This window comes from Theropithecus gelada, chromosome 4 (assembly GCF_003255815.1).
Source record: "Theropithecus gelada isolate Dixy chromosome 4, Tgel_1.0, whole genome shotgun sequence".
NCBI classification, from domain to species: Eukaryota; Metazoa; Chordata; class Mammalia; order Primates; family Cercopithecidae; genus Theropithecus; species Theropithecus gelada.
In genome coordinates, this window is record NC_037671.1 from 158568772 (window position 1) to 158640860 (window position 72089).

The following is a 72089-nucleotide window of genomic DNA, read 5'->3' on the forward strand; positions in this document are numbered from 1 at the left end:
ATATTCAAACGAGAGAAGAGTCCTAAGCACATCTTCTCTTAATCCTGAATAGGCGGAAAGTTGGGAATAATAATAAAACAAAAACATTGTTTAGTTATAATTTCTAATAGTGAATTTTATGGGTTGAATTGTGAATCTCCAAAATCCATGTTGAAGTCCCATCCCCCGGTGTAACTGTATTTGGTGATAGGACTTTCAGGAGATGATTACACTTAAATGAGGTCTTAAAGGGGGTTCCTAATTCAATAGGGCCAGTGATGTTATAAGAGGAAGAGATTTCTCTCTTTCTCTCTCTCTCTGTCTCTCTCTGCCTGTCTTTCTCTATGCACTCAGAGGAAAGGCCACATAAGGACACAGTGAGAAGGAGGCTGTTAAATGAAGTTAAAGTTAAAGCTAGGAAGAGAGCCCCCACCACAACCTAATCGTGCTGGCACCCTGATCTTGGACTTTCAACATCCGGAACTGTGAGAAAACAGATTTCTGTTGTTTAAGCCACACGGTATTTTGTTATGGCAGCCTAAGCTGACTAGAACAGCACCCTACTATCAAACCTTGAAAATATGTCAGGCCGGGTGTGGTGGCTCCTGCCTGTAATCCCAGCACTTTGGAAGGTCAAGGCAGGAGGATTGCTTGAGTCCAGGAGTTTGAGCCCAGCCTGGGAAACATAATGAGACCTCATCGCTACAAGAAATTTAAAAGTTAGCCACGCATAGTGGCACACACCTGTGGTCCCAGCTACTTGGGAAGAGTAGGTGTGAGGATCGCTTGAGCCTGGGAGGCTAAGGTTGTAATGAGCCAAGATTGTGCCACTGCACTCCAGCCTGAGTGACAGAGCAATTGTTTTTAAAGAGCTGCTCTCAACTCTTGTAAAACAACTTGGAGGGCTTTAGTGAGTACCAATGATTGTTAGTAAATATAACCTATACATTTCTACTGGTCTAGCCTCAAAAGTAGTAATTTTATAAAGCTTTTATTTTGAAGGTAAGTTAATGACAACATTCGTTGGAATGCCTCACATTGGTGTGTGACCTCAAACATGTAGCCAGACGTGAGTTGTTAAATGTTTTTCAACTGATTCGGAGCTCCAAATGAGACCTGAAGCCCATTAGCACTAGATTTTGACTAATTATAATTTCACAGAGAACTGTCATCTGCATAAAAACAATAAAGCTAGCTTATACAGAAAGTAAACTTTACATCAGGGTCAAACAAAAGATTCAGGTCTTTACATTATAGTTAACTTTATCATTTATGCTATAAATACACTGGCAGATTCTGTGAACAGGCTCCTCTTCTTTTTTCTAATAGATTCCCCTAACCCTAAGTTTTAGCACAGCATATTTAGAAACCATATTTCCAAATTCCCCTGAAGCTAAAGAAGCCAATGGATGGGGGTGGAACTTATATGTATAACTTTCAGATCCCATTATTACAAGGAATCTGTTTGCCTCCCATCCTCTTTTCCCACCTCCTCAGGGCTGGTGAAGGTAAGCTGGCTTTACTCAGATATGTCACCCCCAAAGGATGACAGACTAACAAGGTAGAAAAAACTTGGATCCCTGGGTGTCCTTGCGGAGCAGAGTCACCCACTTGCCTAGGTCTGCACTGATATGAAAGAGAAAAGTAAATCTGTGGCTTGTCTGAGCCACTGTGTTTTGAAGGTTTGTTAGTACCCTAAATAATTATTATACTTTACAGTTTACAGTGTACCTTCCAAATGTGAAAATCTAAAATACCTGACATTGGGAGCTGAGTAATTTTTTAAAAAGATAAGATATTCATTCATTCATTCAACAACTATAAAGTACATATTATATATTAGCCCTGCTTTAGGTTCTGAGTACCCAACTGAGCAAGACACATCACGTCCCTATACTCATGAAGCTTTGATTATAGTTAGAGAGGGGTTGGCAGAGAGATAATAACAAAGTCAACAAAATTTTTAAAAATAATAATTTTAGAGCATGGTGGTTTAAAGTGAAGGCTCAAGAGTCAGATTGTCTGTGTATTAGTCCAGACTCTGGCATTTATGCACTGTGGTAACCAACTTCCAAGGATGACCCCCACCCAACCCCCTGCTTCCCCTACTGAACCATATCTCCTGGTATTCATGCTCTTATACAAGCCCTGCTTTTGAATCTGGGATGGCCCCAGAACTCGCTTTTGACCAGCAGAGTGAAGCAGAAGTGACGTTGTATAACTTCCAAGGCTAGGTCATAAGAAGACTTCCATCTTCCATCTGGGTCTTGTGAGATGCCCACTCTGAAGGAATCTGGCTACTGTGTTAGAACTTCAGCCACCTAAGATTGTCAGGTTGAGGAAGCCACATGGAGAGGCTGTCTGGAGAGAAATGCCAGCCCAGAACTAGCTGCCCCTGCCATCCCAGCTGAGGCCTGGATGTGTGAATGAAGAAGTCCCCTTTGATTTCAGTTTAGTCCAGCCTTTACATGACTCTAGCCGTGTAAGACGCCTTCTGGCTGCAACACTGTGACAGTCCCCACATGGGAACCACCCAGCTATCCAGTCAACCCATAGAACCAAGAGAAATAATAATAACTTCAGTCACTAATTTGGGTATTACACAGCAATAGACGACTAAGACACTAATTTTATGAATTAAACAAGTTTCTTAATTTCTCTGTGTTTCAGTTTTCTCATCTATAAGTTTCCTACCTTATAAAATTGTTACTAGGGCTAAATTTTTTAAACTGGAAAGGGCTTTATAACAGTGCCTGGTATGTAGTAAATAGTAAATGTTAGCTACTGTTTTTTATTATTAATAAATAAAGTAGAATCATAGAACAAAAATATTCTTCATTGGATGCTCAGGAAAGTTCTCACATGAAAATGACAGTTGAGCTTAGATCTGAAATCTAAGGGCTCAGCCATGCAGAGAGCCAGACAAAAACATTCAAACAGGAAAACCAGCAAGGCAAGGGTGCTGAGGGAGGCACGGGTGTGGTGTCTTGGAGGAGCACAGACATGGCCGGCATGGTTAAAGGGTAGCAAGCAAACCAGAGTCACCCAAGCCACAATCGGAAGTGTGGATTTTATATTAAACACAATGAGAAGCTTTAAGAGATTTTAAGCAGGGGAATGACTTGAAACACTTTATTGACAATAGATTTTAAGAGGACAAGAATGGAAACAAAAAGACCCTTTAAGAGACTGTTATCATCTGAGTGACTTGAGTGACTTGATCCAGTGTTTAGCAGAGGAGATGGTGAGAAGAGGGCAGATTTGGGGATATGTTAGTTGAATGAGTGGCCCTCAGATGGCCCATCAGGTTTCTACGGTAGAGAGGAGATTTCTATTTTAACAAAGTCCTTCTGGCGATTACGTTACTTAAACCATCTTAGACAGGGTTCTAAGCATTATATCCCAGGACAGCTCAAGTCTATCTCGTTTTGTATAATTTAGGGATCAATGGTTACATAGTCTAAATAGGGAATAACAGAATAGAAACTTTCTCACATTTACTATAATTATTCAAACAGCAAAAACCATTCATGGCAATGTGACTCAGTGGAAGGAATAATACAAGGCAAATCAGGACACAGGGTTAGGTAGGCAGTACTGTCCCTGACATCTCATTGGAACAGAGTTTGTGATTATTCACGGCCTCCTTGGTCCTCAGCCCTATCCAATTCTGACAAACTATTACTTTGTGTCTCTATTTTAAAATGCTTCATCGCCTGGAAATATTTCATCTTCCTAAAGTCAGGATTCACACTCAGTACTTTCCTGCGACTCTTGGTTCCTCAAAGCTGAAAGCACCTGCCACAAGGAAATAATCCCAAAGAGATCATCACCCAAAGGAGACTTTGATTCCAGTGCCTCCATACAGGAAGGAGGCTGACAGCAAGTTGGCCTGTATTTTTTTATGCCCATCAATAAACTATATGTAACATGTAAGTGCACTAAAGGGGTCTCCCATACAACCTAGAAGATTTATTCTTTTTGGGAAAACTTGGGAGGTTTTGCTTTCAAGCTTTATTTTAAGATACAGAATAGTCATCACTCAAGCCAGTTTTTCTAAAACTTTATTACAGGGGAAAGCCTCTGGCATGCATTTCTAATACAATATTCATTTCATGTGGCAGCTCTTTCTTTAGTAGTGCCAACAGAAAGGAGAGAAAATACATGAAACGAGAATGGAGGCAAAGGTCCTTGCATGGTACCTGACTCAGGAGTCGTTCAGTCCTTTTCTCTCTCTTTCCTAACACTGACAGGGTCTAATAAAATTATTCTAGTATTAGAAAACTTAGGAGGACATTAAACTGGCTTTGCAAAATTTTTAACTCTCTTTGTCTGCCTGAGTTTTCTCTGGCCCACTTACACCTTAGGGTAAACTCCGACTTTCAAGCACATAGGCTTGGCTGCTTTCAAAGCTGTATAATGGAACATGTGAAATGCAAGATTAACTCTTGGATTCAAAGAACCATGCAGAATCTTTCTCTAGACTTTACTGTTGTTATTTGCCAGCTTTAAATCTTAGCACTGTGGCATCTTATCTACAATTCACTGAATTAAATGTGAAAAGAGGGCGTTAGGGTATACTGAACACGTGGAAGACTTCTGATTACTGAATGGATTTATACCATCCAGGATATATACCATCTCCCAGCTGGTGCCAGGTAAGGGTAGCAGCAACACCTAGCATCACTATTATTGACCTTCTTAGCTAGCCACCAAGCTCACTAGTGCTATATTCACTTTGGCTGCCAAAACATAACAGGCCAGCACCACTGTAATTTAGAATGAGCAAAGAGAAGTAATGCTCACTTTATGAAATAAAGTTAAAATTTAATGAAACAAAGTCAGATTTTGATAAGCATATAGGTGGGAGATAGACAATAATCAATCAGCAGCCAACAAAGGGTATGGAGATAATTATGTAAAATCAAAAAAGAGGCACCTGGCTGGACACGGTGGTTCATGCCTGTAATCCCAGCACTTTGGGAGGCTGAGGTGGGTAGATCACCTGAGGTCAGGAGTGTGAAATCAGCCTGGCCAATATGGTGAAACCCCACCTCTACTAAAAATACAAAAATTAGACAGGCGTATTGGCAGGCACCTGTAATCCTAGCTACTCGGGAGGCTGAGGCATAAGAATCTCTTGAACCTGGGAGATGGAGGTTGCAGTGAGCCTAGATTGTGCCAATGCACTCCAGCTTGGGTGACAGAGCAAGACAGACTCTGTGAAAAAAAGAAAAGGCATCAACTTGCATAGAAAGTTGGCAAATGTTTGAAGTGGTGGTAGTTACCATCAAACAAAATCAATAAAACATCTGGAGGTGCTACTTAGAAATGAAGAAAAAAGAGAATGGGCAGTTTTGCCGATTTGCCAGCCTATGTTTCTCCTGACCAAATGATGAGTAGAAAGAGAAAAGGATTAAAATGTAAATTTAAAGGCATATTTTTCCCCTGAGAAAGATTATGTAATGGCATGTGAAGTCAGTTCAAAGGAAGCCTATGATGTTTTCCTTCTCATAAAAAAGGAAGCAAATTATTCCATCCAAGTGCAACTGAATCAAATTTGAACTTCCTGTAAATGTATCAGTTGATAAACCAGGATTTAAGTTCAAGGGTACATTCCATGCCTAATCTTCATTTTACAGCTTTTGGAGATAAAATTTCCTTAGCACTAAAATCTTTCAAAGATAGTCTTTCTTGCAAAACAAATTGTTAGAAGTGAGCAGCAAATTGGCCAGATGCCTCTGGGGCATAACTGTTTCTTAAAAGTCAGGTAAGAACTTTTAGAAATGATCTCATACTTTCAAATCACTAGTTTTCTGTTTCATGCTTTGGAACAGAAATGGTCAATGTACCAAAAGGGTTAATACAGCTTCTCCAAAGTGCTTCTCTTCTCACAGAATATAGTTTACATTTTGGGAGAATTTGGCACAGCTTAAGTTACAGCTTAACTGATTTGCTCAGTAGAGTCCAACAAGAAGTCATTTGCCCCACCCATTTGTCCCTAAGTGTTTATTAGCAGGGATAGACACAAAATTTTAAAAGAAAAAAGTATTTTTCATATGAATATTCTTTCTCCAAGACTTCAAATCAAGATACATAAGCAACAGCATTCTTCAAATCTTACTCCCAAACTGGAAGCCATCTTTTACAGAATTTTAGAAACACTCCAAAATGTATTATCAGACCACTAGCCTTTCTCAGCCTAAACGTCTCACTGCAAGATAAATGGACTTGTGACAATAATTTCTTATATGGCTATAAAGAAAAATAATTGCTAAGCATAAAAACCAGCCTATGACATGAGGCTAGTTTTACATGCTTCCAGAAATTGGTACTTTTAAGTTTCCAACATTGAAAAATATACAGACAACAGAAATCTTTTCAGTGGTACATATTACTATGATTGTTATCCCCCCAGACAGCCTGAGCAGTCCATTAACTAAGGCGTAACAGAGAACCAGAGCCAAAAAGAAAAAAAAAAAAATGACTCCAACAAGAAAAATCACAGCTTAATAGCCTGGTATGTAGTAAGGCCATAGTTTGGATTTTTATAACAATTATCACATTCCAGAGCCCAAATTAATTATTTGTCGTTATTTTGCAGATATCTTAGTAGCTACGCGCACACACACACATTTCACAAAGTATTGGCCAATGCCCATTTTCATAGAGCTCTTTACTCTAAAAATAACTTTAACTTCCATGTTTTATCAAGACTGAGAGAAGGGAGAGCAAATCACAGGAAACTAGTTGGGGAATTAGTAAAGAAAATTTTAACAGGCCTGCTGGGTGTTCTCTTACTGCTGTCTTGAACCTCAGATGAAATTATTATACTTTCTGTGTTGTAGTACTGGGTCATTTGTACGTGAAGACAAAGGCAACTTCAACTTGATATTTCTGTCATCCCTGCTGTGGGAAGAGTCCTTTCCTGGTTTATAACATCAATCATTCTCACAATAAATCTTAGGGTGGATGTGGTCATTTAAATCTCCACCTGCACAAACAACAGAAAATAAGAGAGCTCATAAATCTTTACACTGGTGATTAACAAATTTTGGATCCTCAGCGAAGATATTATGGAAGAGGGGTCACTAATTCATTAATAAAGACTGATTTGCTGACAACCTGTTTAGTTTACAGCATCGGGGGAAAGCAAACAAGACCCTGCTAGCAAAACAAAGCGTTAGAGGTTAGTGAATTCCCAGCTGAGCCTAGGATTAGAGATACGATATCTTAATGTAGGAGAAGCCTTCAGACCCTAAGAGAACCACTCAGAAACCACTCTCACATTTTACTCCAGCCCACCTTCAATGCCTAACTGCAAGGGAAGAAAACCTGGCAAAGAAATTGTAAGAGAGATTTACACCTTCAGTTTCCCTGGTTTCATTGCATCAATTTCATCCGGTCCCTAGGTTCTGGTTCCCTGTGATTTTCTACCTACTTCCCAGGAGACTTTGTTATTCTCTAGGAAAGATGGCTCGAGCTGGGGTTAAAGATGGAAAAGAACCTTTCTCAAAAGGATAATCTTGCTTTGTGTTTTGTAGTGTCAGCTTCATGTGAGGAACACTGGCACCAAAGAGGCTGGAAGAGGACAAAAACAGCAGCATTGAAAGGGATGGTGCATCACAAAAAGTGCCAGGCAAGGTGATGTCTGAGCGCAACTAAGACTCTCAAGGCAATATTAAATGCATTTCTAGAAAAAAAAGAGGAGAAAGTTTCCACTTATTAGGAAAAGATGATCAACTAACATAATATTTTCCACACACTCATACTGCCCTATCTCATTCCCTACCCACTCCCACTAAGCTGTGTGTGTTGGGTTTGAGTGTGCAAATCAAGTAGGTTTGTGTACACATAGGCAGTCCTTTGATGTCTTGAAAATGATCAGGTGTAGGTGAAATTTTTGATACTTACTTTTCCATCACCATAAAGATTCTAGGAAGCACTTGTCCTCATTTATCCCAGGGAAGGTGGAAGGAGATCTTGGTAAAGCCTTGGAGTCTTATGAGGTGTTGGCAGGATGCAGTTGATACTCCCTGTATTTTTACTCGTGTTTTCTTGAGAGGAGAGAGGGAATGGAGTGCTTGTGAGATTCGTAGGTGGAAGGCCCAGAAAGAGCCAAAGGATCTAGTCGTTTTTCTAAAGTTCTCAGTAACAACCAGCTGTGATGTCTTAAGAGGGAAAGGCCTTTTAGAGATGGACAGGACATGATTCTCCTCGGCCGGCCACAGTTGGGAGAAGGTGGCTGGTAAGTACATGATGCAGTTGAGTTGATTTACATTACAAGTTGCAAATTAGGGTCTGTGCAATGAGTTTCCCTCCGGTTGTGAAAGGGGTCTAAGCGCTTTGCTGGGGCCTGGCAGGCCCCTCCCCTGGGCTGCAAAGATCCGCCCCTCTATTCCCCAGATAAATTCCTAGTGTCCACCAAATTCCTCAGCGCTCGCTCACACTCCTCTACGGCCACGACTCTGGGAGTGGGGAAACAGAGAGCCGGTTCCTCTGCTGCAGAAGTCCTCTAGGTTCCTTCTCACAACTCTGCGAAGGGGAAAGGGTTGTGAAACCCAACCAGACCCCAACTCCAGCTCCCAACAGGAGGTGGCTGCGCCACACTCGGGAGGCCCCTTGTTTTCAGGGTCTCTCTCTCTCTGCCTCTCTCTCTCTGCCTCTCTCTCTCTCTCTCTCTCTGTCTCTCTCTCTCCCTCTCTCCCTCGTCCACTCCCCCAAACATGTCCACCGGCTCCCTCAGCGATGTGGAGGACCTTCAAGAGGTGGAGATGTTGGAATGTGACGGGCTGAAAATGGACTCCAACAAGGAATTTGTGACTTCCAACGAGAGCACCGAGGAGAGCTCCAACTGTGAGAATGGGTCTCCCCAGAAGGGCCGCGGCGGCCTGGGCAAGAGGAGGAAGGCGCCCACCAAGAAGAGCCCCCTGAGCGGGGTCAGCCAGGAGGGGAAGCAGGTCCAGCGCAACGCCGCCAACGCGCGAGAGCGGGCCCGCATGCGAGTGCTGAGCAAGGCCTTCTCCAGACTCAAGACCACCCTGCCCTGGGTGCCCCCGGACACCAAGCTCTCCAAGCTGGACACGCTCAGGCTGGCGTCCAGCTACATCGCCCACTTGAGGCAGATCCTGGCTAACGACAAATACGAGAACGGGTACATTCACCCGGTCAACCTGGTGAGTGCCCTGGGGGCTGCTGCTGCAGTCCAGGCGAGCCTGCAGTCCAGGCGCGCCCGCAGTCCCGCCAGCGGTGGGCGCGAGTGCGCGCGGGGCTGGGAGTGGGGTTGCGGGCGTGGCGGTGACTTATACACCTCGGCCACCGCGGGCCTAGAGCCTCCAGGGACCAGAGGCGGGCGGTCTAGACATGACCCTCGCTCTCTGCCCTACCAGCCCCCGGAGCGGGAGTGATTTATGCAAGGGTTTGACGTGGCAGCCCAATTAAAGGTTTGCAAGTGTATTGAGCTGGCACAGAGGAGGGATCCCCTAAGCCCGCTCCATCGCCATCCTCCCTGGGGTAGAGTGGCTGCTGCGGAACTGAGAACACTGACAAGACCTCACGCCGAGGAGGCATTTTATTAATCCTTTTTTCTTCTTTTAGCTGAGAGTGGATTTTGATTTTCCTTTCCTTGTAAATAAAAACACCCACCTCCGTTTCTTTCACAAGCATATTTAGGACCATTAGATAAGGACACATCTATGCCCCCCTAAATTGTCAATGTAAGCCCCCAACCACTTAAATGTTCTGTGCTTCTCCTATAAGTGGATTAGTATTTTTAAATCCTAGAAGTTCCAGTAATTATCAGCAAAATCAGTAAATCCTCACTAGTATGAGTTTAATAAATATTAAAACAGGTCACTCTCATTCAAGATTTAAGAAAAGTTACCTTTTATCTTAAAAAGTAATGCCCATTGAGCCTAACTTTTTTAATACAAAAAAACTGATAATCATTGAGTCTACTTTTTTCTCAAATGCATTTTACTGTTTAAGAAATACATTTTAATTTTTTTATTTGATTTTATTTTAAAACTTCTAGAATCTAAAGAAAAACAATAACAACAACTTACTAGGACCTCTGTTTGTATATGATAAGAATGAGAGATTTTTCCTCTTAAAAGGCAAGTCTTATCAGCCAGCACTAGAGCAGTAGTGAGAGAGGTCTGAATTGTCTTCTCACCGAATTGGTTTCTGGAACTGAGGGAGAAGAAGATGCAAAACCACATTTTGCCATGAAAAATAGTTTTCCCTCCAACTGAAAGTTTGGGTTTTTTTTTTTTTTTTTTTTTCCAATGAGTAAATAGCTTTTTAATATCTTCACCTAAAATGAAAGTGTTGCCTCGAATATTTACAATTGTTACTCTCTTCATCTTTAAATAAGAAACTTAAATGAACTTTATTATAAAACAGCCCGGAGAAAGGAAGAGAAAGCATGCTTTCTCAGTCCAGCACGAAGACGATCTTAAATTAAAAGTCAATGTAGTATTTTTAGCTTTTTTCTTTTTTCCCTTAAGAGGCGGTGATTAATTTAGAAGTTGTAGTCAAAGCCGGTGTTTGAGATGGAAGAAACGAAAGTCGGGGCTAGGGAAATAGATGGCGATGAAAGACGATGAAAGCGACAGGGCCCTGAAACCCGACCACCGCCTCAGAAGAGAGGCCAGGAGGGAGCTTCGCCCCCAACTCGGTGCCCAGCAGGCACAAGGTCATTCTGGGCTTCCCCGCTCAGGCTGCCAGAGCGTCTGCTTCGAGGCAGTGCCACAGCACCACCCACTCTCGGCTTGCCCAGGGCTTCCTGCATTGGGTCTCACAAGGAACCCAGTATGACCCCTTTTGGCTCTCGTTCTAAAAGACCACCATCAGCACCACCACCACCTCGAGCTGTGACTTGGCGCCAAGGCAGCTTTTTGCTTTATGCAGCCGCGGAGTACGCTAGGATCGGGAGTACATTGCAGAGATAATCGGTCTCTCCAGTGCACTGCCTGCCCCCACCGCCCCCACTCCTTTCATCTCTGGCCCGCAGCCCACCCCACCCCCTCCGCCACGGCTCCTTACCTCCTCCACCCTCTTCTTTCCCGTAGACGTGGCCCTTCTTGGTGGCCGGGAAACCCGAGAGTGACCTGAAAGAAGTGGTGACCGCGAGCCGCTTATGTGGAACCACCGCGTCCTGACCTTGGAGGTGCGAGTCTGGGAAAGGCGCGCTCCCGGGGGGAGCGGGCCCCGGGAAGTCGACCCCTGCCCTCCGTGCTCTCTGTCTCTGCTTCCCCCTCGCAATGCTCCTCTCTCTGTCCCACCCCGCGAGAACACTTTACAACGACGAGGAGATTCGTTTCCAAACCAGAGGAGATCAATTGTACTTGCAAAGATTCCCATCTATTTAACTTTATTAACTTCTACCGTGAATGACTCTGCAAGCCTTGCTGGTCCAAGTGCAATATGTAATTATAAATGTATAAATAGATAAGAGCCTATCAATGTATCTTTTGTACAATATGTTGTAAAATGTAGATCATAGGATAGCTGACTTTGACAGTCACGTTTATAAAGTAATTCACTTAAAGATATATATTTTTTTCAAACAAGTTTTGCTACACTTGAAAATAAATCTTTCTTTATATTGCTAAAAGCTCTGACATTTTGTGTGATTTTTAAAAATATTTGCAATAGAAAAGTGGGAAACTATGGGGAAGCTTGATAATGAAAATGATTCTTTTAAACATCAATCTAAATTCTAGAGATAGAAGAAAATTGCATATGAGTTTCATAATGAAGATGCAGATTACGTTTTTTACTGAAACCTTAAAAAAGAAATATGTCGGTTACTTTTAAGGACAATAGAAATTATGTAACTGTAAACAAAGAATGGGCAGTATTAAAGTTATCCACAGTTACACAGTTCAAGAGTAAAAACGCACCAGAAAAAGGAAATCCAGCTTTCATGGATTCCACAGTATGACTGCTGACACGGGCGAGAAAGTAAACTCCACCTTTCGTCACCTTCCAGGTGTGGGTATGGCTGCAAACTAGTGAAGAAATAATAGAAGCTATGGAAGATGTAAATTCCATAACCCTTAGGGTGTGTTTCAGGATTTTCAGAGTTCTGCAGCATACATTATCTACATTTCTTATTAATAATCCATTAATTAATTCTAACAACAAACCTGCATGCCTGCCTTTTGGTTGCGGTTAGCTGGCGCGTTTAGCTCCCACCACGACTTCCGGCGGACTGGGTTTTAATTTAAACATTTTCCAGGCTACGGAACAGCTCCTAGGGGAAGATTAAGTTGAGATAAACAGAGAAGCAAGGCAGAGGAGCCTGGGACCCGGCTCTCTCACTGCCCCAGAGCAGCCCGCGGCGGCCGATGCGCCAGATGCCACCGGGGCTGTTTAATGTTCGGGGTTATGACCGCAGTGTTTACAAGACGTCTTCGGTTATTTATACTGTTATTCCTCGCAGAGAGCCTTGAAGCTTCCGCTTCATTTGCTCTTTCTTTTCCATTTTTTACCCTTTTTTCTCGGCTTAGTTTGGTACCTGGAGCAAGAGTTTCTCCGCCCTTCCACCAACCCCACAGGCCGCTTCTTGCTCCTCGGGTGGAGCCCTCTGCCTGGCCATAGAGGAGGGATCCCGCTAGGTTGGTCCCGACTAGAGAAGCTGCTCTGCCAGGTGTGCTCTCTGTCAGTTATAGTGACCTCATTACCAAGGGGTGGCGACCACATTACCAAGCGCAATTCCTCATTCTCGGAGGGCTGAGAACTCCGGTGACTTCATCCGCCTATTTGCACATGGAGGACTTCTCAAGATATCAGGATACCCTTCCATCTCCCCACCACCGCCACCCCAACTTGACTTTCAAGAACACATTTCAAGCTCTGGCCAGAGTCCCCTTCCTCAAATTCATGTGTTCTGTCCTTTCTACCAGAGGGGTAGAGCCCATGCCTCAACCTATCCAGAGTTCAAATCAAAGAGTCCCTAGTGTGATTCAATTGTTTGCCTTTCACGTTTCGCAAATTTTCCAATCTCCCACTCACGTTTTTACAAAACAAATGCGCTAAATTCTGAGGATTCCAGGCAGGCTGTCCATAGAGAAAAAACTTTTTCTTGCTCATTCCCTTGCAATGCCAATCTACACATGGATTTTTAGAAAGTCTTCATGGCTGTCCATAGTTGCCTATCAATAATTTGAAGCCTTTGCTTTAGGCAGGAGGCATGTGGCTATGAATAGGGAACGGGTAGATTTGACCCTGGTTCTGCAACCAGCTAGCTGTTTCTTGAAAGAGCCTGGATCCTCAGTTTTCCCATCTCTGCAAGCAGGGATAAAGGTGATGAGAATGATAATAATCATATGCAGACCTTCTCCTTTCATCTTACAGAGCCTTAGTGGGACTCAAATGAGATTATATCTGTAAAATCCCTTGGTAAAGGACAGATTCCATGAAAATGTCAGTTACTTTTACTAAGTGGCGGGTAGTGAACTATCTGTGCCTAGATCCAAACTAAAAGTGTCTCAGGCAGGAAGTTCCAAGGGGTGTATGTTTATAACATCCAGTCAATGATCTTTTTTTTTTTCCATGAACAAAAATACCTCTTTTGGGTATTTATTGACTCTTTCTCTCTCTCTGTTTCTCTCTCACCTTGCACCTCTCCCCAATGTTCTCTAAATTTGTCCAGAACTTTCTTTTTCCTAGAAATCCAGAGAGCAAAGTCAGGGCCTGGCACCTGCAGGTAGGTTGACACTGGTGTCTGATGATGAGGCTGCCCAGTCCCATCAGGAGCCTCAGCCAAGGAGGGGCCTGGGCACACTCAGGTCCCCATGGTTGCCCATTGAATGGAGTGAGGATCAAGGTGGGAATGACTGGGTGGTGGCTGCCACTAGCCCAGGAACATGACAACATGACCACACCACACATGCCTCCAACACACACCCACAGTCTAACCATCTCTTCTTCTCAGTGGGCCCTTCTCCCATTCCAGATCATCAGCACACCCACACCCACCATAGGTGTCTCTCCTCTGGTCTTCTCAGAAGGGTAAAACTCCCAGCCTACCCTGCTCCAGCTCCAGCCCAGGTAGTTGGTGTGTCTCAATTTGAATAGGGGGTGAGTAGCTTCACAGAAAGAATGGGGAACTCCCCCGGCCTCAAGCCAGTATAGTTTGGAAGTTGGGAGTGGGGGGGTGCTAAGGGTGGGGAGTATCCTGCCTGTGACCTCTAGGTTATGAAAACTATCTTAGAAGGTGCTTTTAGAAAGAACCAGGAGAACAACAACCAAAGCATCTTACAGACGCCTGAACGGAGAATGAAGTGTTTCAAGTAAGTGAGTCTGTAAGTTCTCAGAAGCAGACAGATATCCAATCTGGACTGTAGCCAGGGAAGTCCTCTCTCTCTCTCTCTCTCTCTCTCTCTCTCTCTCTCTCTCTCTCTCATTGCTTGCATGACTTTACAAGCAACTCAGGATCCTTCTAGCAGGCTTTCCCACTGTCAAACAGAGACTTCATTCTAAAAAGTAAGTGATAAACAGAGCTCCAGCTCCGCTGGCTCTATATGTTTACTGATTAGTGGAAAACACTGACCAAGGAGACTTTTAAGCCAGTAGTTCTTCAGAATCACCTAGACGCCTCCACCCTCCAGAGATTCTGAGTCCAGGAGTCTGAAGTGGGGCCCCAGGTGATGCCAATGCTGCTGGTCCCAGGACCACATTTTAACAATCAATGTTTTCAGATTTCTCATGAGGAACACTACTTAATGCAGTGGGAAAGAATATTTCAGAGGGAATTTTTTTCTTAAAGAAGCTGCATATTCTGGACTCCAATTTAGTTTAATTTTCTATTCACTCCAGGATGGCACGCAGTGGATTCCTAATTCTTAAATGCGATTCAGTTTGGACTTCAAATCACTTGTCTTCAGAAAATAAAAGATTTATTCCACTCGGGTGTGTGGTCGTGGATGCGCTCATCCTGTGTTCTCAGACAGATTTCAGTCATTAGATGATGTTTTTAAGTCCTGAGTGTATTAAAGCCAGACTTCTGTTGGCTGCGTTGCGACCTCTAAGGGAGAGAGAAATCTGGGCGCCCTGGAATCACGTCCCCTGCAGGAGAGTCCCTTTGTCCATTCTCAGGCCAGAAAAAATCTCCCCATCACTCCATTGCGAGTGGCTGACTTTGCTCTGGTCCGGCACTGTATACGTCGGGAAGTCGGCCTGGAGTTCGGGTTGCAGGGAAGCCAGGGCTGGGGGCGAGGGCAGCAGGAGTGCTTGGGGAGCTCGCGGCCAGCGGGAAGCTGAGCGCAAAGGCAGAGGAGCGAAGCAGCCTCTGAAGCTTCCCCGCCTGGGAGAAGAGGTTTTGGAAGTAGGCGAGACGGGGAAAGAGTTCTGAGCCCCAGCCCGAACAGCCTCCTTTCCGTCCCTTTCCGGGTGCAATCTCTGGGCCAGCGCCTGATGTCTCGCCGCAGATCCGCTGGCTCAGAGATGAGGCGTAGGGCAGGTTCTGGGTTACATCCGCACACCGCGGAGAACTCAGGTGCGAGCGGGGCACAGCTGTCCTGCCAACATCCTTTCTTAGCTTTGCATCCTTCGCTCCAAATGCTGGCTCTGCCCTTGGAAACTCGCTGGTTGCCAACAGCATTCTTCAGAGTCCGCCGGGTTTCCTCCAGGCGTCTGAGAGGAACACGCCTTTGATCTTTGGGTCTGGGCAGGCTGCGCGGGCCCACCCTCCTTCCAGTTCACCGAAAGATTAACCACCTCCAAGGGCTATTTAAGAGCCCCTCCCAGGGCCGAACAGGGAGAAAGGGTGGGAAAGGGAGGAGAGAGTATCCGTTTAGAACGCCCCAGAGTGATGAGAACAGACTTCTCAAAAACAAAGTCAGGCGGTCTTTTGTACCCAGCACTCAGTGTAGTGCCTGACACCTCAATAAATGTTGAATCGTGAATGAATCATTAACTCTTTGAGGCTCTAAGATAGAAAAGAGAGAGAGTAGTGGGGCAAAATGGCAATGGGGCTGTTGTGGTTAAATTGAACTTGAACTTGAACCTCTTACCTTGAAGTCTGGGTGCACATTTGAGAAAAGAATAAAGCAAGTAGGTATGATGGGACTGGGCGAAATCAGGTGGCGGTGGATTGTTGGCAGCACTCAAGAAATACGCTCTCCCGTTTTCCAGTAAAATATATTACTAAATGTTAATTTACATGGCCTGTAGACTAGAATCTTTAGTTTAAAAGGTTGTTTTATAATGAAAATGATTTGAGGCACTAAGTAGTTCACAGGATCTTATTTTAAAATTAATCCAGTTGGTGATGAGGAAGTAACATATTGCTTTTCACAGATATAGGTGAGACCCTGGTGTAGTGGAAAGATCTTTTGACTGAGTCCTTGGACAAGATACTAGACTTTTCAGGACCTTGGTTCTTCCATCTCTAAAATTAGTATAATAATGATTACTTTTTTGAGCTAATGTGTAATTGGACAATGCCTGGAGCATAATAGACACTGATTAATATTGGTCCCCCAGCTTCTTCTGGTCACTAAGTTACAAAAGTGCCTGAAAGGACGATATGCATTTCCCCTAGTTAGCTAGACAATAGTAAACAATCATTGAATTCTTTTTATTTATTTTTTTATTATTATTATTATTTTTTGAGATGGAGTCTTGCTCTGTCGCCCAGGCTGGAGTGCAGTGGCCGGATCTCGGCTCACTGCAAGCTCCGCCTCCTGGGTTTACGCCATTCTCCTGCCTCAGCCTCCTGAGTAGCTGGGACTACAGGCGCCCGCCACCTCGCCCGGCTAGTTTTTTGTATTTTTTAGTAGAGACGGGGTTTCACCATATTAGCCAGGATGGTCTCGATCTCCTGACCTCATGATCCTCCCGTCTCGGCCTCCCAAAGTGCTGGGATTACAGGCTTGAGCCACCGCGCCCGGCCTCATTGAATTCTTATAATCCAATAACATCAAATCACCTTGAGTGTGATTAAAACAGATTATCATTCAGATCTCTTCTTTCTTTAGTGAGATCTCACCAGCTTATCTACTGTGGGTCCTGCCCTTATTTCTGTATTTCAGCACTTATCAACTTAGTGATAATAGGTAATTGTTATTTTCTTTCCTTTCTGTTTTTCTCTATCTCTTCTAGCTCCATGAAAGCAAGAACCACGTCTGTTTGGTTCCCTTGGTTTTCTCAGCACCTACCACAGTCTCAGGTACACAGCAAGCGCTCAAAAAGGAATGCGCAAAGCTTAGTGATAAGCTTCTTAGAGACACCTGTGTCTGCTGAGTGAGGTTATGTTGCACTTCGAGGACCATAGACTGGCTTAGATATATTGTCTAATTTTAATTTCAGAATTTGGTTATACACCATAATACTTAAACATTTAACAGACACTTATTCTGTAGTAAAAATAAATCTATACTGGAAAAAACACGATCAATCTTGTTGAAGGGGGATTAATATGAAACATTGGTTCACATGACATCACACATGGATTCTTTTTTTCACAATAAATCTCAGACAAGGGTCCATAATAAGCACTGTGTCCTTCAATACAATGTGTCTTCCACCGGCATTCTGACCATTGCTGAGAAACAGGCACCTCTAAAGTTTTCTGCTTGGTTCTTGGGATCATTTACTAATGAATCTCATCTAGCATCATTCATCTTCTATAGTTTATGTGAATGCCACCATCTTCTGCTGCCCTCAAATCTCTTAAGTTTAGGCATCCATCTCCCACTCATTAGCTTCTTCCCCTACCATTTTTTTTCTTTTCTTTTCTTTTCTTTTCTTTTTTTTCTTTTTTTTAGACAGAGTCTTTCTCTGTCACCCAGGCTGGAAAGCAGTGGTGCAATCTTGGCTCACCTCAACCTCCACCTCCTAGGTTCAATCAATTCCCCTGCCTCAGCCTCCCAAGTAGCTGGGACTACAGGTGCACATCACCACACCCAGCTAATTTTTGTATTTTTTTAGTGAAGATGGGGTTTCATTATGTTGGCCAGGCTAGTCTCAAACTACTGACCTCAGGTGATTCACTCATCTTGACCTCCCAAAGTGCTGGGATTACAGGCAGGAGCCACTACACCCGGCTCCCTTTTTTTTTTTTTTTTTCTTTTCTTTTTCTTTTTTTTGTTTTTGAGACCAAGTTTCACTCTTGTTGCCCAGGCTGGAGTGCAATGACGAGATCTTGGCTCACTGCAACCTCCGCCTCCTGGGTTCAAGCGATTCTTCTGCCTCAGCCTCCCAAGTAGCTGGGATTATAGGCGTCCACCACCACGCCCAGCTCATTTTTGTATTTTTAGTAGAAACGGGGTTTCACCACGTTGACCAGGCTGATCTCAAACTCCTGACCTCAGGTGATCCAGCCGCCTCAACCTCCCAAAGTGCTGGGGTTACAGGTGTGAGCCACCGTGCCCAGCCTTTTTTTTTCCTTTTTTTTTTTTTTTAAAACAATCATACTTATCCTCCCTAAAAGAAAAACTCTCCTTTTCTATACAGTCACAACACTTCTGACACCAAATGTGTGGAGTTTTCCCCCATACAAATGGATTCTCCAATTCTCTATGGACACCAACTAGGAGTCCTACAATTCCATTCTGATGCTAACTCCTCACTAATTTGCTATAACAGCTCACAAACACTTATTTACAGTTACTAGTTTATTATAAAGGATATTACAAAGGACACGGATGAACTAGTTTATTATTTACAGTTACTAGTTTATTATAAAGGATATTGCAAAGGATACAAATGAATAGCCAGATGAAGAGGTATATAGAGCAAGGTTTGAAAGGGTCCTCATCATGAGATCTTCTGTTCCCATGGGGGCAGAGTGTCCCACCCTCCCAGTAAGAAGATGTGTTCACCAACCCAAAAGGTCTCTGAGCCTTGTTGCTTAGGGGTTCTGTGGAGATCCCACTACATAGTCATGATTGATTAAACAATTGGCCATTAGGGATTGAACTCAAATTTCCAGTCCCTTTTGCCTCTCTGGAGGTGAAGTGGAGCTGAAAATGTCAACCCTCCAATCACAAGGCTTGTTCCTCGGGCAACCAGCCCCTATGCTGTAGCTGTCTATGGACCATGCAGTGATTCCAGCCACCAACCATCTCACTGGCATGCAAAAAAAAAAAAAAAAAGTTCTTATCACTCAGGAGATTCCAAAGGTCTTAGAAGCTCTTGTGCCAAGAACCAGGATAGATACCAAATCTATGTTTTACATTATATCACAAAATAATATTCTCCAACAAGGAATAAAAGAAATCTAAGACATCTCTAAATCCAGGAGAATTTTTAAAAACTAACTGGGTCATATAGTTACAAGGAATAAAAATCTATACAAACTGGCGCAAATAAAAAGGGGAATGAGGTATTGTAAAGATAGTCCAGGGAATCTGGCTGACATCTCCTGGCAGAAAATAAATTGTAACTGGGAATTAGGGAATATCTCCTGGGAAACTGAAAAGTTAGGAGGGAAACTCTCTCCTCTCTGAGCTGGAGCTCTTTGGGCCTTTGTCTCTGTTTTCGCTGCCAGTCTTCTGCATTTTGTCCTCTGCAACCTAATTTTCTGTGCTGGCTCACTTTCAACGGCTTCTGAACTATCTGTTTCACATAGGTTTGGTTTATTAAGTTGCTGACTGTGGCCCCAATTCTACAAGAACTGAATTCAGTTGCAAACTCAACTATCCAAAGCTTACATCTCCACATCTTTTGAATTTGAATTTTCAAGATAGGGACCACTATTGACTTCTTCTAGAAGGCTCTGATTAGATTCTTCAGGCAGTTGTATGCCTCTTATCCCATCAGCTGTAGTTGGCAGGAGATGGATTGGCTGTTGGCTGGGGCAGCTTTTTGCAATGGAGGCTTTGAATGCAACAAGAATCCCAAATCAGTTTGCTACAAACATAATATAATGCCATAAGGGCTGGGATGTCTACATATGGACCACCTGGGTTTATTCTGCTCCTCCAATGGGGAGCAACATGTTTTTGGAAAAAGGCCACGTTCTCAGGTCTTATTGTGTCTATGATGTGGAGAAGGAGCAGAGATAACAACAACAAAACAAATTCATATAACCTAAATGACCTACTTTACGGACTAGAACAATTTTATTGAGGAAATCAGTAGCACTTTTTAGCCAGTAAAATGTTATTATAAGGCACATTTAAGAAATTCTGGGACAGACTCAGCTTTCTTAATCTTTTTCATCCATTTGCATTCACAAAGCACATGTATAGACGCTATCATATTTCATCTTCAAAACAACCCTGACCCAGAGGTATTATTATCCTCACTTTTTTAAATAGGGCAACTGAAACTCAGAGATGGAAAATAAGTTACCAAGAGCTATATAGTGAAAAAGCAGCAGAAAGCTGAGTATAGAATTCTTGTATTTTGTTGAAACTGCTTTGAATGTAGGAGGGCCCCTGAATAAAAGAAATTTTTAAAACTGTAGCCGTACAAAGGAAAGAAATACTTCCAAGAAAAGCATGACATTAAGCCTTTTTAAAATTAGAATTTGTATTTTATACTTTCTTAAGGATCTCTTTTAGACTTATTTATAACTTTATTTTAATCCTATATTGCCATTCAGGATACATAAAAGGAAAATGTATGCAAAATAAACTAGTTAAAATATTCCAAAAATTATTTTATATTCAGAGCCTAATTCATTCTGAATCATTTAGTCAATCCCAGTCATGAAAGTCTTGTGATTTTTTATTATGTAACAGTTTCTGTCATAGAAGAAACCACTCTCAAACCCAATGGCTTAAAAGCAGTGCGCTTTAGTTGTTACTCAAGAGTCTTTGAGTCAGTTAAGAGGGTCTGCTGATCTGAGCTGAGCTCTACTGTTCTTGCTGGGGCTTGCCCATACATTTTTGGCTGGCTGTCTATTTGGCTAGGAGCTAGCTGGTCAAGAATGGCCTCACTCACATGTCTTGTGGCTGACCGGTTACTGGATAGGGTATGAGGAAAACTGAACCACGCATCTTTTTTTTTTTTTTTTTTTTTTTTTTGACAGGGTCTGGCTCTGTCACCCAGACTGGAGTGTAGTGACACAATCTTGGCTCACTGCAACCTCCACCTCCCGTGCTCAAGCAATCCTTTCACCTCAGCCTCCCTATTAGCTGGAACTACAGGCACATACCACCACACCCAGCTTTTTTTCTTTGTTAGTAGAAACAGGGTTTCACCATGATGCCCAGGCTGGTCTCGAACTCCTGACCTCGAGCAACTCACCTACCTTGGCCTCCCAAAGTGCTGGGGTTACAGGCGTGAGTCACTGGGCCCAGCTAACCCATGCATCTCTAATCATCCCATAGGCTAGTTTGTTCTTGTGACAACTAGGGAGAGAACAGAAAGACATAAGGCCTCTTGGGCCTAGGTTTAGAACAGGCATAGTGCCACTTCTGCTGTGTTCTATTGGCTAAAGCCAGTCATGAGGGCATCCCAGATTCAAGAGATAGGGAAATAAATTTTACCTCTCAATAGAGGAAGCTACAAACACACTTTGCTTAGAACGTGGAGACTGTGTAAGTATGGAAATTTCAAACCATTTTTATAATTAATCTACCATACAAAAATTTTTTAAAAAAATTCTTTGGCCCTACTGAATAATTTTCCACTTTGAAATGTGAATATCTAGTGATTTATCACCCATTTTTATCCTCTGGTTTATTAAGAACATTTCTTAGAAGAGTTCTCTGTTATCTCTGTAATTTTCTTCCAAGCAACTTGATACCCATGCTATAGTTTGAATATTGACTCTTTCTTGATATTTTTGGCAGGGATCATAATGAAAATAGCAACATAAATTAGTCACACCAGGCTTTCTTTTACTTATTCTTACAAATGTGGAGGTTTCCCTGACCCCAGTTGCATTGTTTGGCCTGTGTAGTGGGCTAAATGGTGGCCTCAAGGAGACCAGATTCTAATCCCTGGAAACCACAAATATTACCTTAATTGGAAAAAGGGTCTTTGCAGTATGATTAATGATTTTGAGATGGAGAGATTATCCTTGGTTATTTGGGTAGGCCCTAAATGCCATCACAAGTGTCCTTATAAGAGAAAGGGAGAGGGGGATTTGATGCACAGAAGAGAAAATGGTGATGTGAAGACAGAAGTAGAGATTTAAATGATGTAGCCACAAGCAAAGAAAGAGTAGCAGCCTCCAGAAGCCAGAAGAGGCAAGGAAGAGATTGTCCTGTAAAGCCTCCAAGGGAGCGTGGCTCTGCCTACACCTTGATTTCAAACCAGCAAAACTGTCGTTGAACTTCCAGCCTTCAGAACTAAGAGAAGAGTACATTTCTGTGAGTTGAAGGCACTAAGTTTGTGGTAATTTATTAAGGCAGCCACAGGAAACTAATACAGCATGTGTTAGGCAATCCTTTGTATCTCAGTAACCAAATATTACAGGATCATCTACTTACTGTTTACTTTTTTTCTTATGCCCCAAAAAGCACTTGGATGTTAATTTGTGAGAAAATCTGGAATCACGGATATTCTTCCAATGGCAAATGCCTTTGTTACTACACATTACTTCGCTATTTCCATTACTTTCCTTGCATAAAATAACTTTTTTTTAAATGTGGAATCAGAGTGTAATCTTTGTAAAGACACTCTTTAACTGCAGTTAATTCCATTATAGGTCCAACAATACAAATCATTGAAACAAAGAGACCAATGTTAAGATGCACCCTGGTTTTAGAAATGTGAAAACGGGCCAGGCATGGTAGCTCACATCTATAATCCCTGTACTTTGGGAGGCCAAGGCGGGTGGATCACTTGAAGTCAGGGGTTTGAGTCTAGCCTGCCCAACATGGTAAAACCCCATCTCTACTAAAACTACAAAAATTAGCCAGGTGTGGTGGTGTGTGACTGTAATCCCAGCTACTCCAGAGTCTGAGGCAGGAGAATTGCTTGAACCCAGGAGGCAGAGGCTGCAGTGAGCTGAGATTGTGCCACTGCATTCCAGCCTAGGTGGCAGAGAGAGACTCCATCTCAAATTTTTTTAAAAAGTGAAAATGTGGGGAGAAAATGCATCTTAGAATGATAATGTATGGTACCCCATTTCACTCTGAGCTGGGCTCTACTGTTATTGCTGGGGCTTGCTCTTATATCTGTGGCCGGCTGGCTATATGCATCTTCACTGAGTGGTCACTGTATGCATGACCCTGTGCTACGCATTGGAAGTAGCTGAATGAGAGGACATGTTCCTGACTTCCAGCTTGGGTCTTCCTCAGAAGACCCGATCACTTTTCTGCAAGGACTTGGCAGGACAGGGCAGTCTTGTGTTCTGAAAACTGCCAGCTGTGCCAGTTTCCAAAAGGGTCAGCTACCAGGACGTGCTGGCTGCCCATCTCGTACTCTAACATTAGGCTACTGACACCTCAGCCTGCCATTCATGCAGCTAGCCCAAAATGGAGTACTCCCACCTGCCTCTATCCCAGACTAATCAATTAACCAACAGTGGGCAAGTATCTGAAGAAGTTATTCCAAAAGATCCCTCCCTGTATCTAAGGTAGTTGTCCTGGAGGTTTTTATTTTCCCAAGGCTGAAATTGAACTCTGGCCATTTGAAGATGAGCTATACACTGTGGGCCATCATTCTGCTACATGGATATGGGCAGCCATCTTGTAAATATGTACTTTTGGTCCTAAGTGAAAAATTTTTTAAGTATGATAGCTGTATTCACAGAAACTTACCTCCATTACTAGAAAATCAATTCAAAACCTATGAATGACAGACCATCAGAGTCAGAGCTAACTCAGTGATAGCTGAGCTTACTTTTCATTCCCCACCTACCAAGGCCCTCTGCATCATCTTAGGGATCATCCCCTCAAACAGTTCATCAACTTTCCAAACCTTTTTGTCTCTAGAACCTGTCTTTTGCTTTTTCTTCTCTTTTGAATCTTATACATTAACTCATAAATTATATAATACTGAATTCCACTATCTTTCTCAATATTTCATATCAGGTACATTCAAATTTATTAGAATAAGGTTTTTAAAAAGTAATATTTCCCTTTTTTTTTTTTTCTTTTTTTTTTTTGAGACAAGGCCTCACTTTGTCACCCAGGCTGGAGTGCAGTGGCAGGATCTTGGCTCACTACAGCTTCTACGTCCTGGGCTCAAGCGATCCTCACACCTAGCCACCCAAGTGGCTGGGACTACTGTGTGCTACCTTGCCTGGCTAATTTTTTAATATTATTTGTAGAGACAAGGTTTCTCCATGTTACCCAGGCTGGTCTCAAACTCCTAAGCTCAAGCGATAAGCCCACCTTAGCCTCCCAAAGTGCTGGAATTACGGGCGTGACCCACAACACCAACCAAAAAGTGGTGTTTTCAAAAGCTCTTAGGCAGACTTGAACATGGAGGCTCTGCCATCTAGCTGCTCTGACCCCAAGCAAATCCTTTAATGGAAGCTGATCATAATCCCAAAAGACACAATCCCAAATGCTATAAACCTGAATGTTGGAATCCCAAAAGATCAAAACCTCAAAAATATAATTCTGAAAAAAATTTAATTTTTTAAAAGATTTTTACTTATGCTTTTAAAAGGGGATTTACTTGAGAAGCATAAAAATGCAACAGAAGACTTCATAGGCCACTTTACCATAATAAAATAGGCCATAATAATGTATATATTTTTGCAAGCATAGACACTCAGGTATACTAACAACAGTCACATGGACAAAACAGTTATGAGCAGACAAATTGTATTCATAAAGAAGTAGGTCAGAAAAGGAAATGGATCAATGCATATCACTATGGTTGGTAGTTGAGTGTACCCAGCTTTATAACTGTGGTCATCTGAAATACCATGATGAACAACCATAATCTTCTGATAAGATCAATTAAAAACCTTGATGGGTCACCACCACATACATATACAGTTACCCTAAGAGCTGAGATCTTGAGAAATCTTATCTTTCACAAATGCAGATGTACAAAAGAACATCTATTCATTTATTGAAGAAGTTTTAACATTTTTATGCACAACGCTTACATACAAAGGCAACATTCTGATAATGGACCTTCAGGGAGTCAAATTTGCAAAACATGTATAAAACAAATTAGAATGCTCTAAAAGTCTCTATACAATTTGTACCTCCAATACTGGAAATGATGTGAAGATTAAATACATAGCATGTAGAATTATTTTAAAAAATGCTGACAATTTAAAATAGTGAAATTTTTTTTAAAAAAAGGAAAAGAAAATTTGAAAACTAAAAAGAAAATTCAGCATATAGAAAAGTATAAAATAGGGATAGATTTGGGCAATTTGCATGGAGATGGTTCAAAAGAGCTTGTCAAATATGATCCAACTATCCTGTGATGGTGATTTTGGGGATTTTAGATATTAGGAGTTTAGAGTTTGGGGATTTTGCTCTTTCAGGATTTCAACATTAAGGATTATGGTATTCAAAAATGTGTCTTTTGGTATTATGATCCAGACTGTCACTTAATCTCTCTGTGCCTTGTTTTCTTCACCAGTAAGATTTCTAAAGTTCCTTCCAACATTAAAAACAATTTTTTAAAAGTCATAACTCTAGAGAATAATCCCAAGGTTTTTGAACCAGACTATTATTTGACCTGGTAAATACCCCACCCAGTCTCAACTGTATGCAGCAGGAAGTCTTAAAAACTAGTTAGGACCAATACCAAAAAGAGCATGAGATTGCTTCTAAGACTGTCTCTCTCTCATTAGAATGAATTCGTTTTCCACATTACATAATATTTAGGGAAAATCCTGAAACGAATTATACATTCACATCTGTTTAGTTACTGTTATGACCCTAGTGAGAGATGACAATGTGCTAGCAGCCCACACTCTCGGCACCTCCTCGGCCTCGGCATCCACTCTGGTGGTGCTTGAGGAGCCCTTCAGCGCACCACGGCACTGTGGGAGCCCCTCTCTGGGCTAGCTGAGGCCAGAGCCGGCTCCCTTTGCTTGCGAGGAGGTGTGGAGGGAGAGGCACGGGTGGGAACCAGGGCTATGCGTGGCACTCTCAGGCCAGTGCGAGTTCCAGCAGGCGCAGGCAGGGGCTCGGCAGTCCCCACACTTGGAGTGGCCAGCCAGTTCCGCAGGCCCTGGGCAGTGAGGGGCTTAGCACCCCGGCCAGCAGCTGCAGAGGGTGTACCAGGTCCCCCAGTAGTGCCAGATGCACCACCTTTAAGAACTGTAACACTCACCGCGAAGGTCTACAGCTTCACTCCTGTCAGTGAGACCATGAACTCACCAGAAGGAAGAAGCTTGAGACACATCTGAACATCTGAAAGAACAAACTCCAGACTACCATCTTTAAGAACTGTAACACTCACCGTGAGGGTCTGCAGCTTCATTCTTGAAGTCAGCGAGACCAAGAACCCACAAATTCTGGACACATTTTGGTGACCCAGATGGGACTATTGCCTATTGCCAAGCGGTGAGACTTTCGCTTATCACAGTGAGACTTTCACCTATGGCCAAGCAGTGGGACATTGACTATCACCGAGTGGTGAGCACCAACGGACCCCTTTCGCTTGCTATTCTGTCCTATTTTTCCTTAGAATTCAGGGGCTAAATACCGGGCACCTGTCTGCCAGTTAAAAGCGACTAGCATGGCTGCCGGACTTAAGACACGGGTGTCAGGCTTTCTGGGAAAGGGCTCTCTAACAACCCCTGACTCTTCGGAGTTGGGAGCATTGGTTTGCCTAGAATCAGCTTCCGCTTTTCCTGTACTTCTGGGCTGAGCCGAGAGTCCACTGAGAGGAAAGCCATGCAGCTCCGGAGTCCTGACAACAAGTTGGTTGACTCTGTGGCCATGAGCGGAACTCTCAAAGGCATGTCACCCAAGCGAGACTCACCCATCTATTCTATCTACCCTTACTCTTGCCCCCTGGGTCCTAATGCCTGCCAGACAAACTTCCTCTCACCTCTCTTCTCTGACGTTAGTCCCACTTCTAAAAATCACTCCCTGTCTCTGGTGCTTTTCTAGTTTCTCCTATAAGAATGACTTCTAGTATAAACTCCAAGACTCTGTTACCTTCTTTAGGCATCTGGACTCACCAATCAGAAAGACATAATTTTTGCCCGAAGCCCCATCATAAGGGGACTACCTGGAATTTTAGGGTCCCTCCTTAGACTAGCGGGCCTAACAAAAGCTATTCCTGAAGCTAGGATATGGGGATCCTCGGCAATTTTATCCTTCTTATTCACATAAGTGAGGACAAAAGGTGTAACTCTTCCAACCCTGGAGATCCCTTCCCTCCCTCAGGGTATGGCCCTCCATTTCATTTTTGGGGCATAACATCAGGACAGGGGTAAAGTCCCAATACTAACAGGAGAATGCTTAGGACTCTAAAAGGTTTTTGAGAATGCATCAGTAAGAGCCACTTAATCTGATTTTTCTTGGTCCGGTCCTCCATGTGGTCTGGGTGGACTGGCAAGGGTGCAAGTTTTTGAGAATGCATCAGTTAGGGCCACTAAATCCTACCTTCCTCAGTCCTCCATGTGGTCTGGGGGAAAAAAACTAGTGTTTCTGCTGCTGTGTTGGTGAGTGCAACTATTCCAATCACCAGGGTCCAGGGACCATTGCTGGTTCTTGGGCAGGGGTTGTTTCTGCTGCTGCATCAGTGAGCACAACTATTCCGATCAGCAGGGTCCAGGGACTGTTGTGGGTTCTTGCACAGGGGGAGAAACAAAGCAAATCAAAACTGTGGGTGGTTTTGTCTTTCAGATGGGAAACACTCAGGCATCAACAGGCTCACCCTTGAAATGCATCCTAAGTCATTGGGACCAGTTTGACCCAAAAACCCTGAAAAAGAGGTGGCTCATTTTTTTCTGCACTATGGCTTGGCCCCAATGTTCTCTCTCTGATGAGGAAAAATGGCCACCCGAGGGAAGTACAAATTACAGTACTATCCTGCAGCTTGACCTTTTCTGTAAGAGAGAAGGCAAATGGACTGAAATACCTTATGTCCAAGCTTTCTTTTCATTGAGGTAGAATACACAATTACGCAAAGTTTACAATTTACATCCCACAGGAGGACCTCTCAGCTTACCCCCATATTCTAGCCTCCCTATAGCTCCCCTTCCTATTAATGATAATCCCCCTCTAATCTCCCCTGCCGAGAAAGAAATAAGCAAAGAAATCTCCAAAGGACCACAAAAAAAAACCCAGGCTATCGGTTATGTCCCCTTCAAGCTGTAGGGGAAGGGGAATTTGGCCCAAACTGAGTACATGTCCCCTTCTCCCTCTCTGATATAAAGTAGATCAAGGCAGACCTTGGGAAGTTTTCAGATGATCCTGATAGGTACATAGATGTCCTACAGGGTCTAGGGCAAACCTTCGACCTCACTTGGAGAGATGTCATGCTACTGTTAGATCAAATCCTGGCCTTTAATGAAAAGAATGTGGCTTTGGCTGTAGCCAGAGAGTTTGGAGATATCTGGTATCCTAGTCAAGTAAATGATAGAATGACAGCCAAAGAAAGGGACAAATTCCCTACCAGTCAGCAAGCCGTCCCCAGTATGGATCCCCACTGGGACCTTGACTCAGATCATGGGGACTGGAGTCGTAAACATCTGTTGACTTGTGTTCTAGAAGGACTAAGGAGAATTAGGAAAAAGCCCATGAATTATTCAATGATGTCCACTATAACTCAGGGAAAGGAAGAAAATCCTTCTGCTTTCCTTGAGCGGCTATGGGATGCCTTAAAAAATATACTCCCCTGTCACCCAAATCACTCGAGGGTCAATTGATTCTAAAAGATAAGTTTATTACCCAATCAGCTGCAGATATCAGGAGAAAGCTCCAAAAGCAAGCCCTGGTCCCTGAACAAAATTTCGAGGTATTATTAAACCTGGCAACCTTGGTGGTCTATAATAGGGACCAAGAGGAACAGGCCCAAAAGCAAAAACGATATCAGAGAAAGGCCACGGCCTTAGTCATGGCCCTCAGACAAACAAACCTTTGTGGTTCAGAGAGGACAGAAAATGGAGCAGGCCAATCACCCAGTAGGCTTTGTTATCGGTGTGATTTACCAGGACACTTTAAAAAAAGACTGTCCAATGAGAAACAAGCTGCTCCCTCATCCATGTCCACTATGCTGAGGCAATCACTGGAAGGTTCTCTGGGTGAGAAGCCCCCCAACCAGATAATCCAACAACAGCACTGACGGTGACCGGGGCAAGCACCAGCTCATGTCATTACCCTCACTGAACCCCGGGTATGCTTAACCATTGAGGGCCAGGAAATTGACTTCCTCCTGGACACTGGCACGGCCTTCTCAGTGTTAATCTCCTGTCCTGGACAACTGTCCTCAAGGTCCTTTACCATCCGAGGAATCCTGGGACAGACTATAACCAGGTATTTCTCCCACCTCCTCAGTTGTAATTGGGAGACTGCTCTTTTCACATGCCTTTCTTGTTATGCCTGAAAGTCCCACACCCTTATTAGGGAGGGATATATTAGCCAACGCTGGAGCTGTTATCTACATGAATATGGGGAGCAAGCCACCCATTTGTTGTCCCCTACTTGAGGAGGGAATCAACCCTGAAGTCTGGGCATTGGAAGGACAATTTGGAAGGGCAAAAAATGCCTGCCCAGTCCAAATCAGGTTAAAAGACCCCAACACTATTCCTTACCAAAGGCAATATCCCTTAAGACCTGAAGCTCATAAAGGATTACAGAATATTGTTAAACATTTTAAAGCTCAAGATTTAGTAAGGAAATGCAGCAGTCCCTGCAACACCCCAATTCTAGGAGTACAGAAACCAAATGGTCAGTGGAGACTAGTGCAAGATCTTAGGCTCATCAATGAGGCAGTAATTCCTCTGTATCCAGTTGTACCCAACCCCTATACCTTGCTCTCTCAAATACCAGAAGAAGCAGAATGGTTCACTGTTCTGGACCTCAAGGATGCCTTTTTCTGTATTCCCCTGCACTCTGACTCCCAGTTTCTCTTTGCCTTTGAGGATCCGACAGACCACACGTCCCAACTTACGTAGATGGTCTTGCCCCATGGGTTTAGGGATAGCCTTCACCTGTTTGGTCAGGCCCTGGCCCAAGATCTAGGCCACTTCTCAAGTCCAGGCACTCTGGTCTTTCAGTATGTGGATGATTTACTTTTGGCTACCAGTTTGGAAGCCTCATGCCAGCAGGCTACTCTAGATCTCTTGAACTTTCTAGCTGATCAAGAGTACAAGTGTCTAGGTCGAAGGCCCACCTTTGCCTACAGCAGGTCAAATATCTAGGCCTAATCTTAGCCAGGGGGACCAGGGCCCTCAGCAAGGAATGAATACAGCCTATACTATCTTATCCTCACCCTAAGACATTAAAACAGTTATGGGGGCTCCTTGGAATTACCAGCTTTTGCCGACTATGGATCCCCAGATACAGCGAGATAGCCAGGCACCTCTATACTTTAATCAAGGAAACCCAGAGGGCAAATACTCATCTAGTAGAATGGGAACCAGAGGCAGAAACAGCCTTCAAAACTTTAAAGCAGGCCCTAGTACAAGCTCCAGCTTTAAGCCTTCACACAGGGCAAAACTTCTCTCTATATGTCACAGAGAGAGCAGGTATAGCTCTTGGAGTCCTTACTCAGACTCGTGGGACAACCCTACAACCAGTGGCATACGTAAGTAAGGAAATTGATGTAGTAGCAAAATGCTGGCCTCACTGTTTTTGGGTAGTTGCAGCGGTGGCTGTCTTAGTGTCAGAGGCTATCAAGATAATACAAGGAAAGGATCTCACTGTCTGGACTACTCATGATGTAAATGGTGTACTAGGTGTCAAAGGAAGTTTAGGGCTAACAGACAACTGCCTACTTAGATACCAAGTGCTACTCCTTGAGGGACCAGTGCTTCAAATACACACATGTGTGGCCTTCAACCCTGCCACTTTTCTCCCAGAGGATGGGGAACCAATCGAGCATGACTGCCAACAAATTATAGTCCAGACTTATGCCGCCCAAGATGATCTCTTAGAAGTTCCCTTAGCTAATCCTGACCTTGACCTGTATACTGATGGAAGTTCATTTGTGGAGAATGTGATACGAAGGGCAGGTTATGCCATAGTTAGTGATGTAACTGTACTTGAAACTAAGCCTCTTCCCCCAAGGACCAGTGCCCAGTTAGCAGAACTAGTGGCACTTACCCGAGCCTTAGAACTGGGAAAGGGACAAAGAATAAATGTGTATACAGATAGCAAGTATGCTTATCTAATCCTACATGCCCATGCTTCAATATGGAAACAATGGGAGTTCCTAACCTCTGGGGGAACCCCCATTAAATACCACAAAGAAATTATAGAGTTATTGCACGCAGTGCAAAAACTCAAGAAGGTGGCTGTCTTACACTGCCAAAGCCATCAAAATGGGAAGGAGAGGGGAGAACAGCAGCATGAGCAGCTGGCAGAGGCAGCAGAATGGAAAGAGACAGAAAGTCAGAGAGAGAGAGAGAGAGGAAGAGAGAGAGACAAAGAGGGAGAGAAAGAGAGAGAGAAAAAAGAAGGAGGCAGAGAGGAAGAGACAGACAGAAAGAAAGTCAAAGAAGGAAAGACAGAAACCGAGTCAGAAAGAGAGAGACAAAGAAGAAGTCAAAGAGAAAGAAAAAGAGAAGTAAAGAAAAAACAATGTACCCTATTCCTTTAAAAGCCCCCGGGTAAATTTCTAAATGTCTACCCAGCCAAGGCATATTCTTCTTATGTGGAACTTGAACTGATATCTGCCTCTCAGTTTGCAAGAAATAACAAAATCTATCCTTACTTTACAATCCCAAATAGACTATTTGGCAGTAGTGACTCTCCAAAACCGCTGGGGCCTAGACCTCCTCACTGCTGAGAAAGGAGGACTCTGCACCTTCTTAGGGGAAGAGTGTTGTTTTTACACTAAGCAGTCAGAGATAGTATGAGATGCCGCCTGGTATTTACAGGAAAAGGCTTCTGAAATCAGACAATGCCTTTCAAATTCTTATACCAACCTCTGGAGTTGGGCAACATGGCTTCTCCCCTTTCTAAGTCCCGTGGCAGCTATCTTGCTGTTACTAGCCTTTGGGCCTGTATCTTTAACCTTCTTGTCAAATTTGTTTCCTCTAGAATTGAGGCCATCAAGCTACAGATGGTCTTACAAATGGAACCCCAAATGAGCTCAACTAACAACTTCTACTGAGGACCCCTGGATCAACCCACTGGTACTTTCACTGGCATAGAGAGCTCCCCTCTGGAGGACACTACAACTGCAGGGCCCCTTCATCACCTCTATTCAGCAGGAATTAGCTAGAGCGGTCATCAGCCAAATCCCCAATAGCAGTTGGGGTGTCCTGTTTAGAGGGGGGATTGAGAGGTGACAATGTGCTAGCAGCCCTCACTCTTGGCGCCTCCTCGGCCTCGGCGTGCACTCTCGTGGTACTTTAGGAGCCCGTCAGCCCGCCACGGTACTGTGGGAGCCCCTCTCTGGGCTGGCCAAGGCCAGAGCTGGCTCCCTCTGCTTGTGGGGAGGTGTGGAGGGAGAGGCGCGGACGGGAACCAGGGCCAAGCATGGCACTCACAGGCCAGCGCAAGTTTCGGTGGGTGTGGGTGCAGGCTCAGCAGGCCCCACACTTGGATCAGCCGGCCAGCACCGATGGCCCCAGGCAGTGAGGGGCTTAGCATCCCGGCCAGCAGCTGCAGACGGTGCGCCAGGTCCCCCATCAGTGCTGGCCTGCGGGCGCTGCACTCAAATTCTCACCAGGCCTCAGCTGTCTCCCTGCAGGGCAGGGCTCAGGACCTGCAGCCCGCCATGCCCAAACACTCCCTGCCCCGAGGTGGGCTCCCGCATGACCCGAGCCTCCCTGATGAGCACCGCCCCCTGCTCCATGGTCCCATCAACCACCCAGGGGCTGAGGAGTGCAGGCAAGGCTCGGGACTGGCAGGCAGCTCCACCTGGAGCCCCAGTGCAGGATCCACTAGGTGAAGCCAGCCAGCTGGGCTCCTGAGTCTAGTGGGGACTTGGAGAACCTTTATGTCTAGCTAAGGGATTGTAAATACACCAATCAGCACTCTGTGTCTAGCTCAGGGTTTGAAAATACACCAATTGGTACTCTGTATCTAGCGAACCTAGTGGGGACTTGGAGAACTGTTCTGTTTAGCACTCTGTGTCTAACTAAAGGATTGTAAATGCACCAATCAGCACCCTATCGAAATGGTCCAATCAGCTCTCTGTAAAATGGACCAATCAGCAGGATGTGGGTGGGGCCAGATAAGGGAATAAAAGCAGGCTGCCCGGGCGAGCCAGCAGCAACCCACTCTGGTCCCCTTCCACACTGTGGAAGCTTTGTTCTTTTGCTCTTCGCAATAAATCTTGCTGCTGCTCACTCTTTGGGTCCACGCTGCCTTTATGAGCTGTAACACTCACCATGAAGGTCTGCAGCTTCACTCCTGAAGCCAGTGAGACCACGATCCCACTGGGAAGAACGAACAACTCCAGACGTGCTGCCTTGAAGAGCTGTAACACTCACCGTGAAGGTCTGCAGCTTCTCTCCTGTCAGTGAGACCACGAACCCACCAGAAGGAAGAAGCTCCAGACACATCTGAACATCTGAAGGAACAAACTCCAGACTACCATCTTTAAGAACGGTAACACTCACCACGAGGGTCTGCGGTTTCATTCTTGAAGTCAGCGAGACCAAGAACCCACCAATTCCGGACACACTACGTCTGGGAGCCATCTCCACTTTGCTTATGGCTGCATAAGCAAAATGGGGCTGAGAAGAGAAGGATGATGGCCCTCTCTGAGAAGAGAGCATGGTACTCTGAGAACTTGCTAAACCTTCAAAACATTCAATATTTTATCATATTTTATTTCTTCCATCTACAGTTTAGCTAACCATTCCATGATTTCCAGGTATTTAGGTTGTGTCTGATTTTGCAGTTTCACCTGGGGCTGGGATGCCCATCTTAGATCCTTGTCTCCATCTTCCAGAAGTAGACTTCTGGGCCAAAGATCATGACCAGTTTTAGGATGCTGATACACATTTCTAAATTGCTTCTGATTTTATGCCCCACTAGCAATTGCTTAGTTCACAACTTGGACTTAATTTTTAATTTAACTTTTTTTTTCTCTTGCCACAGACGGAAGTCTAACCATTCTGCAGGTTAAGAGAATGATTGGCTGACATGAATGAATTTGTTTCCTCTCCACTGATTCATACCACGACCACTTTTGCATCAATTTTCAACTTTTTAAAAAACGTTCTTGGGCAAAGACTGAAGGAGAACATGAAACAATGAGAACAATTAAAACCACCTCTATGGGGGAGTGAATAAACTGGCTTCCAACTTCTTGCTTTTCCAGTCCAACGCTAAGAATCTTTAAAGACACAGTCCACCATGAGAGGCTTCTACCCCAAAACCAGAAACCCCGAAAACAGACTGTTGCCAAATTAAAACAGATTCTGTTAACTAATTTGATTTTCTAACCATAAAAATCATTATGATTATTTTAAAGCACTTGGGAAGAAAGGGTTTACTTCCAGAGACATAGAGGATAAACATAACAAAATTAGGTTAATATTGTATATGCAGTTTATATTCTACTTTTGTCACTTTATATTACAGAATAAGCTTGTTGCCACCTCATACGATTGTTTTGGAAAACATTATACTAAAATTTTTTAAATATCACATTTAATGCATAAATACTAATTTATTTTTGAACATTTAAGATGTTTCCAATTTTTTTTTTTTTTTGAGGAGTTTGCAGGGAATATTTTATTCCATCTTTTTTTAATTACACTTTAAGCTCTAGGGTATATGTACACAACGTGCAGGTTTGTTACATATGTATACATGTGCCATGTTGGTGTGCTGCACCCATTAACTCGTCATTTACATTAGGTATATCTCCTAATGCTATACCTCTCCCCTTCACCCTCCCCACAATAGGCCCCAGTGTGTGATGTTCCCCTTCCTGTGTCCAAGTGATCTCATTGTTCAATTCCTATCTATGAGTGAGAACATGCAGTGTTTGGTTTTCTGTTCTTGCGATAGTTTGCTGAGAATGATGGTTTCCAGCTGCATCCATGTCCCTACAAGGGACACAAACCCATCCTTTTTTATGGCTGCATTCCATGGTGTATATGTGCCACATTTTCTTAATCCAGTCTGTCACTGATGGACATTTGTGTTGACTCCAAGTCTTTGCTATTGTGAATAGTGCCACAATAAACATACGTGTGCATGTGTCTTTATAGCAGCATGATTTATAATCCTTTGGGTATATACCCAGTAATGGGATAGCTGGGTCAAATGGTACTTCTAGTTCTAGATCCTTGAGGAATCGCCACACTCTTTTCCACAATGGTTGAACTAGTTTACAGTTCCACCAACAGTGTAAAAGTGTTCCTATTTCTCCACATCCTCGCCAGCACTTGTTGTTTCCTGACTTTTTAATGATTGCCATTCTAACTGTGTGAGATGGTATCTCATTGTGGTTTTGATTTGCATTTCTCTGATGGCCAGTGATGATGAGCATTTTTTCATGTGTCTGTTGGCTGTATGAACGTCTTCTTTTGAGAAGTGTCTGTTCATATCCTTTGCCCACTTTTTGATGGGGTTGTTTGTTTTTTTGTTGTAAATTTGTTTGAGTTCTTCGTAGGTTCTGGATATTAGCCCTTTGTCAGATGAGTAGATTGCAAAAATTTTCTCCCATTCTGTAGGTTGTCTGTTCACTCTGATGGTAGTTTCTTTTGCTGTGCAGAAGCTCTTTAGTTTAATTAGATCCCATTTGTCAATTTTGGCTTTTGTTGCCATTGCTTTTGGTGTTTTGGACATGAAGTCCTTGCCCATGCCTATGTCCTGAATGGTATTTACCTAGGTTTCTTCTAGGGTTTTTATGGTTTTAGGTCTAACATTTAAGTCTCTAATCCATCTTGAATTAATTTTCGTATAAGGAGTAAGGAAAGGATCCAGTTTCAGCTTTCTACTTATGGCTAGCCAATTATCCCAGCACCATTTATTAAATAGGGAATCCTTTCCCCATTTCTTGTTTTTTCAGGTTTGTCAAAGACCAGATGGCTGTAGATGTGTGGTGTTATTTCTGAGAGCTCTGTTCTGTTCCATTGGTCTATATCTCTGTTTTGGTACCAGTACCATGCTATATTGGTTACTGTAGCCTTGCAGTATAGTTTGAAGTCAGGTAGCGTGATGCCTCCAGCTTTGTTCTTTTGGCTTAGGATTGTCTTGGCAATGCGGGGTCTTTTGTGGTTCCATATGAACTTTAGAGTCGTTTTTTCCAATTCTGTGAAGAAACTCATTGGTAGCTTAATGGGGATGGCATTGAATCTATAAATTACCTTGGGCAGTATGGCCATTTTCACGATATTGATTCTTCCTATCCATGAGCATGGTATGTTCTTCCATTTGTTTATGTCCTGTTTTATTTCACTGAGTAGTGGTTTGTAGTTCTCCTTGAAGAAGTCCTTCACATCCCTTGTAAGTTGGATTCCTAGGTACTTTATTCTCTTTGAAACTGTTGTGAATGGGAGTTCATTCATGATTTGACTCTCTGTTTGTCTATTACTGATGTATAAGAATGCTTGTGGTTTTTGCACATTGATTTTGTATCCTGAGACTTTGTTGAAGTTGCTTATCAGCTTAAGGAGATTTTGGGCTGAGATGATGGGGTTTTCTAAATATACAATCATGACATCTGCAAACAGTGACAATTTAACTTCTTTTCCTAACTGAATACCCTTGATTTCTTTCTCTTGCCTGATTGCCCTAGCCAGAACTTCCAACACTATGTTGAATGGGAGTGGTGAGAGAGGGCATCCCTGTCTTGTGCCAGTTTTCAAAGGGAATTCTTCCAGTTTTTGCCTATTCAGTATGATATTGGCTGTGGGTTTGTCATAAATAGCTCTTATTATTTTGAGATACATTCCATCAATATCGAATTTATTGAGAGTTTTTAGCATGAAGGGCTGTTGAATTTTGTCAAAGGCCTTTTCTGCATCTATTGAGATAATCATGTGGTTTTTGTCTTTGGTTCTGTTTATATGCTGGATTACATTTATTGATTTGTGTATGTTGAACCAGCCTTGCATCCCGGGGATGAAACCCATTTGATCATGGTGGATAAGCTTTTTGATGTGCTGCTGGATTTGATTTGCCAGTATTTTATTGAGAATTTTTGCATCGATGTTCATCAGGGATATTGGTCTAAAATTCTCTTTTTTTGTTGTGTCTCTGCTAGGCTTTGGTATCAGGATGATGATGGCCTGAAAAAATGAGTTAGGGAGGATTCCCTCTTTTTCTATTGATTGGAATAGTTTCAGAAGGAATGGTACCAGCTTCTCCTTGTACCTTTGGTAGAATTCGGCTGTGAATCCGTCTGGTCCTGGACTTTTTTTGGTTGGTAGGTTATTAATTATTGCCTCAATTTCAGAGCCTGCTATTGGTCTATTCAATGATTCAACTTCTTCCTGGTTTAGTCTTGGTAGAGTGTAAGCGTCCAGGAAATTATCCATTTCTTCTAGGTTTTCTAGTTTATTTGTGTAGACGTGCTTATGGTATTCTCTGATGGTAGTTTGTATTTCTGTGGGGTCGGTAGTGATATCCCCTTTATCATTTTTTATTGCATCTATTTGATTCTTCTCTCTTTTGTCTTTATTAGTCTTGCTAGCAGTCTATCAATTTTGTTGATCTTTTCAAAAAACCAGCTCCTGGATTCAGTGACCTTTTGGAGGGTTTTTCGTGTCTCTATCTCCTTCAGTTCTGCTCTGATCTTAGTTATTTCTTGCCTTCTGCTAGCTTTTGAATGTGTTTGCTCTTGCTTCTCTAGTTCTCTTAATTGTGATATTAGGGTGTCAGTTTTAGATCTTTCCTGCTTTCTCTTGTGGGCATTTAGTGCTATAAATTTCCCTCTACACACTGCTTTAAATGTGTCCCAGAGATTCTCGTATGTTGTATCTTTGTTCTCATTGGTTTCAAAGAACATCTTTATTTCTGCCTTCATTTTGTTATGTACTCAGTAGTCAATCAGGAGCAGGTAGTTCAGTTTCGATGTAGTTGAGCAGTTTTGCTTGAGTTTCTTAGTTCTCAGTTCTAGTTTGATTGCACTGTGGTCTGAGAGACAGTTTGTTATAATTTCTGTTTTTTACATTTGCTGAGGAATGCTTTAATTCCAACTATGGGGTCAATTTTGGAATAAGTGTGATGTGGTGCTGAGAAGAATGTATATTCTGTTGATTTGGGGTGGAGAGTTCTGTAGATGTCTATTAGGTCTGCTTGGTGCAGAGTTGAGTTCAATTCCTGGATATCCTTGTTAACTTTCTGTCTCATTGATCTGTCTAATGTTGACTGTGGCGTGTTAAAGTCTCCCATTATTATTGTATGGGAGTCTAAGTCTCTTTGTAAGTCTCTAAGGACTTGCTTTATGAATCTGGGTGCTCCTGTATTGGGTGCATATATATTTAGGATAGTTAGCTCTTCCTGTTGAATTGACCCTTTTACCATTATGTAATGGCCTTCTTTGTCTCTTTTGATCTTTGATGGTTTAAAGTCTGTTTTATCAGAGACTAGGATTGCAACCACTGCCTTTTTTTGTGTTCCATTTGCTTGGTAGATCTTCCGCCATCCCTTTATTTTGAGCCTATGTGTGTCTCTGCATGTGAGATGGGTCTCCTGAATACAGCACACTGATGGGTCTTGACTCTTTATCCAATTTGCCAGTCTGTGTGTTTTAATTGGACCATTTAGTCCATTTACATTTAAGGTTAATATTGTTATGTGTGAACTTGATCTTGTCATTATGACATTAACTGGTTATTTTGCTCGTTAGTTGATGCAGTTTCTTCCTAGCATTGATGGACTTTACATTTTGGCATGTTTTTGCAATGGCTGATACTGGTTGTTCCTTTCCTTGTTTAGTGCTTCCTTCAGGATCTCTTGTAGGGCAGGCCTGGTGGTGACAACATCTCTAAGCATTTGCTTGTCTGTAAAGGATTTTATTTCTCCTTCACTTATGAAACTTAGTTTGGCTGGATACGAAATTCTGGGTTGAAAATTCTTTTCTTTAAGAATGTTGAATATTGGCCCCCACTCCCTTCTGGCTTGTAGAGTTTCTGCCGAGAGATCTGCTGTTAGTCTGATGGGCTTCCCTTTTTGGGTAACCCGACCTTTCTCTGGCTACCCTTAACATTTTTTCTTTCATTTCAACTTTGTTGAATCTGACAATTGTGTGTCTTGGAGATGCTCTTCTCAAGCAGTATCTTTGTGGCGTTCTCTGTATTTTCTGGATTTGAATGTTGGCCTGCCTTGCTAGGTTGGGGAAGTTCTCCTGGATGATATCCTGCAGAGTGTTTTCCAACTTGGTTCCATTTTCCCCATCACTTTCAGGCACACCAATCAGATGTAGATTTGGTCTTTTCACATAATCCCATATTTCTTGGAGGCTTTGTTCATTTCTTTTTACTCTTTTATCTCTACACTTCTCTTCTCACTTCATTTCATTCATTTGATCTTCAATCGCTGATACTCTTTCTTCCAGTTGATCAAGTCGATTACTGAAGCTTGTGCATTTGCCATGTAGTTCTCGTGTCATGGTTTTCATCTCTATCAGTTCGTTTATGGACTTCTCTGCATTGATTATTCTAGTTATCCATTCTTCCATTCTTTTTTCAAGATTTTTAGTTTCTTTGCGCTGGTTACGTAGTTCCTCCTTTAGCTCTGAGAAGTCTGATTGACTGAAGCCTTTTTCTCTCAACTCATCAAAGTCGTTCTCCATCCAGCTTTGTTCCATTTCTGCGGATGAGCTGCATTCGTTTGGATGGGGAGATGTGCTCTGATTTTTTGAATTTCCAGTTTTTCTGCACTGCTTTTTCCCCATCTTTGTGGTTTTATCTGCCTTTGGTCTTTGATGATGGTGACATACTGATGGGGTTTTGGTGTGGGTGTCCTTTCTATTTATTAGTTTTCCTTCTAACAGTCTGGACCCTCAGCTGCAGGTCTGTTGAAGTTTGCTTGAGGTCTACTCCAGACCCTGTTTGCCTGGGTATCAGCAGCAGAGGCTGCAGAAGATAGAATATTGCTGAACAGTGAGTGTTGCTGTCTGATTGTTGCTCTGGAAGCTTCGTCTCAGAGGTGTACCCAGCCATGTGAGGTGTGAGGTGTCAGTCTGCACCTAGTGGGGGATGTCCCCCAGTTAGGCTACTCAGAGGTCAGGGACCCACTTGAGCAGGCAGTCTGTCCCTTCTCAGATCTCAACCTCCATGCTGGGAGAACCTCTGTTCTCTTCAAAGCTGTCAGACAGGAACATTTACTTCTGCAGAGGTTTCTGCTGCTTTTTGTTTAGTTATGCCCTGTCCCCAGAGGTGGAGTCTACAGAGGCAGGCAGGCCTCCTTGAGCTGCGGTGGGCTAAACCTAGTTTGAGTTTCCCAGCATCTTTGTTTACCTACTTAAGCCTCAGCAATGGCAGGTGCCCCTCCCCCAGCCTCACTGCTGCCTTGCAGTTAGATCTCAGACTGCTGTGCTAGCAGTGAGGGAGGTTCCGTGGGCGTGAGACCCTCCAGGCCAAGTGTGGGATATAATCTCCTGGTGTGCTGTTTGCTAAGACCCTTGGTAAAGTGCAGTATTAGGGTGGCAGTTACCCGATTTTCCAGGTGTTGTGTCTCAGTTTCCCTTGGCTAGGAAAAGGAATTCCCTTCCCCCTTGTTTTTCCCAGGTGAGATGATGCCTCACCCTGCTTCAGCTCTCGCTGGTGGGGCTGCACCCACTGACCAGCACCAACTGTCCAACATGCCCCAGTGAGATGAACCTGGTACCTCAGTTGAAAATGCAGAAATCAAGGCTGGGCGCGGTGGCTCAAGCCTGTAATCCTAGCACTTTGGGAGGCCGAGACCGGCGGATCACGAGGTCAGGAGATCGAGACCATCCTGGCTAACACGGTGATGAAACCCCGTCTCTACTCAAAAAATACAAAAATCTAGCCGGGTGAGGTGGCGGGCGCCTGTAGTCCCAGCTACTCGGGAGGCTGCGGCAGGAGACTGGTGTAAACACGGGAGGCAGAGCTTGCAGTGAGCCGAGATCCGGCCATTGCACTCCAGCCTGGGCGACAGAGCCAGACTCCATCTCAAAAAAAAAAAAAAAAAAAAAAAAAAGCAGAAATCAGAAATCATCCATCCTCTGTGTCACTCACGCTGGGAGCTAGAGGCTGGAGCTGTTCCTGTTCAGCCATCTTGGGCACCCCTGTTTCCAATTTTTCTATAAGTAATTCTGCATTGGACAGCTTCATACATCCTTAATCTTTGATTACCTTTCAAATTATTTTTCTTTTTCTTTTACTTTTTTTTGTTTTTTAGATTATGTTTTTTGTAATGGAATCTTAGTAGTAATTCTTTATGAATACATATTACAAAATTGCTTTACGAAAGGGTTGTATCCATTCAAACCCTCACCAGCAGTATACAAGAATGCCCATTACAATAAACCCTTATCAACACTGAATATTATTCTTTAAATCTTTGTCCAAGATATTTCGTTGACTTCATTGTTATTTTTCCAGATTGTTTTCAAATCAGGTTTTGGGAACTTTACTTATAGATCTTGTACTGAGAAAGACAGACAGAAAGAGAGACAGAAAAAGAAAGAAAGTTTCCACTCCCAGAATTGTCCAAGGATTGCTCTGAAAGGCAAGTTACTTCCCTTTGTGGCATTTGAGTTGAGTAACTGCTGATTTATGTAGTCAGCAGAAGTTAGACACCACCACCCCACCATGTGGTCTGGTCATGTTTGCCTCTTGATGAACTTTACCATTATGAAATGTTGAGAGACATGTAAAGCAAAGGCTCAGTCATGCCCCTTGGCTTGCGTGGACTCAGAAGTACTTTGAGAAATAACTTGAGCTCTGTTTACAACTAGGGGTAAGGAACATGCAGATCTGATAACCTGTGTATCCCCAAAGGAAACTAGAGTGGAAGGAGGATAGGGACGGCCTTAAGAAAAACACCACCGTGAGTGAAAAGGACTGGAGTGGAGTAGGCCAAGCTGCTTCACAGGGCCTGGATAATGAAGAGAGCATTTGTTCCAGGGAGAGTGAGCAACTGAATCAACCATCCCCTAAACTATCCACTGAGAGCTGAAAGAACAGTGTCCCAGAAAAGCAAACTGCTGTGCTGTAAGAACCCTCTTTTAAAGAGTGAGTCACAGAATCGAAACTAGGAGATTTCCTATAGCTAATGGGAAAAGAACACCAGGAAGCTGTTCCCAGAAGATCAGCAGAGATAGGGGCAGGAACCCACAGGAGGGGAGAGAGATAGCTGTCCCAAAGAAGCTGACATTGTTTCAAGTAGAAGAATGAAAGCTTTCAACAAAGCAGGAAGGTAAGAGGAGCCAAAACTGACCCAATGGAGCCAGAGCCACCACTTTGATAACTTTAAGGGAGTAGCTCCAAACTTCAGCCTAGCCCTTGCCCCTTATTCCTCAGGGATTCTTACATTTAAAATGACCCTAGACAGGGTCATTCTCTTAGGAATTCATTAATCAAAAGGCCACAGCTTGGCAGTGAAGCCAGTGGGTGCTCGGAGCATTGAGATGTGTGGGGTGCAAAGGTGAACAATTATTCTTATCAATCAATAAAGCCTTTTTCATCTTTATGAAATTTATGGGCATGCTCTTATCTGTCTGGAACTGTACAACCCATTGTTTATAAAGGAAACATTTTTGTTTCTCAAATGTAAAACATGTTGGTTATTATAAATTCCAACTTTAGAGATACTATTTTGTGACTATTGTTAATAATGGAGTGTGGATCCTTCTAAATAGTTTTCTTCCCTTAGAGAAAATGTAAACATATAAACTAACAAGAATATACAAATAGATATATACAAACATACGTACAGTGCATACATGTGCATATCACATGTTGATTAACAGCTTCAACTTCACACGAATAATTCATAAACCAGTTTCATTTTTCTATAATCTATGCTGTGTCAAATCTCCTTTCCTTAGTGTGGAACAGATCCCTGATAATATCTTGGGCTGATGCCACAGCATTTTCCAACACCTTATTATTGAGAGATAAATTCAATAATTTCCAGTTGACCACTCAGATCTCATATGTGATGTAGATTTCATCTCCTCCACTGACTGTGGGCCATCCCTCCAGGGACCTGCAGTGGGTCTGCTCTTCAGCTTCTCCACCAATTCATTCACTTTGGTTGAAGTGGAGGGCAAAGGAGCCTGGAGTCTAGCTTTTTTTTTTTTTTTTTTTTTTTTTGAGATGGCCTCAATCTGTTGCCCAGGCTGGAGGGCAGTGGTGCGATCGCAGCTCACCGCAACCTCCACCTTCCCAGTTCAAGCAATTCCGAGTAGGTGGGACTATAAGCGCCCGCCATTGCACCCAGCTAATTTTTGTATTTTCAGTAGAGACAGGGTTTTGCCATGTTGCCCAGGCTGGTCTGAAACTCCTGACCTCAAGTGATCCTCCTGCCTCGGCCTCCCAAAGTGCTAGGATTACAGGTGTGAGCCACCACGCCTGGCCAGGAGTCTGACTTATCTTTTCCTTTACCTTCTTCAAGGTCTTATGTCTCTGGTGTTGGGGGTTGAAGGGAGTATGAGACAGGATTTTTCTTTATTAACTGCCCACTGGCCTCATCCTCTGTTGGTTGTTGCCACTTCTCACTTGCTCTGGCTAACTTTTAGATAGCAAGAGTCTAAATATTTCCTCTCCCATGGGCTCAACAATAAGTTCTGCAGGCCCTTTTCCAGAGGGGAATGGACAGGATGCCTTGGAGCCGCCCTTCTGCACAGCTCTCTGGAATGGAGTTTGTCTCTGTATCTTTGTATCCAGCTTTCACAATCCCATCAGCCTCTGTGCTCTTGCCATCAGGGTCCTCATCCCATGGCCAACTCTCATCTGTCTGCCATTTGTCTCCAGTTCTGTCTTCACCTGTTCATGTAGGTGCATAGTTGATGAAGCAACTACTTAGGCTAGCATCCAAAAAATTCCTTTAGGGAACAAGATGCCAGTGTGAGATTTTTTTTTCAGGTACCCTCAATGTCTTAAGCAATTATCATGCCCCTCTTTTCCTCACTTGATTTGTGTACAGGGAGAAGCATCCCCTCACGCTTTTCCATGGGAAGCCAATGGAGAATTAACAGGATTTTCATGTATACCAAGAACATCTGACTCCACAGATATTTTTCTCTACTTTACCACTAGCCAAGGTCTCCTGCTTATAGGGCTATTGGGGAGCACTGGGGCAATGGTTGAGACTAGAGGAAGGAGGATGCACAGGGATAATGAGTGGAGGTAGTAGTGACAATTTGCCTCATTGCTTATAAGCTCTAATAGAGTTGTCAGCCCACAAATGTTTGAGCTTTCTTAAAATAGGACACTTGATGTCTCTCTGTCCACAGTTTATAGCCTTAGTTATCAATTTTAAGAAACATACAAAATCCTACTCAACAATTTTCATTTTTTAAAAAAATGGGAAGGGCCAGTGTGGTGGTTCACATCTGTAATCCCAGCACTTTGGGAGGCCGAGGCAGGTGGATCACTTGAGCCCAGGAATTCGAGACCAGCCCGGGTAATATGGCAAAACCCTATCTCTACAAAAAATACAAAAATTAGCTGGGCGTGGTGATTCATGCCTGTAGTTCCAGCTACTAGGGAAGCTGAGGTGGGAGGATCACTTGAGCCTGGGAAGGTGGAGGTTGCAGTGAGCAGGGATAAGACCACTGCACTTCAGCCAGAGTGACAGAGACTGACTCAGAATAAAAAAGGAAAGTGCTATATATCCTATTTTGTTGCTTCTTTTTTTTTTTTTTAAATAATGGCCACCTATAATTTCATTGTATGGATACCATAATTAATATATTTTATATATATTTACACATTTCTCTATTTAGAGAATATATACACATATATTCTTTATATACATTATTTATAGCTAGATTGCTTATTAGTTTCCCTGTTACAAACAATGCTAAAGTAAACATTTTTATTCTTAAATCACTGACGTTAGTATTTGTATAGAGTAGATCCTTACAAGTAGGATTCCTGATCTTTTTGAATTTTGGGCGTTGCTCTCTTCCAAATTTGAAAAAGTTCATACTCCCAGTACTGATTTCTTCACACTCTTGACAATATTCAGTGTTATTAAACTTTTAAAATTTTCACTGAGGACATCTGCTTCCAGGAAACTGAAGTAGATGTATTTTTCTCTATTCGGACTGCTAAATACCACTAAAAACTCTGGACATAATATATATTAAGCAAACATAAGACTCAAACCAGACAGTGACCTTGGAATCTGAGGAACACATGGAATGATTTCATTTCAGTGTCAGTGAAGACCAAGTGAGGAAACTGAACTCCCATCCCAATCAGCAGTAATAAGGTGGCCCTTCCTCTCCTGGCTGGGGTGGTATTAAAGGAGGTCTAAGGGAGAGTCAAGACCATCACCTAACAGTAACAAGGCCCCCTTCACTGCACTGTCAGTGGAGACGATACAGAAACCAGAATTCCTACCCTTGCCCACCCCACCCTCAGGTGTCACTGGAGGACAAGCAGGACACCTGGACTTTTACCTCTGCCTGGAAGTAATAAGGTGGCTACCACTTGACCCTGCCAGAGGAGTGTTTGAGAAAGCTAGCTGAAACAGAAGTTTTAAATAGAACACACCATATCATGATACAAAAATGTTCAGGTTAAAATTAAAAATTATCCCAAGAACCAGGAAGATCTCAAAGTGAATGAAAAAAGACAATCAATAGATGCCAACATTGACATGACAGAGCTGCTCTAATTGTCTAACAAATATTTGAAAGCAGCCGTGATGAAAATGCTTCAATGAGGAACTACAAATATGGTTGAAACAAATGAAAACCTGTGAAGCCTCAAAAAAAAAAATGGAATGTCTCAGCCAAGAAGAAGAATGGAGAAGGAGGAAGAAAGGGAGGGGAAGGAGAAAGGGGGAAGAAGATACAAAGAAAAACTAAATGGTAATTTTATTTTATTATTTTATTTTATTTTTGAGATGGAATCTCATTCTGTCACCCAGACTGGCATGCAGTGGCATGATCTTGGCTCACTGCAACCTCTGCCTCCTGAGTTCAAGTGATTCTCCTGCCTCAGCCTACCAAGTAGCTGAGATTACAGGTGCCTGCCACCACACCTGGCTGTTTTTTGTATTTTTAGTAAAGACAGGGTTTCACCATGTTGGCCAGGCTGGTCTCAAACTTCTGATCTTCAGTGATCCACCCATCTCAGCCTCCCAAAGTGCTGGGATTAAAGGCATGAGCCATCACACCCAGCCCTAAATAGTAATGTTAGAACTAAAACATATAGTAACCAAAATATTAAGCTCAGTTGATGGACTTAATGGCAGAATGGAAGGGACAGAGAAAAGAATCTCTGAAGTAAAAGATAGGACAATATAAATTACCTAATCTGAACAACAGAGAGAAAGTACACTGAAAAAAAAAAATGATTAGAGCCTCAAGAATCTGTGGAATTAAAACAAAGGATCTGATGTTCGTGTCATCAGAGTCCTATAAGGAGAGAAAAAGAGGACAAGACTACAAAGTACTCAAAGATATAATGGCTGAAAACGTCCTAAATTTTCCAAGAAGCATAAAACTACATATTCAAGAATGTGAGTGAACCCAAAACAGAATAAACCCAAAGAAATACAAGCTGAGATACATTATAATTAAAATTCTGAAAACGAAAGACAAAAAAAAATCTTTTTTTTTAACTATGCTTTACTTATGTGGGTAAACAATTTGAATAACAATGTATTTCTCATTAGAAACAATGTAAACCAGAAAGAAGTGACATGATAATTTCTAGGTGCTGCAAGAAAGAATTGTCAAGGCAGCATACTACACCCGTAAAACATTTCTTTCAGGAATAAAGGGAAAAATAAAGACAATCTCAGATGAAGGAAAACTAGGAGAACTAAGTTTTAATTAGTAGTTTCTAGCAGACATACCCTTAAAAAATGGCTAAAAGACTGGTCGTGGTGGCTCACGCCTATGATCCCAGCACTTTGGGAGGCTGAGGCAAGCAGACTGCCTGAAGTCAGGAGTTCGAGACCAGTCTGGCCAACATGGTGAAACCCCGTCTCTACTAAAAATACAAAAAAAATTAGCTGGACTTGGTGCCATGAGCCTGTACTCCCAGCTACTCAGGAGGATGAGGCAGGGGAATTGCTTGAACCAGAGAGGTGGAGGTTGCAATGACCTGAGATTGCACCACTGCACTCCAACCTGGGAGACAGAGTGAGACTCCGTCACAAAAAAAAAAAAAAAAAAAAAGGCTAAAGTAAGCTTTTTTAAGTAGAAAGAAAAATGACAAAAGAAGAAACTTTGGAAACTTGGGGAGGAAGAAAGAACAAGATAAAGAAAAATATAGATGAATACAAGTAGACTTTTATTCTCCTCTCGAGTTTTCTAAGTTATGTTTGAGTGTTGAATCAAAAATTTCTAAAACACTGTCAGATGTAGTTCTAAATATATGTAGAGGAAATATTTCAGACTGACAATCATATTGCAAATGAAAAAGGGGAAATGCACATAAAGAGCAGTGAGATTTTTATACTTTACTTGAACTGGTGAACTAGCACCAGTAGACAGTAACATGTAAGGTAATGCCTAGAGGAAACCACTAATAAAATGATACAAAGAGATGCACCAAAAAGCACTATAGATAATAAAATAGAATTCTAAAAATGTTCATGTAAGCTACAGGAAGGTGGGAAAAGAAACAAAACCAAAAAAACTAGAATAAACAAAAAAGTAAAATGACAAGTTGGGCATGGTGGTGTATGCCTCCAGTCCCAGCTATAATATTTGGGAGGCTGAGGCAGAATGATTGCTTGAGCCCAGGAGTTGGAGGTTTCAGTGAGACATGTTCATACAACTGCACTCCAGCCTGGGCAATAGAGTGAGACCCCATCTCTAAGAAATATTAAAAATTAAAAAACAAAATGGCAGACTTAAGTTTGTTACATACCAGTAATTACATTAATGTAAAATAGTACCAGTAATTACATTAATGTAAAATAGTCTAAATATATCAATTAAAAGACAGAGATTGCCAGAGTGGATTTGAAAACATGATCCAACTATATGCTGTCTACATGAAAATTTAAATAACAAATACAGATACACTAAAAGTAAATAGATGAAAAAAGACATAACTTGCAAATATTAATCAAAAAAGCAGAATAATTAATATATTAAAAACAGATTTTAGAGCAAAGAAATTCACCAGAGACAGAGAAGGATATTATATAATGATAAAATGGCAATCCGTCCAGAAAACATAGCTTAATCTTAAATGTGTATAAACTAAACAGCAGGTCTAGAAAATATGTGAAGTAAAAACTGATAGCGCTTAAAGGACAAATAGGCAATCTTTAATTATAGTTAAAGAATTCAATACTCCTCACTCAATAATTGACAGAAAAACTAGACAGAAAATAAGCAAGGATATAGAAGAACTTCAATAATAGGGTGTATTCCACATTTATAAAATGCTGTACTCAACAACAGCAGAATACATGTGCTCTACAAGTGCATATAAACATACACCAAGAAAGACCATATCCTGGATCATATGACAAGTCTCTCAACATATTTAAAAGAATTAAAATTATATAGGTTATGTTCTTTGACCACAACAGAATAAACTAGGAATTAGTAAATTAAAGATAACAGGAAAGTCATCAAACACTTGGAAATAAAATAAATGCCTCACTTACAAATAACCTATAAGTCAAAGAGGAAGAAAAATAAAAAATACATTAAACTGAATAAAAATAAGAATACAACATATGAGTATTTGTGAAATACAGCTAAAACAGTGATAAGAATATTTGTGCACTAAGTTCATACTTTAGAAAATAGGAATAGTCTGAAATCAATAACCTAAGCTCTTCCTCAAGAACCTAGGAAAAGAGGAACAAAATATACTGACCTCCAGCAGAAAGAAGACAGTAATAAAGATAAAAGCAAAACTCAATAAAATTTAAATCAGAAAAAATAAGCAAAAATCAACGAAACAAGGAGTTGGTTCTTTGAAACAATACAGTGAACAAACTTCTAGCAAGACTGACAAAGTAAAAAAGAGAGAAGACACATTAAATAGACAATACAGCTATACCTGCAGAGCTCAATGGGGATAAAAAGGGATTCCTGGACACAACTCTACAGACACATACACTTGACAACTTACATGAAATGGTGAAAGACTGAATGTTTTCCTTCCTATTATCAAAAACAAGGCAAGGATGGTAGTGATCATCACTTTTATTCAATATTGGGCTAAAAGTTCTAGCCAGCGCAATAAGGCAAGAAAAAGAAATAAAAGTAATGTGGATTGGAAAAGAAGTAAAACTGTCCCTTTTTACATATGATACGATTGTCTATGTAGAAAATCCCAATCTATAAACAAACAAAATCTCATAGAACAGAACTCATAAGGGAGTTCAGCAAGGTCACAGGATACAAAATAATTATATTTCCAAAAGCCAATTATATTTCCATTTACTAGCAATAAACATGTAGACACTAAAATCAAAGATATAGTATTTACAATTACTTATAAAAAAATTAAGTGTAACTAACAGAACATGCATAGGACTTGTATGCCAAAAATTACAAAATGTTGATAAAAGAAATCAAAAATCTAAATAAATACAGTGACATACCATGTTCATGGATTGGAAGATTCAACATGAGATAGTAAAGATGTCAATTCTCTTCAAATTAATACATAGGCTTAAAACAAGTACTCTCAAAATACCAGCAAGATTTTGATAGATGTAGGCAAGACAATTTTAAAATTTACATGGAAAGGTACAGGAATTAGAATAGCTAAAGTAGCTTTGAAATAGATGAACAAAATGAGTGGAAGCAGTCTACCTGATTTTACAACTTACTTTACAGCTATAGCAATCAAGGCAGCATGGTACTAGCAGAGGGACAGACACATAAATCAGTGGAGCTGGAATAGAGAATCCCAAAATATACTAACACAAACATATTCAACTGTTTTTTGACAACGGAGGAAAGATAGTCTTTTCAATGAAGGATGCTAGAGAAAATAAACAGTTACAGGCAGAAAGAAAAAAAGAATCTAGACCAAAGTTTCCACCTTATACAAATTTAACTCAAAATGGATCATGTACTTAAATGTAAAATATAAGACCATAAAACTTTTTGAAAAAATAAAATAAAATAAGAGAAAATCTTTGTGATCTAAAGCTAGACAAAGAATTCTTAGACTTACATCTACTATAGACTGAATGTTTATGTCTTTTTAAAATTTTTATCTTGAAACCTAATCAACAGTGTTAAGAGGTGAGGCCTTTGGAAGGTGATTATGTCATAAGGGCAGAGCCCTTGTGAATAGAATCAGTGCATTTATAAAAGAAACCCCAGAGAGCATCCTCTTCCCTTCCACCATGTGAGAGCTCAGGGAAAAGACAACATCTACAAACCAGGAAGTGAGCCCTCACCAGACACCAAATCTGTCAGTGACTTGAAATTTGACTTCCCAGCTTCAAGAACTGTGAGAAATAAATTTCTGTTAAGCCACCCAGTCTATGGTATTTTTGTTATAGCAACCTGAACAAAGATAACACCAAAAACGTGAGTCATAAAAGGAAAAATTAATAAATTGGGCTTTATCAAAATTAAAACTTTTGCCTTTTGAATGACCCTGTGAGAAGGATAAAAAGACAAGCTACTGAGTGGAAGAAAATATAATTGATCCTTGAATGACAGGTTTAAACTACACAGGTCCACTCATACACAGATTTTTTTTTCAGTAAATACCATCAGCCCTCCATATCCACAGGTTCTTTATCCACAACTAAACACAGTTCAAAAACACAGTATTTGCAGGATGCCAAATCCTCAGATGTGGAGGGTTGATTTTTCATATCCAAGCCGTAGGTTCTGCAGGGCTACTGGGGGATTTGAGTATGCCTGGATTTTGGTATTGGGGATGATCTTGGAACCAATCCCCACTAATACTGAGAGACGAATGTACTTTCAAACCACATATCCAACAAAAGACTACTATCTAGGATTTATAAAGAACTCTCAAAACTAAATAGTAAACAATTCAGTTCAAACACAGACATGAAGAGACATTTAACCAAAGAAGATATACAGATGGCAAATAAGCACAAGAAAAGATATATTATTAGTCATTTGGGAAATGCAAATTAAAACCACAATAAGGTATCACTGCCTACCTCTCAGCATAGCTACAGCATTATTTAAAAAAATAGTAACATCAAACGCTAGTGAATATGCAGAGAACTGGATCGCTCCTACATTGTTCTGGGGAATGTAAAATGGCACAGCCATTCTGGAAAAGTTTGGTAGTTTCCTCAAAAACTAAATATGCAATTACCACGCACTGCCAGTCATTTATCTCAGAAAACAAAGGCTTGTGTTCACACAAAAACTTATACATTAATGCTTATGGAAGCTTTACTCATAATAGCTCCAAAAATGAAAATGCTACTCAAAATTTAAAGTTTGTTTTTTTAAAGAGTGAAAAGGAGGTTCAGAAGTATTAAATAATTCATCTGAGGCTGCCTCACTAACAGGATTAGAATTCAAACCTCATTGCTAAACAAACTCTGGTACATCTACTACTCAGCAGTAAAAAGGAATGAGCTCTTCGTTCACATAACGATCTGGATGAATCTATAGAGAATTATCTAAGTGAAAAAGCCAATCCTAAAAGTTTACATAATGTATGATTCCATTACATAACATTCACAGACAAAGAAAGGTCTCCTGTATTGGCTGGAGTAATTTGTCCTGATCACCAAGGGGAAACTGGGTTGCTACTATGCATAAAAGTAAAGAAGAATGTACCGTAGATACCCTAGCGCCATCCCTTAGTACAGCCAATTCTCGTTATTTGTGGTAGTTATGTTCCATAACGCAGCTGCAAACACTGAATTAGCAATATTGAACCATTACTCCTAGGGTGTGTGCTCCTGTATATTTCATATTTGTGCAAGCATAGCTCACACAGACTATAATCTTAACTCCTCAAAACAATTTATCCTTCTGGATTCTATTTTCTTTATTTTACAAAAGTGAAAACGCTATCTCAAAATTAAAAGTTTGGTTTTTTTTTTAAAGAGTGAAACAAGGGTTCAGAAGTGTTAAATAACTCGCATGAGGCTGCCCCACTATCAGGGTTGGAATTCAAACCTCATCTGACTGACCCTAAAGCTGGAGCTTCTTGCACTACACTGCACTGCCCCCTACTGGCTGCATCTTCTGGTCATCGCTGTATGAAAGCTGAGATAGGAAAGCAGAGCATTGTCTGTTAATAACCTCAGCGGAAGTCATGTTCTGAAGGTAGTTGATTCAAATTTTTCTCTGCTCTGTGTATGTCCCTTGAATGACCAAGAAACCCTGCATTTCAGACTTGCCTAGCCAGCCCCCACAATCACATAAGCCGATTCCTCGCAGTAAATCTCTTAAAATATATATTTCTCCTACTGGTTCTGCTTCTCTGGTTAAAACGTGACTGATACACGATGGAAAAGGGAAGTAAGGCTCCAGATGGAACCTACTAATTAGTTGTAGCTGACTTTAAGATAGTGCAATTGTCATGGATTGCCCCGGTGGGCCCAATTCAATCACAAGGGTCTTTCACTGTGGAAGAGGGAGGTAGAAGAGTCTTTAAAGATAGAGACCACAGGCCAAAATGCTGGTAGCCTCTAGGATGTGGAAAAGACAAGGAAACAGATTCTTTGTTAGAGCTGTCAGGAAGAATGCAATCCTGCTGTATCCTGATACCAATTTAAAACTTCTGACCTCCAAAACTGTAAAATAATAAATTTCTGTTATTTTAAGCCACTACATTTGTGGAAATTGGTTAGAGCAGCAATGGAACTAATATACCAAATCTATGAAAGCTGTCTTAAAATTTTCTTAGAATAAAAGAGAAAAAAGACTCACAAACCTAATATATTAATATATATAATTTGTGTTTACATGAATATGTTTCATTTATAAAAATATGTAAACATATAAATTTTGATACAAAAATTATAACATTAGCTTAATTTATGCCTTATAAAAGAAATTCAGAAAAAAATTACCATTGGGATTAGCCTTTATGTAAGAGAATGTTCACACTGAAGTTTTTTTGTGTTTTGTTTTTTGTTTTTTGTTTTTTTTTTTTTTGAGACGGAGTCTCTATGTGTCTCCCAGACTGGAGTGCAGAGGCGCGATCTCGGCTCACTGCAAGCTCCCCCTCCCGAGTTCACACCATTCTCCTGCCTCAGCCTCCCCAGCAGCTGGGACTACAGGCGCCCGCCACCACACCCGGCTAATTTTTTGTATTTTTAGTAGAGACAGGGTTTCACCGTGTTAGCCAGGATGGTCTCGATCTCCTGACCTCGTGATCCACCCGCCTCGGCCTCCCAAAGTGCTGGGATTACAGGCGTGAGCCACCACGCCCGGCCCACACTGAAGTTTTTGTTGAGATAGTACACTATAACAGATGTAAGATTCAAGACAGAACCCCTTATGAAGAATTTGTAAAGAAACTGGTCCAAAAATGACTTCATGACCCTTGAACCCCTCAACCAAATCAAGAATAAAAAGGGAGAGTTAAGTGTGGAAAGAAAGAAGATTTTTGTGAGAAGAATATTTTTGAAAGAAGATATTGTATGTGGTATGGCGCTGAGCTGCGAGCCCCATTTCACTCCCAGCTCAAGGTGGAAGGAGAGACCTGCCATTTCCTGGGGTGGGAGAGATTTCCCAGGGATGATTCCTGCCTGAGGCCACAGAGGATCAATTCCTTTGTAGCGGAGCCTGGAGAGGAAAACTGTGCGGGGATCTATGGTCATGTACCAAATAGCAACGTTTCAGTCTGTAATGGGCCACATATACAACAGCGATCCCTTAAGATTATCATGCCATATATTTATGGTAACTTTTCTATGTTTAGATACACAAATACTAACCATCATGTTACAATTGCCTACAGTATGCGGTACAGTAACAGGCCATACAGGTTTGTGGCCTGGGAGCAACAGGCTATATCATATAGCCCAGGTGTGTAGTAGGCTATACCATCTAGGTTTGTGTAAGTACACCCTATGATGTTAACACAATGGCAAAATCACCTAACCACACATTTCTCAGAATGTGTCCCCATCATTAAGTGGTGCATGACTATATTGAAACCCAGAGCTGTCATCCACAGGAGGTCAGTTCAGTCCCAGTCCAAGCAGACCACTTGGAGAGGCAGAAGAACCCAAGCAGAAAGTTATAGCCCACAGACAGAGTACAGGGGGCCACATGAAGTGGAGATGCATCTGTCTGGGGCAAGGGACAACTCCCATAAGAAAAAGTCTGGCTGTAATCTGCAGGTCCAGGACACGTGGAGCCAAACAATAATGATACCTTGTTCTAGTAAGGTATTTCCTTTCCCCTTACGAGTCTCCAAACTCATCCCTTCCTGTTTCAACTTTTGGGGGTCAGAAACTGGCAAGGTTAGGAGTAGAGGAAGAGACAAAAAGGGAGAGGGACTAAGATGAAGCCAGCTACATGCCCTTTTTCCACTTCCAGCCTCAGGCAAATCTGTGCTGGCAAGCTGAGGTTTAACACAAATAGTTCAGAGTTTCTATTAATATCTTGATTTGGACTTCGTAATTACTGAACTGAAACTCAATGACACTTAGAATTGTCCACTAAGAATTAGCACAAAAAGTATGGGACCTGCCAAATTTCCATTTGGGGGAATAATAATAACTTCCCCCATTGAATCCTTTTTAAAGAGTCTATAGGAGAATAGATAGATAAATAAGTAGGACTGGACATGATGATCTGTGCAGTAATCCAAGTATTTTGAGAGGCTGAGATGGGAGGATTTCTTGAGCCTGGGACTTCAAGACCAGCCTGGGCAACATAGTGAGACCTCCACCCCCATCTCTACCAGAAAACAAAATTAGCCAGGTGTGTTTCTAAGTGAATAGATAAATAAATTGCTGGGAATATATCATCCTAGCAGTTATATTTATTACAGGGACTTTCGATTCCTCACAGCACATTTCTGTCAGATTGGAAAATCAGCACTAACCTGTTTTCCCTATGATCCCTTTTCTGTTGCCACAAACTGGATACCTCTCCAGTTACCAAAGTCTCCTCTCTTATATCCACCCATTCCGGATCTCATGTATTTTTCCTTTACATTGTTTTGTACAGCTATTCTTTCCTTTCCATTTCTCCTATCCTGATGGCTCTATAGGTCCAAATTGCCTCATATCTTAGCTACTATAATCATTTTCTCATTCGTGAATTTGGTTAGGTCTCAGAATCACGCCCCAGTCCAATCTATTCTACACTGAAGCCAAATCTTCATGAAAAGATTATACTCCTCAATGTTTCTTTGCCAGGCATTAGAGGTCTTCCATGCTCTGGCTTTACCTTCATCTCAATGCTATTCCTACTTTTCCCCATCAAATATATTTGTTGGATAAATGCTTACACCTCTGCATCTTTTCCTTATGCCTGGAATATACCTATGATTGTGGCTATATTTCAGTTTTGTAAAATTCCATACTTCCTTCAAGGTCCAACTCAAATGCCATCTCCTCCATGAAAGCTCTCCCAGTCACCTTACAAAGAAGGTGTAATCTGCCATGTGAGTGAGATGGATTCTAGCATGGTACAGAATCAGTTCATTAAATCAACTCATAACTGGAAGAGGCATAACATTTGCAGGCTCCTATCAATCATTCAAATCACTGAATGATTTGACCATTCAGTGAAATTTATACACCTGAGCCAAGGATAGATTAATAAAAGGGGTATGATTCACATAAAGAACCAAAATCTCCATTATGTATTCAAAATTTCCCAGAAAGATATGAGGGGCAGAGGAAGTATGGTCACAAGAAAGTAGAATAGAGTTCTACCCTATTAATGGTAGAATAGAGTTCATTGGGTTTTTACAGAGGTTGGATGAATGACCTACCTTTGCAGTCAGTGTCCTATCAGAGGGCAGAAACCAGACCGTAATTTGAATAAATTTAATTTAAAAAGTTGACTACTGGCAGGGTGTGGTGGCTCATGCCTGTAATCCCAGTACTTTGAGAGGCCAGAGTGGGTGGATCACTTGATGTCAGGAGTTCGAGATCAGCCTGGCCAACATGATGAAACCCTCTCTCTACTAAAAATATTAAAAAATTAGCCGGGCATAGTGGTGCACGCCTGTAATCCCAGCTACTCAGGAGGCTGAGACAGGAGAACCGCTTGAACCCAGGAGGCGGAGGTTGCAGTGAGCCGAGATCGCGCCACTGCACTCCAGCCTGGGTGAAAGAGCAAGACTTCATCTCAGACAAAAAAAACAGACAAACAAACAACAACAACAAAAAAAACAGTTGACTGCAGCAGAAGATTAACTATAAAGGGAGAATCCTAGGGATGAGTGAATATACCCAGCAAGGGAACAAAGTTGGAAGAGAGGGCCCCTTCCCAAGGGTGGGATTCAGACCTCACTGGAGTTCATTGGAGAGAGGAGAGGCTCCTGGGTTGATTGAGGCTGTAACTATCCCACAGGTGGTCTGAGCAAAGGCTCACAAACTAGAATTTCTGCTAGAGCTAGCAAGCAGGAAACTCCTTATTGGGGTGCAGGCTGGCAGAAGCTGGCAAGCTGGGAACCATGGCTGGGAATTACTGGGAATCTGCCCTCTAGGGTTTAAGGGGAAAGCCACCCACAAGAGGTGCCATACCTAGGAAGTCGCTGTAAAGCCACCTGAGGAGACAATGGATGGAGATCTCCACAAGGGAGTGGCTGTGTTCTGGCCACCAGATGCTGCTGGAGGCCACACCTGCTGCAGGAGCATGGTCTGCAGAAGCCTGCTAGGAGGAGCACAGTGGGTGAGGCGGCGGCTCACGCTTGTAATTCCAGCACTTTGGGAGGTCAAGGCGAGCGGATCCCTTGTGGTCAGGAGTTCAAGACCAGCCTGGCCAACATGGTGAAACGCTGTCTCTATTAAAAATACAAAAATTACCTGGGCATGGTGGCAGGCGCCTGTAGCCCTAGCTACTCGGGAGGCAGAGACACTAGAATCACTAGAACCTGGGAGGTGGAGGTTGGAGGGGGCCGGGATCGCACCACTGCTCTCCAGCCCTGGGGACAGAGTCAGACTCCATCTCAAAAATAGAATAGAATAGAATAGAATAGAATAGAATAGAATAGAATCCTGCTAGGAGGGACACTGAATGAATTCGAAAGAGGAAACACTTCTCCTTACAGTGTCCCTCCAGCGCCCTCTACTGATAAAGTTTAGCATCGTGCCAGCTGTAAAGGAGAGATGCTGGTAGAGACTGGCTCCAGAACATTGGGTTTCCAGCTGAACAGGCAACCAGGAGTGGATTTGGAGCTGAGAGACAACAAATTGATCACTGAAACACTGCCAAATCATTTCCTCCTATGTTCTTCTTTTTCCATTCATCAGTCAACATGGATTTGTTAGTCCATTCCCAGATTCCTAAATCCCAGGGTTTCTCTAGACACCACCATCAAAGAATTCCAAGGTAATAATAAAAAAAAAAAATACTGAGGCTTGCTCTAGGATAGGTGTTTACATGCATTATCTCTCTGCTGCAGTGGTAACATAGTGAGTGCTATACTTTTGGTAAGCTGTCTATAAGTACTTGCTGCTACTCTTATTATTTGTTTATTTATTTATTTATTTATTTTTAAGAAGGAGTCTCACTCTGTGGCCCAGGCTGGAGGGCAGCAGCGCGATCTTGGCTCACTGCAACCTCTGCCTCCTGGGTTCAAATGATTCTTCTGCCTCAACCTCCCAAGTACCTGGGACTACAGGCGTCCACTACCACCCCCAGCTAATTTTTGTATTTTTAGTAGAGACAGAGTTTCACCATATTGGCCAAGCTAGTCTTGAACTCCTGACCTCGTGATTCACCTGCCTCAGCCTCCCAAAGTGCTGGGATTACAGGCATGAGCCACCACGCCCAGCCCTTGTTCTTTCTTTACAATATGAGAAAACTGAAGTTCAAGAACACACAACTAGTAAGGGGTGAATCTAAAACTCTGAATGTAAGATAATTTGACTAGAAAATTGGTGCTCTGTTCACTAACTCAGAACGAACTTTTCACCAAGGGACTAACTTTCTGGTGTGATGTGCTAAGAAATTCCAAGTTCTAAGCTGAAAATTTGGTGCCTCAACTAAGGTCCTGCCTTTGAGAAATCCTGCAGGCATTTAACTACTGCTTTTTGGATGACACATATTTTTTGTAAATGTCTAAAAAATGAAATAGAAATTAAGCTTTTCTCTTTAACCTTCATTGTGAGCGTGCTCAGAATCTAGCTGTATTCACGTCTCTAGTGCTGGATGATTCTATTAGCCTAGCATTTATGGAATGTTGAGTAAATGCTAGGCACAGTGCTAAGTGCTGTGCATGCCTTTACCTGTATAATCCTTGCCACAACCCAGAGGACAGGCTATTTTGAGGAAAGTGAAGACAGGAAGGGTTCAATAACTTCACCAAAGTCATTATCTAAGTGGTGACACTGGTATTTTAGTCCAAATAAGTCTTACTCCAGGATTCAACTATGTTTTTGTTTTGTTTTGTTTTTTTAGACAGGGTCTCACTCTGACACCCAGGCTGGAGTACATGATCTTGGCTCACTGCAACCTCCACCCTCCTGGGTCCAAGTGATTCTCCTGCCTCAGACTCCCAAGTAGCTGGGATTATAGGCGTATGCCACCACACCTGGGTAATTTTTGTATTTTTAGTAGAGGCGGGGTTTCACCATGTTGACCAGGCTGGTGTGGAACCCCTGACCCCAATTGATCCACCCTCCTGGACCTCCCAAAGTGCTGGGATTACAGGCGTGAGCCACCGCGCCTGGCCAGCTCAACATCTTGACCATGCCATGAGGCCAGGGCCCATCTAGTCACCTTTTGCTTCCCCTCTGACGTACAGTTTTCTTTGTTTCAAATACTTTAGATATTTAAGCTTTAAAAATATAAAATGAGACTAATATATTTTTCAGCTGTTTTCAATTAATAAAGCAAATTGCTCCTTTGAGATTATTAGGCTGTTTTAAGAATGTTAGACAATTTTATAGGGAGCAGCATATTTCTAATTCTTTTAGACAAGCAGGGGAAGAGCCACCGATATGGTGCCCCCTGCCCGTTCTCACTGATTCTGGGTGAAGCAGTGCAGATATGTGGGTACATGCCATGAGCAATTTGCGATTGTCTAGGACAAGGATAGCAGCTGATACAGTATTTTTGGTGGATTTATCTTTCATTGCCTTGCTTCTTACCCTGGGTCAGCTTGCTGGAAGCATCACATCTACAGAGTGGCCTTTAGGAAACTCGAGCAGTGAGTCCACTTGTGCTTCCCTTTTATGTTTAACAAAAATATATCTCAGTGCCCATTTCTGTGACACTCAAACTAGAATACAACTTATGTAACTACAGAAAGCAAAACCTATTTAAATATTGACTTCTTAAATATTTGCTTCGTTCAGCATTTTAAAAATTCGATTTAATTAAATTATCTTATGTATAGAACATGACTATCATGCCAAAGCTATCTGATGGCAAAAAAGATTGGAACACGGCTGGGTGCGGTGGCTCACGCCTGTAATCCCAGCACTTTGGGAGGCCAAGGAGGGCGGATCACCAGGTGAGGAGATCGAGGCCATCCTGGCTAACATGGTGAAAACCAGTCTCTACTAAAAATAGAAAAAATTAGCCAGGCGTGATGGCGGGTGCCTGTATTCCCAGCTACTTGGGAGGCTGAGGCAGGAGAATGGTGTCAACCTGGGAGGCGGAGGGGTTGCTGCAGTGAGCCGAGATCATGCCGCTGCAGTGAGCCAAGATCACGCCACTGCACTCCAGCCTGGGCGACAGTGTGAGACTCAAAAAAAAAAAAAAAAAAAAGATTGGAACACAAAAATAGAAAGTTAATAAGGTAATATCTTATAATATTGTTTTACTTAATTTAATTTTATAAACTAAAATTATCCATATGTAAGCCTATTTTTAGATTAAAAAAAAAAATCCTAAGGGCTTTCTATAGTTCTCTCAATCCATGGACATCTATAGACCTCTCAATCCATGGGCATCTGTCAATTATAAATTCTTCTAAGTTTTAAGGTACCTCCATAGTTAGATCTAACGACTGTCCAGGAGTTCCTGATATACCATAAGGAGGATTTCAGAAACTTGTAGATCTCGCCGAGTCATGACAGCAATTACAAACTGTTCTAACGAATGGACATTCACCTTTTCTTTTTTTTCTTTTTTTTTTTTTTTGAGACAGAGCCTTGCACTGTGGCCAAGGCTGCAGTGCAGTGGCACGATCTCGGTTCACTGCAAGCTCCGCCTCCCGGGTTCACGCCATTCTCCTGCCTCAGCCTCCCAAGTAGCTGGGACTACAGGCACCCACCACCACGCCAGGCTAATTTTTAGTAGAGGCAGGGTTTCACCGTGTTAACCAGGATGGTCTCGATCTCCTGACCTCGTGATCCGCCTGCCTCGGCCTCCCAAAGTGCTGGGATTACAGACGTGAGCCACCGCGCCTGGTCTTGGACATTCACCTTTCGTAAGCTTCCCAGTTCTCACGCTTCTCTGTATAAACCCCTCCTTCCTGTTCCCCAGGCACACCACATGGTGGCAGCCTTGTCTCTCATTTCCTCTTCTGTGCGTTCGCAACAGGGATCTTGACTGCTGCTGAGTAGGTATCCAGTCAGGGAAGAAAGGAAAGGAAGATCCTCAGTAAGGCAAAGTAAGGCAGAACCACGCCCTGGAGGAAACTAGTAGAAAAAGTGGGCAGGTTTTCGTTTCCTTATTTGTAAACCTGAATTAGATGATTTCTAAAGTTCCATCTAGCTTTAATTCATGATTCAAAGCTGAATTGCTAGTAAACTTGAACCTGCTAAGGTTGGGCTAACATGTAAGAGGTTGGTGAGTCAAAAACTTCATGGGCAAGCTCAGCAGGCACACTCCAGAGTGGTGAAATAGTAAGAGAACGTGCAGGCTGAGGACACTTCCAGCATTTTCCAAATGAAAGGTATGAAAATAATGACCTCATCGAAACTCTTTCAAAGTATGAAGGTCTCCAGGACAAAAAGAATTAAGAAAGATTATGATGGAATTTATGAATGAGCTAGAAAATACTGGTTCTGTGTTTAATTTCCATACCCTAGAAAATGTGCTAAAATCAACTCTTATGCATAAAACTGCCATCTCAGAAGAAAATTAGCATCAACTCCTAGTGTAAGCAACTCTGCTTAGAGGAGAAATACACTACCACCCCCATCCAACTAAGGCATAGTTTCAGGGGGAAAAAATTACTGATCAATAATATTGTTAACTCCCCTAGAGAAAAAATAAGTTAAAAGAAAGGTAGCCGTCTGCATAATGTCTAAAAAAGGGGAGATCGAGAAGAATTTTGTCTTCTGCAGTATTGTTCAGGAGAGAAAGTCATGTTCACTTTGCATATAGATTTTGTCCATTTGAGATGTGTGTACCTTTAAATAAGATACTATCCTTGTTTGATAATGCTTGCCACAGAAAATATTCAAGTATTTTTCCATGGATGAATTTCCTGATCACTGATGATTTTTGTGATGGAAAAAATATCTTAGCTTCAGTATTTATTTGGAGACAATGTAATCAAGTGTCTCAGAGCACAAGTTTTAGAATCAGACAAAGCAACTTCAAATTGTTGTCCTGACACTTGCCCAAGTTACTCAATGGAAAACTTTTCCTCATCTTTGTGGAGATACAAATGTAACACATAGGGTTGCTTCTGAGACAATGAATATGAAGTGCTGAGTCCAGTTTCTGGCACATGGTAGATACACGACAAATGGCAGATAGTGATCCCGATGACCAATTGTTTCATTGAAGTTTTATTAGTTTTGATGGATATTTTTAATTGATTTCATTGGGGTTTTCAGACAATATCATCACATACTAAAAAAAAATCACTTAACTTTGCTTTTATTAGTTAGTAATCTATCAGGTTTTTTTGTTTTTTTTCTTACTGTATTGGCTAGAACTTCTAGAACAAACAAGGAGAAATAATGATCAGAGAAATCTTTGTCATAGCTTTACTTTAACTAATGTGCTGCACTGACAAATAATACAACAGGAAAGACATCACAAATGACCCAAAGTCTCACTTTTCACCTATCCCATCCCTTTGCATCACATCAAAAGAAAGCGCTATCCTGAGTTTGGTGTTTATATCTTACTTTCTGAAAATTTATTTTTTTGAGAGTTTTTTTTGCATTGCTTCAAAAGAGCTTTTGCATATATGTTCAGTTTTGCTTGTCTTTGAGCTAGTATCATACTCCAGTTTTTTCCAGTTACTCATGACTCTCAATATTAAATTGCTAATATTAATCCATGTAATTGCTTCTAGCATTTGTTTATTAATTTTTACTGCTATATTATATTCCTTTGTATAAACACACCACAATTTATTCATTCTACTTTCAAGAGACTTTTGGATTGCTTATACTTTTTGCTACTAAAAATGTGGCTGTGAACATTTCTGTATATTGTCTCCTGGTACACGAGTTATTCTGATTATTTTGAACGACCTGAAATTGAGCATGTTTCCTCACTTTTTCTTTATATGTTTGTCATATTATTGTGTTTCTCCTGCGTAATGCTTCTTAATGTCTTTTGCCCATTTTTCTACTAGGTCTTCTACCTTTTTCTTATTCATTTATGGAAGTTTTTCATAGAAACTGGACACTACACCAACCCTTTGGCACTTATGTAAGTTACAAATACATTCTTCCAGTGTGTGGCTTGTCTTTTCACTTTATCTAAGGTGGGTTTTTTTTTTTTTTCATGGATTAAGGATACTAATGTTGCATAACTGTTTTATGATTGATGCTTTTTCTATCTTATATAAGAAATACTTCCCAATCCTGAGATCATATTCTTTCATATTTTCTCTAAAAAGCTTTAAATTTTTTCACTTCTTAAGTCTTTAATTCACCTGAAATTAATTTTTCTATATGATGTGAAGTGGGTGTCCTATTTTACTTTCTACATAGATAACCAATTTTCCTAGCACTTTGTGGAATAATCTACCCTCTCCCCACTGAAATCGCCATATAACCTCTGACATACATCAAGTTTCCCTATGTAAGTGAGTCTGATTTTTGGCTCTTGATTCTGTTTTACTAGTCAATTTATCTAATCCTACACCCATGGCTCCTCCTGCGGTCATATAGCTTTTAATGAATTCTGCTTATTGAAAGGGGAAGTCTCACCCTTTTTTCCCAACCTTGATCTTTTTTTGGGGAGTGTTTGTCAAGTTCCTCTAAAAATCTTGCTGGGATCTAGACTGGAATTTGTACTGAATGTATAGATCAATTTGAGAAGAAATTACTTTTCTTTAAATATTGAGTTTTCCTATCTATTGAAATAGTATATCTCTGAATTTATCTAAATCTCCTTTAATGTAACATAATTATCTTATTACATGTATTCCTAAGTACTTTATTTTGTGCATTCTGTCAATATCATCCATTTTTGTATTATATTCTCTCAACTATTTGTTGCTAGTTGAAGTGGACACGGTTCATTGACCCTCAGTTTTATTACCAGGCTTTTCTAGAGTCACCAGCTGATTGCCACTGTCATTCCCAGCAGAGGATGGACAGCTAAAATCTGCATCTTGCAGATTCTCCTGAAGTTAGTTTTATTTTTATGAATAGTTTCCACCAATTATATATATTTATGGGAGATTTGGAAGGCAAAAGTAAGACAGAAATCGGGTGGGCACAGTGGCTCACGCCTGTAATTCCAGCACTTTGGGAGGCAGAGGTGGGAGGATCATTTGAGGCCAGGAGTTCAAGACCAGCCTGGCCAACATAGTGAAACCTGTCTCTACTAAAAATAGAAGAAAATTAGCTGGGCATGGTGGTGCACACCTGTAATCCCAACTACTTGAGAGACTGAAGCATGAGAATCGCTTGAACCCAGGAGGTGGAGGTTGCAGTGAGCCAAGATTGCCACTGCACTCCAGCCTGGGCAACAGAGTGAGAGTCTGTTTAAAAAAAAAAAAAAAAAAAAGTAAGGCAGAAATCACCTTTCTGTTGTTTTGGTGGTTTCGGCAAATAGGCAAGGTCACTGAGCCATGAAATTTGTCAGCAGCTCTGTTCTAGGATCCAGTCATATTTCACAGGTGCTGAGTTAGAAAGGAAACTGAAGAAGTGGTTTTCTGATTTCAGAGTCCTGAACTGCAGCTTTAGTGATTGCTAGGGTCTGCATGTTTGTGTCCTCCCTACATTAGTAAGTTGAAACCTAATAAGCAATGTGGTGGTATTAGGAGATGCGGTCTTTGGGAGATGATTAGTTCATGAGGGCGGAGCCCTCACAAGTTGGATTAATGTCATTATAAAAGAGCCACCAGAGAGTTTTCCTGCCTTTTCCACCACGTGAGGATGCAGGGCCCTCACCAGTCACCAGATCTGCTGGAGCCTTGATCTTGGACTTCCCAGCCTGTGAGACAGACATTTCTGTTGTTTATAAGCAGTTTGTAGTAATTTTTTATGACAGCCTGAGCAGACTAAGACAGTGTTATATTCCTAAATGACAGTGGCAGTCTTCTGATTCTCTGAGTTACTTATTGTGGTCTTCTTTGAAGGGTCATTTCTGTTTTCCTGAGATTCGCGCTGAAAAGCCCAGATCTCCTAATGATTTCATAAGCATCTAATCTCCTCTATTAAATCTCTTTCTATTTAAATAACTTAGAGTGGTTTCTATTTCCTGGTTGTTAACTAATATATAGGAATACAACTGATTTTTATATTTATATATTCATTTTTTAAAATGTAACAACCTTGCTGGACTCCTCTTTTTTTTTAAGTGCTAAAATTACAGGCATGTATTACCACAACCAGCCCTCTTTTGTAAAATTTTAATTGTTTACCTATAATTCTTTTGAACTTTCTATGTACATGACCACAGCATCTGCTAGCATTGACAATTTTTTAAAATCTTTGTATCTTTAATCTATTTTTCTTGCCATACTGAACTAGCTAGTACTCCAGTAGAGAGCTGGTTGAAATAAAATAGAAGTTTATTTGCAAGTGTCTGTTTTAATCTCATTCTTAAAAGGAAAGTTTTTGGTATTTCACCATTAGGTATGATATTTTCAGTAAAGTTGTTATTGTTATTTCAGAATAATCTTTATCAGTTTATGAAAGTTTGATTTTATTCTTGATTTTATTAGAGTTATGTTTTAAATTATAGATGCATATTACAATTCATTAAATGCTTTCTGTGTATCTATTGAAATATTCATCTGATTTTCTTCTTTAATCTATTCATTTAGTAGATTACAATTATTTATTTCTCATGTGAAAGCAACCTTACATTCCTGGGATAAACTCACTCGGTCATGGTGTATTAACTTGTTTATATATTGGCTAATATGTTAGGAGCTTTTTTGAGGTATAATTAACATAATAAATTGCACGTTTATTATTTAAATGTGCAATTTGATAAATTTTGATGTGTGTATACACTCATGAAACCATCATCACAAGCAAGATAAGGAACACATTCATCACTCCAAAAAGTTTCCTTATGCCCCTTTATAATCTCTTTCTCCCACCCTTCTCTTTTATCCCTAGGGATGCACTAATCTGCTTTCTGTCACTATATATGGGTTTGAATTTCCTGGAATTTCATATAAATGAAATGATACAATATGTGCTCAGTTTTGCCTTACTTCTTTCGCTCAGCATAATTATATTTACAGATTCATCTATGTTTTTATTGTCTGTATCAATAGTGCATTCCTTCTTATTTTTGAGTAGTATTCCATTTTATGGTGATACCACCATTTGTTCAGCAATTCACCTGTTGATGGATATTTGGATTGTTTCTTCATTTTGGCTGTTACAAATAAAGCTTCTTGAACATTGGTGTACAGTCTTTGAATAAACATGTTTTCTTGTATTTTCTTTTTTATGGGATATCCAGATAACATATGTATTTATTTCTAGAAGTAGAATGACTGAATCATATGGTTGGTATAGATTTAACTATTTAACATACTGCCAAACAGATTTCTTTTTATTTATTTTATTTTATTTATTTATTTATTTATTTTTTGAGACAGAGTTTCACTCTTGTTGCCCAGGCTGGAGTGCAATGGCCTGATCTCAGCTCATGGCAACTTCCGCCTCCCGGGTTCAAGCAATTCTCCTGCTTCAGCCTCCCGAGTAGCTGGGATTACAGGTGTGAGCCATCACGCCTGGCTAATTTTGTATTTTTAGTAGAGATGGGGGTTTCTCCGTGTTGGTCAGGCTGGTCTCGAACTCCTGACCTCAGGTGATCCAACCACCTTGGCCTTCCAAAGTGCTGGGATTACAGGCGTGAGCCACCATGCCCGGCCTGCCAAACAGATTTCTAAAGTGATTTTCCTGTTACATATTCCCAACATCATTGTATAAGAGATCCAGTTCTTTCTCATCCTTGTCAACACTTGATATGATCAGTTTTTTAAAACATTTTATCTATTCGAATAGCTGTGTAGCAGTATCTCATTGTGGTTGTATTTGCATTTCTCTAATGACTAATGACAGTATCTTTTCATGTGTTCATTTGCTTTCTGCGTATCTTCTTTGGCAAAAGGTGTATTAAAATCTTTTTTTTTTTTTTTTTTTTTTTTTTTTGAGACGGAGTCTCACTGTGTCTCCCAGGCTGGAGTGCAGTGGCCGGATCTCAGCTCACTGCAAGCTCCGCCCCCCGGGTTCACGCCATTCTCCCGCCTCAGCCTCCGGAGTAGCTGGGACTACAGGCGCCCGCCACCTCGCCCGGCTAGTTTTTTGTATTTTTAGTAGAGACGGGGTTTCACCATGTTAGCCAGGATGGTCTCGATCTCCTGACCTTGTGATCCACCCGCCTCGGCCTCCCAAAGTGCTGGGATTACAGGCTTGAGCTCGTTATTTTATTGAGTTTTTCGTTATATTTGAGTTTTTAGAATTCTTTGTAAGACATATGATTTGCAAATTTTTTTTCCCAGTCTGTGACTTACCTTTTCATTCTCTTCACAATGCCTTCTGAAGAATAGAACATTTAAATTTTGAATAAGCTCAGTGTATTAGTCTATTCTTTAATGGACATTCTTTTGATGTCATATATAAGAAATAGTGGTCTAACCAGAGGCCATAAAAGTTTTTCCCTATCCTTTCTTCTAGAAATTTCATAGTTTTAGGTGTAGGATCCGTTTTGAATTAATTTTACATATGGTACAAGGTACGGATTGGATTGAAGTTTTGTTTGTTTTTTTGCATGTGGCTACCAAATGATTCCAGTGCTATTGTTGAAAAGATTATCATTTTTCCACTGTTTTATTCAAGAATTTTGCATTATGATAAAAACTGGCTGGTGGCTGGGCTCGGTGGCTCATACCTGTAATCCCCGCACTTTGGGAGGCCGAAGCGGGCGGATCACCTGAGGTCAGGAGTTAGAAAGCAGCCTGGCCAGCATGGCGAAACCCCGTCTCCACTAAAAATACAAAAATTAGCCAGCCGTAGTGGTGGGTGCCTATAATCCCACCTATTCCGGAGGCTGAGACTGGAGAATCAATCAGAATTGATTCTGGCAGGCGGAGTTTGCAGTGAGCCGAGATCGCTCCACGGCACTCCAACCTGGGCGACACAGGGAGACTCCGTCTCAAAAAAAAAAAAAAAAAAAAAAGATTGGCTGGTAACTTTGATATCTCACATTCTCTTTGTCATGTTCTAGTAGCAAGTTGTTCTACTTTCATAAAATAAACATGGGAGCATTTCCTATTTTTCTATTATTTAGAACACTTTATATAAGATTGGAACTACTTTTCTTCCTTGAATGTTTGATAGAGCTCTCCACAAAAGCCATCTGAAACTGGTTTTCCTTGTGGGAAAATGTTTTCACTATTGATTTGAGTTCTTAATTGTGGAAAAATATGTTTTCCTAGGAATTTTTCCTTATCTGTTATACTTTCAAATCCATTAGTATGTAGGAATGTTTATAATATCCCTTATTGGTTTTTTGTTTGTTTTTGAGAGGGAGTTTCTCTCTCTTATCGCCCAGGCTGGAATGCAGTGGCTGGATCTCGGCTCACTGCAACCTCTGCCTCCCGGGTTCAAGCTATTCTCCTGCCTCAGCCTCCCGCATAGCTGCGATTAGACGTGCCTGCCACCACGCCCAGCTAATTTTTGTATTTTTTAGTAGTTATGGGATTTCCCCATGTTAGCCAGGCTGGTCTCAAACTCCTGATGTCAGGTGGACCACCTGACGTCTCGGCCTCCCAAAGTCCCTTACTGTTTTTTAATCACTATAGCATCTATATTTCCTTTTGTATTTCTGTAGTAATTATTTTTACCTGCTCTTTTTCTCAGTTAAACAGATACTCATAATTTTTATTATTTCAGAGAACTAACTTTTGACCCTATTAATTTTCCCTATTTATAACTGTTTTATTTTATTAATTTACACTCCAATAGTTAATATTCTTTCTCTTTAAATTGTCTGAACTTATTTTAACTTCTCGTTGATGATAATTAATTTCAGCCTTCCTTTTTTACTGACATATATGCATGTAAGACTAAATTTTCTTTGAAGCACTGCTTGAGCTGGATCACAAAAGTTAACCAATAGCATATTTAATTAGATTCAGTTTAAAATATTCCCAAACTTCTGTTATAATTTCCTTATTGATCTATGTATTACTTAAAGGGAAATTTTTAAATTTTGAAATATATACAAATTTTCATATTATATTTGTGTTATTGGGTTATAACTTTATTGGGTTGTGTTCAGGGGACATGTTTGTATGGTTTCAATACGTTTATATTTCTTGAGATTGGCTTCATGACCCAGTGTTTTTGCATATGTTCTATGTGTGCTCCAAAAATGTTGAGTGGATTATTTCCAAATGTGTGTGTGTGTGTGTGTGAGTGTGAGTGTATGTGTGCGTCGTTGAAATTTTCCTTTGCGCTATGTTAATCTTTCATTTATTGATTTGTTTTAAATGCTTGTTTAACCGAGCTCCAAGAGAGGTTAGTAAACATCTCCATTAGTATTATAGGTTGTAATTTTCTCATTTTGGCTTTATACATTTTGAGGCTATGTTGATAGGTACATACAAATGTAAAATTGTTAAATGTTGTTGGTGAACTGATCTTTTACCACTATGAAGTGACTTTCATTATTTTTGGTAATGTCTTCCCTTTTAAAAACTATCTTTTCTAGGTACATTAACGTTCTTTTGGTTAGTATTTGCATGTCATATTGTTTACATTTGCTTCAATCTTTTTATGTCTTCATATGTTAGATGTGTCTCTTTTTTATATTATTTTATTTTATTTTTCCATAAGTTATTAGGGTGCAGGTGGTATTTGGTTACATGAGTAAGTTATTTAGTGGTGATCTGTGAGATTTTGGTGCATCCATCACCCAAGCAGTATACACTGCACCATATTTATTGTCTTTTATCCCTCACCCCCTCCCACTCTTCCCCCCAAGTCCCCAAAGTCCCTGTATCATTATTTTGCCTTTGCATCCTCATAACTTAGCTCCCACATATCAGTGATAACATACGATGTTTGGTTTTCCATCCCTGAGTTACTTCACTTAAAATAATAGTCTCCAGTCTCATCCAGGTCACTGAGAATGCTGTTAGTTCATTCCTTTTTATGGCTAAGTAGTATTCCATCATATATATATATATGCATGTGTATATATGTATATGTACATATGTATATATATACACATGCATGTGCACGTATCTTTTTTGAATAATGACTTCTTTTCCTCTGGGTACACCCAGTAGTGGGATTGCTGGATCAAATGGTAGTTCTACGTTTAGTTCTTTAAGGCATCTCCACACTGTTTTCAATAGCGGCTGTACTAGTTTACATTCCTACCAGCAGTGAGAAGTGTTCCCTGATCACTGCATCCACACCAGCATCTACCTTTTTTTGATTTTTTGATTATGGCCATTCTTGCAGGAGTAAGGTGGTATTACATTGTGGTTTTTATTTGCATTTCCCTGATCATTAGTGATGTTGAGCATTTTTTCATATGTTTGTTGGTCATTTGTATATCTTCTTTTGAGAATTGTCTATTCATGTCCTTAGCCCACTTTTTGATGAGATTGTTTTTTCTTACTGATTGGTTTGAGTTCATTGTAGATTCTGGATATTAGTCCTTTGCCAGATGTATATGTTGTGAAGATTTTCTCCCACTCTGGCTAATCTGTTTACTCTGCTGACTGTTCCTTTTGCTGTGGAAAGCTCTTTAATAAGGTCCCGGGTATTTATCTTTGTTTTTATTGCATTTGCTTTTGTGTTCTTGGTCATGAAATCTTTGCCTAAGCCAATGTCTAGAAGGGTTTTTCCAATGTTATCTTCTAGAATTTTTATAGTTTCAGGTCTTAGGTTTAAATCCTTAATCCATCTTGAGTTGATTTTTGTATAGGTGAGTGATGAGGATACAGTTTCATTCTCCTACATGCGGCTAGCCAATTATCCCAGCACCATTTGTTGAAAAGGGTGTCCTTTCCCCACTTCATGTTTTTGTTTGCTTTGTGAAGATCATTGGCTGTAAGTACTGGGGTTTATTTCTGGGTTCTCTATTCTGTTCCACTGGCCTATGTGCCTATTTTTATACCAGTACCACACTGTTTTGGTGACTATGGCCTTAATAGTATAGTTTGAAATCAGGTAGTGTGATGCCTCCAGATTTGTTCTTTGTGCTTAGTCTTGCTTTGGCTATGAGGGCTCTTTGAGTCCACATGAATTTTAGAATTGTTTTTTCTAACTCTGTGAAGAATGATGGTGGTATTTTGATGGGGATTGCATTGAATCTGTAGATTGCTTTTGGCAGTATAGTCATGTTCACACTATTGATTCTACCCCTGGGATGTGTTTCCATTTGTTTGCGTCATCTATGATTTCTTTCAGCAGTGTTTTGTAGTTTTCCTTGTAGAGATCTTTTGACTCCTTTGTTTGGTATATTCCTAAGTATTTTATTTATTTATTTATTTATTGTAGCTATTGTAAAGAGGGTTGAGTTCTTGATTTGATTCTCTGCTTGGTCGCTATTGGTGTACAGAAAAGCAACTGATTTGGGTACATTATTCTTCTATCTGGAAACTTTGTTGAATTCTTTTATCAGTTCTAGGAACTTTGTGGAGGAGTCTTTAGGGTTTTCAATGTACATGATCATATCGTCAGCAAACAGGGACAGTTTGACTTCCTCTTTACCGATTTGGATGCCCTTTATTTCTTTCTCTTGCCTGATTGCTCTGGCTAGGACTTCCAGTACTATGTTGAAGAGGAGTGGTGAGAGGGGGCATCCTCCTCTTGTTCCTGTTCTCAGAGGGAATGCTTTCAACTTTTGCTCATTCAGTATTATATTGGCTGTGGGTTTGTCATAGATAGCTTTTATTACATTAAGGTATGTCTCTTGTATGCCGATTTTGCTGAGGTTTTAATCATAAAGTGATACTGGATTTTGTCAAATGCTTTTTCTGCATCTATTGAGATGATCATGTGATTTTTGTTTTTAATTCTGTTTATGTGGTGTATCGCATTTATTGACTTGCATGTGTTAAACCATCCCTGCATCCTTGGTATGAAACCCACTTGATCAGGGTGGATTATCATTTTGATATATTGTTGGATTCTGTTAGCTAGTATTTTGTTAAGGATTTTAGCATCTATGTTCATCAAGGATATTGGTCTGTAATTTTCTTTTATGGTTGTGTCCTTTCCTGGTTTTGGTATTAGGATGATGCTGGCTTCATAGAATGAATTAGGGAGTGTTCTTTCTTTCTGTATCTTGTGGAATAGTGTCAAAAAGATTGATACCAATCCTTCTTTGAAGGTCTGGTAGAATTCTGCCGTAAGTCCATCTGGTCCTGGACTTTTTTTTTTGTTGGTAATTTTTAAATTACCATTTCAATCTCGCTGCTTGTTATTGGTCTATTCAAGGCATCTAATTCTTCCTGAGTTAGGGTAGGAGGGTTGTATTTTTCCAGGAATTTATCCATCTCTTCTAGGTTTTCTAGTTTGTGTGTGCAAAGGTAATCATAGTAGCCTTGG

The 72089-nt window shown here is 41.3% G+C and overlaps 1 protein-coding gene and 1 long non-coding RNA gene across 3 annotated transcripts; one reads left to right on the forward strand and one right to left on the reverse strand.

Annotated features, from left to right (window-relative positions):
• Positions 1-4027: 4027 nt before the first annotated feature.
• On the reverse strand, positions 4028-12141 carry LOC112622851. The gene is made up of 3 exons (XR_003119037.1): positions 11026-12141; positions 7894-8738; positions 4028-6973 (listed from the first exon to the last, which is right to left on the reverse strand). It is a non-coding gene; the product is annotated as an uncharacterized LOC112622851 (long non-coding RNA).
• On the forward strand, positions 8423-14911 carry TCF21 (transcription factor 21). Of its 2 annotated transcripts, XM_025382832.1 has the most exons (3): positions 8423-9155; positions 11052-11149; positions 12495-14911. In XM_025382832.1, exons 1-2 carry the CDS (start codon positions 8706-8708, stop codon positions 11139-11141), a joined length of 540 nt encoding a protein of 179 aa, XP_025238617.1. In that variant the 5' UTR covers positions 8423-8705; the 3' UTR covers positions 11142-11149; positions 12495-14911. The 2 variants fall into 2 exon arrangements, with proteins under 2 accessions (XP_025238617.1, XP_025238616.1); XM_025382831.1 differs by lacking the exon at positions 12495-14911 and having other exon boundaries at positions 11052-11596.
• Positions 14912-72089: the final 57178 nt, after the last annotated feature.

Coding starts and splice junctions, on each gene's coding strand:
- TCF21 (XM_025382832.1), top strand. CDS start 8,706: ATGTCCACCGGCTCCCTCAGCGATGTGGAGGACCTTCAAGAGGTGGAG. Junction 9,156..11,051: donor ACATTCACCCGGTCAACCTG/GTGAGTGCCCTG, acceptor TCTTTCCCGTAG/ACGTGGCCCTTCTTGGTGGC.